Raw genomic sequence first — 72089 nt, 5'->3', positions numbered from 1 at the left:
ACAGAATACCTTTTTACCTCAAAATACCTCCTCAGGCCCAGTTTTACCGAAGACAAGTCAATATGCTGTAGCTCTACCTTTGCTGTCCAACTGTAACTGTCCAACCAAACAACAAGGCTGCTCTCTAGTGGCAATGGAAGGATGAGGTACTGACATATGTCTGAGAAACAGCTAGATTTTAGAGTCGACCCGTCTTTACTGTCTATTATTTACATTTACAACCTCATAACCTGCAGTCCAGCGCCATTACTCTGCAAGAAGTTGGATCTGAGAATAAATTTAACTGCCTGTCATACATTTTGGAGACCACATAACATTACTGATGAGGGTATGGATTAAAAAAATATCTGCATTCAGTACAGTTTTACTGCCTGCAAAGTATAAAGAAAGGAAAATTGATCTGTGGTCTTCAGTCACAAAACCAGCAAATGTTTGGTGCTTCCTGGAATCGAAACTGAGTTTTTTTAAGGTGCTCTTTAGACAAGGAAACGTTAACAAAAGTGTTTTTGGCTCCGTGATGCGGGCTTTATGCTGTAATGAATCTGCCATGACAATAAAGGCTTTTTAAATGTTTAAAAAGAGAGTTCTTTGGAGCGTTTGTAACATAAACCAGTCTAGTATTTTGATGTACTACTTCTGTTGTGTCTGGAAATTAAAATTAAATTTTAATCAATTTGAATGTTTGACCTGGATAAAGAAACATGAAATACAATCACAATGAAGCTCCATTAATTTGAAAATAACACAGACATTAATGTGTTGTGATCGATGGAAGTAAAGAAAGGCTGTAATTATTTGAATCTTAAAAGAAATTGTAAACCTAACTGTGAAGCCACTGCCAAAATACTTCATTGTCAAACTTTAAATACTACTGAATTTATAGGACTGAGATGTTTTACTTTTACACCCTCTCTCTGAATGTATGTGGTTTGAATTCCCCTTCTTTGCAATGTCATCTCAAAACTTTTTTGTCCTCTGACATCCACAAACTTGCTGTCCTGATTTTCTCTGTCTTGGATCATACAGCTGACATGAACGTAACCTCACAGGACAACAGAATCCCATCAGGCTCACTTGACTATTTTCAGTCAGTGAACTGGAATTAACTTTGTAGAATTCAAACCACATAAATTAATACAGATGGTTTCCAGAGTGAAATATTTCAATGCTTTGCACATAATATCGGCATGTCATCAGTATTGGCTGGTTGAGGCTTTCAAAGGAAATATCTTATCAGGAAAAATTGAACATTTCTGTTGATATGGCAGGCTGATGAGATAATAAATTATGCACATGCAATGTCTGTGGTGTAAAGTGTCTGAAACGGATAGCAGAGTTGGTATGTGCAATAACTGCTTAGTGTTGGTCATGTGAGCAGGAGCAAAATCACATTCCTTAAACGCTACAAATATTTATTTGTCTATCTTCACAGCCGTCATCCAGATCATTACAATGAATTTGTGAAGAACAAGGAGGAAAAAAACCTGTAGGCAGTTTTTTTTTTTACTTTTTGAGCATTATATTTTATGGCTGTATCGGCCAGTGAGCCATTATGATAACAGTAGGCATTAAGTTCCCTGGAACTATAGGAGGGAAAAAATATGCACATACATTTGTATCGGCAATCGTCCAAAATGAGTTTCAAAATATTGGATATCTGCAAAAATCCAATATCATGCATCCCTACAATATAGTCAACTTCAACATCCAGCAGTGGTTAAATTTCACTGTTAGCTCATAAGATTCAAGTTATTATACCTTTCACTGCTTCCATATGGCTCCTAACCTGTGAAAAATGAATAGGAGAAGATGAAGTTACTTTAACACTTTATTTTCTTAAATACCACAGAATATTAGTACAGTCAGTCACACATATTTTTTAGAGGCAGAAGACATTCTGGTCCCTCTCATCCTGCTGTCATGAAGGGATAAAAGGAAACCTTGGGTGGCATCAAGGGCTACGTTTACACACAAATTCACTTTCCATACAGTAAACAGTGCTGCTGGTCATACTCCAGTTGAGATCTTATGGTCAGTTTTAATTGGCATTATCTATGTTGCAAGAAACAATCTATTCAGCAAAAAAGACGTTAACGTCATCACATGAGAAGGAAATGATCACCCCAGTAGTGACAGTTTTGGTCCTTTTGATGGTCAGGACAATAAACTTATGTAACAGGCAGGGCTTGTAAGAGACTTATAGGCTTCATTTGCCAAATGGATATCATTAGCCTATGATGAAGCTTTTTTTTAGACTACATATGCAAAATTAGTCTTAAGGCTCAATCTTGCACAGGTTTCTCTGGAACCCGGAGTACAGGTTTTCCAAGGATCGACACAAAGCCAGAATAACCACATTAACAGCAGATACCTCCATGCATGTAAACATAGCCAGTGTTGTCAGCTACAGTATATATACAGTGTTGATTCAGGCAGTGCATGATGAGATCAGGTCAGTAACGCCAAAGTCAACAGTTAGAAGGTTCATATTTTGGGGGTTAAATCTCACTAGTAGCGTGTTTTGCAGTCAGGTCAAGACATCATTTAAAAATCTGACATTCTGTCTCTGAATTCATCTCTCAGTAGTACCATCACTGAAGCAATAACAGATTCATTGGCACATTAAACACCATCATGAACAGAGAGTGCTATAATGAATATAGATCATTTCTGACATTTAAAGATTTTGTGAGATAAAAATCTAAGCAACATTATCAGTGAGCCATAACGGTGTGATATTTTTTTTTTTATAACAAAAGCCATCAGACAAAAGAGAAAAAAACAAAAAAACAAAGGGACTCTTCGGTGTAACAGTGCAGCAGTGTGAAATGATGTATCCATGGCCATTAAAGTCTGATAGGCAGGAGGACACTGAACACAATACGCACTCTGAAAGGATGCAGCAAAACAGGAATGTGCTGTATTCCACCAGAAAAAAGATGCATTCAGTTCAGAGCACTATAAGGTGGAGAGAAAATGGGATGCAAATGACTTTCTAGAGAAACACAGCTTATTTACAGGGTAAGAAAGGAGTGCAAGGCTAAGCTTTCATAGACATTCACACACTTAACATCCACAGTATATACCAAAAAGACATGCGTAGAGGCACATACATATTCATCATACAAAAACAAAAACATTTACCAAAAGCAGAACACCAGTCAGACACAGCTTCTGTGACTCAAATCTGATCAACAATGAAAACAATACTGCGCAAAAAGCACTGACATCATGGGATGTGAAAAAGGCAAAAGCTGAAGTTCCAGCCCTTTGAATAAAAAAAGATTAACATTGTCAAGACAACAAAGAGACATCAGTAATCTTCCATCCATCTTTTAACCAATAGTGAGTGCCAGCCTCATTTTTAATTCAGTAGTTTTCACCCAAAGAAGAAAAAATCCTTTTTCTTAACAAAAAAAAAAAAAAAAAAAAAAGAGAAGGTACAATATTTGGTTTTCAAATTGGGTTGTCAACTTTCGCAGAATATGTTCAAACATTTGTGTGGCACAGTGTTAGCACTCTGATAAATTGAAAAATAAATCCCTGCTTTGATCCGTAAAGAGAGGGGCAGAATCAAAAGGAAAAAAAACATTACATGTCAGAAAGACCAACACATTTAAATTGGATTGGAATTGGTATCTGACTGCGATATATAAAGTGTTAGGGGACTGTAAATACTAAAAAATAAATGCTTCCGTGGTTTTAAATGCTCCAATTTGATTAGAACAGTCAGATTATTCTAAATACAATTTGGTAAAAGGCATCTTTAGAAACTTGTCTTTTAATTTTTCTGCATACGGTGAAATAAAAACACATTTCTTTAGACTAAAAACAACCCTGCAGATTAATAAAGAGCAGGGTAAAGATGCAAGGACTCGTTCCAGTATTTAAATACTACCTGTACTGCTACAGACCAATGATAACATTTCCTTTTCCTTCATTTTAAGTAAAAATAAAAACCCTTAATCACTTTTTTTTTTTTAGCTCACTGTAGTTTTGCAGATGATATAGAAGAAGAAATAATCATAAGTCACTGTCACAAACCATTGACATATATTGAGATGGACAGCATGAGAGCTCCTCAAAAGTGAAGCCAAAACATCTCGACCGCCTCCTGGTTGCTGGCTGCAGTACAGGTCATAAACCCCGCCCCCTCCATGTCAACAGGCAGGACATGGGCCAAACTAAAACATCCAAGTACACATCAAATAAATTTTTCACATTTTTTTCCCATAATCTCTTTGTCATTTTAGGTAGTTCTTACCACTGATATTTGTTCAAGTGTTCATTTTTCACATCAGTTTGGTTTTAATTAGTTATTTGACACTATAAAAAGGGATTCATGTCATGATTGACAGCTGAGCCCTGCAATTAAGTCAGCTGGCTCAGTGGGCGCACAGCTCCAACACTGGAAAAAAAAAAAAGAAGAAGAAGAAGCTGAATCAAAATTTTAAGGTAACATACTGCAATAGATTTTTGAGTTTTGAGCCAAACTCAAACTTTTGAGATTTGAAATTAGCTCAGCTTTAGTTGAGATAATAATAAATAAGAATTTCAAAAATGAAAAATATTAAAATATCAATCATTGTTTGCTTTCGCTTCAATGACTTTACACGACCACTTTTGAAATCCAAGTTTTTTGGGGTTTTCTAAAACTCAAACCTTCAAGTTTATCTAAAGAGGAAAACTTTGGTCTCAACAAAAGATTAGTTGGTTAAACTTTTTCAAAAGTTTGAGTGAGGCTCAAAACTCAAAAATCTACTGCAGTATGTTGCATTGAATTTTTGCATTTTCACAGCTTTTTCATTTTTGCAATGAAACTTGATCACTACTGCGCAGACTCTGGCTCCACATGACATCACCAACACAAGATGGCAGCACTTGAATACCAGGGATATTTTGGCTTCCTTTTTGTACAGTGTGAGGAAGTGGAGACGCAGCGTCCATCTTTACTTACATCAATGTCACAAACTGATAATGTCCACTGACAAAAAAACTGTTCATTTATTTTAATTAATGGTCACTACAGAGTAAATAAATTAGACTTTTTTTTTTCCTCAGATCAACTCTTACTCCTCTTTCTCGTGTAGAGAGGCACGTACACGCTGGCGCACATAAAAAGCGGTGAGGGCGCTGCAGCAGGCAGTGAAGATGAAGAGTGCAACGGCGTCGTGTGCAAGGTCGCCATGGAGGCGCTCATAGAGGGGACGGCGCTCCGTGAAGTCTGTCCGCAGTGCTTCGAGCTGCGTCAGGGTGCACACCACCACGAACACGTGGAAGAGCTGGTGGCCCTGCCCGATGAAGTCACACTTCCCAGGGAACAGACTCTCTGGGTGAGGGCAGCAGAAGAAATAGGCGCCAATTAGGAAAAAGAGCACGTGGTAGAAATGGTACGTCACGACCGGGTCGGAGCAGCCCTCCTGGTAGCAGCTGTAGATGCGGTGAGCCACGGGGCTTATGTCTAAACAGTAAGCCAAGGCGGAGGGCACCACTTGGAAGAGCTTGATGGCAAACTTCGGCAGCTCAGGACTTGCGTATTTGCCATAGCAGCAACCGAAGCAGGTGAGCCAGGCCAGGAACGCTGCAGCGGGTAAAAAGAGCCCCTGCACTCGAGTGTGCCACTCTTTCTCTATGGCGTAGTAGTAGTGCGCCAGGGCACTGCCGTACTGGTAGACGGCGACCCCCACGTAGTCAAGGAAGTAGAAGGTGTAGTAGGAGAGCTCGGACCTGGCAGAGAGGAGATGAGCGAGAGCGCTGAAGGAGAGGTAGGTGAAGGCTGCCAGGAGGACAATGAAGAGGGGCTGAGCGTGAGGGTCGCGCAAAAAGTCGACTGTCTCTGAGATCTCCTGCCACTTCACCAGGATGATGAAGGCGGCCAGCAGGTGGGTCCACACATTAAGGGTTTCATTGTGCCTTTGGAAAAGGGTGAGGAAGTAGTAGCGCCAGCTTTGGTCCGGCTGTCTGTAGCCGGTGAGGATGTGGCGCTCGCGGAACACCCAGGGAACGTCGGACACCTTCACGGTGCAAGGCAGCGTGGGGAAGGCCGACTCCAGAAGCTGAGGGATCTGACGCAGCTGCTGAGCGTTGATAAACAGGCGACCGATCTGCTCCATCACCACTGTCGCCATGGCAAACTGGAGGTCAGAGAGGAAAGAATGAAACAGTCAGTTAGTCGATATCTGTCTCGGTTTGTGGTCTCTCTGTTTGCATCTGCACTTGTATAAATGCAAATGAAAGTAGAGATTATACTGTGTGTGTGAGAGATACATACATGTGTGTGTGTGTATATATATGTATACACACACACGCACACACACACACTGCCTGTCCAAAAAAATTGTTACCACCTGGATTTCCACTGGATAATTACTGCAGTGATTAATCTGTTCCAACTGGCAACAGGATATTTAACTCTAAGTGATGCAGTGAGCAGCTTCTCATTTCTTAAACAACCATGTCAGACGACACATCCTGAGGTCATGGAAAAGATGTTTCTCTGTTTCAGAAGGGTCAAATTATTGGCCTGCGTCAAGCAAAGAAAACAACTACGGAGATTGATGAAACCACTAAAACTGGAAACTGTCAAACGCATTAATAAAACCTGGAAGGGTAGTGGCGTTCCATCATCTTTGAGGAAGAAATATAGACAGAAAAATCTTGAATGATCGCTGAAACATTTGTTGAAATCAAATCGTAAAAGATCAACAGTAGAGCTCACGGCTATGTTTAATAGTGAAAGTAAGAGCATTTCCACACGTACAATGTAAAGATAACTCAAGGGATTGGGACTAAACAGCTGCGTAGTGGATCCCTCAAAGGCTTCAATTTGCTAAGGAGCATAAAGATTGGACCTGGAGCAATGGAAAAAGGTCCAGATTTACCCTGTTCCAGAGTGAGGGGGGCATCAGGGTAAGAAGAGAGGCAGATGAAGTGATGCACCCATCATGCCTAGTGCCTACTGTACAAGCCTGTGGGGGCAGGGTTATGATCTGGTCTTCAGTTAGTCAGGTCGAGGTTCAGCAACGTTATGTGGCCGAAAAATGAGGTCAGCTCACTACCTGAACATACTGAATAACCAGGTTTTTCCATCAATGTTTTTTTTTCTTCCCTGATGACATGGGCATATTCCAAGATGACAATACCAGGATTAATTGGGCTCAAAACTGTTAAAGAGTAGTTCAGGGAGCATGAGACATCCTTTTCACACATGCATTGTCCACCACAGAGTCCAGACCTTAACCCCACTGAGAATCTTTGGGATCAGCTGAAGAAGACTTTACGCACTGTTCAAACTCTCCCAGCATCAATACAAGATCTTGGTGAAAAATTAAGGCTGGACAGAAATAAATGTTGTTATATCGCATAAGCTTATCGAAATGATGCCATGGTGGATGCGTGCCATGATCAAAGCTAAAGGTGGTCCAACCAAATATTAGCATGTGTGACTTTTTTTTTGGTCATCTGGGTTTTTCACTGTTTTCTTATATTTACTAGACCAAATCAATGATTAAATTATTAAAGTGAGGTAAATTAAAACATCTGGAGATATGATGAATAATAGATGGGATAATCAATTACATTTCCATTAGCTTTTTTTGTTTAAAGTTTTAATAATTTAATTAAATGTATTTAGGGGTGGTGGGACAAGCATAAAAACTACAACGACTTACAGGACTTATAGTAGGGCAAATATAGGTTTTACCAGTGATATTAATAAAGGTTCTGTTCCGGTCAGGTCAAACAGAGTCAGGGTGCTGCTATTCTACAGTTTGTTATTCCTGAATAGCAGACCACTGCTCTGAATAACAGTCTGTCGCTGAACGCAGTTCTGAACATGGGCTCTGGAGGACTTAACAGAAGCAATAAAATTATTTAGTAAAATTATTTTTAAATCAATATTTTGTGTTAAATTATTGTTTTCTTCAATAAGTAGCTGGGTAATAAGGGGGATAACTTACAGTGAGCAGGTAATTATTGAGTATTATTTATCTTTCTATGGACTATTGTTTCTGTACAAAAAACAAAACAGTCATCAGACGCTGTGTCTTTGGTCGCCTCACAAACATAACTCCAATATTCACTCTCCTTTTAGCTCAGTTTTGGTCTCCACCAACTCTTAAGAAAAATATCTGACTCTTTATCTGCTAAGTGCTCCGCTATGTTCATGATTAACTGTGTCTGCCTGCTGTTTGGTGCTGAGCTTGTACTGTACAGAGGGTTTATTGCTAGAAACAGCTGCCCGCTTGATGAGAGTGGAATTATGAAAACAATAAGCCATAGACTAAAATAGACTAAAAGTCTTCATAGGGAAGAACTGCAGTGCTGTCTTATAATCCTGTGTGTTCAACACTGACATTGATCCTATTCACATTCCACACCGGTCAGAGTAAAAATATAGATTAGTGCAAGTTAAAGTGTTTTCACTTGCAGAAATTAAGTACGCTGATGTTTTAACAATTAGGGCTGAGCGATATGGACAAATATCACTATCACCAAATACCTTGATATTGGGCCTAGATATTTATCAATATAGTGTCAATATTATGTTAATGATGATGATGATTATTATTATTATAGAACAACTAGAACACTCTGGAAAGTTCAGAAAATTACATCACATTACTCTGATGCAGCCTTTAAAATGAGGAAGAGACAACACTTAAGCCATATCACGATATGATGATATTCAAGCTCAGCCCTCATCCAAAATTATTCAACGTGAGTATTAGTTGTGGTTTTCTGCCTGATCGTCTGACTGGTGTCTCTGAATGTGTTCCCGAGTCCTGTATCTGCTCTACGACATGATTTATCACTTTGAATGACTGCTACAAATTGCACTCCTCAGGTGCAATAAAGCTCTGACCTTCGCAGTCATAAATTCTGCCAATGAAGCTCTCTTTGTCAATGCTCAGTATCGGTGATGGCAAAGAGGAAATTACTTCCTGTAAAGTGTCAAATTTGATTCGGAATCATTGTGTCCCACAGTGTCCGTACTTAAGAGGTGGTAGATAGGACTTGAAAATGATTTAATACAAAAGAGAATATAAGTTGTTTTGACAATAAGGTGATGCTGTTAAAAAATAGCTAATTATAAGTTAGTCTGTCAGGTGTCTTATCCACGTGGCTAATCCAGCCCAGTATACAGGGCTCAAAATAAGCACCAGCCACCAGAAGAATACTGGTGAAATATGCAGGTAGCTGGTAGATTTGCTTCACTCACCATCCAAAAAAACAGTGGTAATCTATTGAGTGGCTGGTAAAATCTGAACATTCACTAGCCATTTGGCTGATGATAAAAAATGTAATTTTGCACTCTGAGAAGATGTTTAAGATATACACTGCAGGAATCACACTATAAATGGTAAAAAGCATTCAAGCCATTTCCACTCAAAGAGATATAAGGAATAATGTACAGGGGGCCGCTCATTATTGCGAAACCAAGCTTGACAATGCAGGACTTAAATCAAAATCCTGAAGGGGTTTATTTCACAACAATAACCCTCTCTGTGCATTATCCTGCTAATTACATGGCTACTTCCTAAATATAAAAAATAAAAAAATAAAAAAAATTGACACAAATTATTGATTTAAAAATTATTAGAATTATTTAAAGATAATTTTATTGCTCCTCCACCCTGCATGCCAACAATGAACTATGTAGAAATAATATCTGGCCAAGCACAATGAAACCATACTGACATTTAAACAAAGTGTTTTTGATGTTACACCAGAGCTGCCTTTGTCACTGTCTGTTCTGTTGTTATGCAATGCACTTCTGCATTGAATGTAGGATATTTATGCTAGCGTAGTGTCCAGTGCTTGCACACTGTGATATTTTCCTGGAAATAGTATGCACCTAGCGTACTATTGCTTTCAATCTAAGGTTTTGGACGTACTAAGAAATCTCACATGCTGTTTTAACATACTAAATAGCATGTTAGTATCTTGTCTAGGACCAGAGCTGTGTCCATAGCAACTGTCTTTTTCTTCCTCATCAAATCTAGGGAACAAATTCTTGAACTTATTCTGAAGTAAACACACAAGGAGATTGGGGACAGTATGATTTACAGTTCCTAGAGGGTTTTGCAATCATTTTCTGTTTGTTGCAACACTATAACACCTGAACTGTGCACAGTGACTGTACTGATTTTCTCATCTGGGCAGTAACTAATATGAGCGCCCTCTACATATACTGAGACCACCAAGGTTGCAATCATTCATCACACCATTGATTTCATCTGTCTGGGTTCATATTCTTTACTTCCTAGAGGTGTGGTGAAGGCAGCAGAGAGCAGAGACAGCAGCTCCACAGTGACCAGCAGGATGTGTGGGATGAACACAGGCCGAGGTTCAGGAGGAAAGGCGTGGAGTGATGAATGGGAAGGGATTACGTAACATAACCCCATCCGTCGTCCACACCCTCAGCTTCCAGCGAGGGTTGCAATCCTTTAAAATATTTATGGCCAGGGAAAAACGCTCGACTATAACCAAGAAGGCGTTTTTCAGTATGTATATATTAAACACGGCCTGAATGGGGCCTGTTGCAGTGAATTTCCACAAGCAAATCTGCACCTGATCGACTGTTTAAATATGAGATCCAGTGACGGAAATCAATTTGCATTAAGCCTCCCCTGTGCCTCGACAACTGCTTCAATTCCCCATATGCACCTCAAAGCCCTGCTGCGGGGTGTTGAGATCCGCCGCTGCACATTCATGAAATAAGACAGCGGTTTAGCGTTTGAGGCGCATCTGAACGTATTTCACGCGATGCCACTATAACGTTTTACCGTAAAAACGGCGTGCATTCACGAGATGAAATGAATAAAAAAAATGAACATACCTGTAGATGGTTGAATCAATTCAAAGTCTTCAGTCTAGCAGTCGATGAATGATGTAGAGCTGTGGAACATATACATAACATTGTTTGAAGGGGTGAACGGAGAAAGGATGACCGTGACGGGAGCAGCGCCTGGCGGCTCTCAAAGCGCAGCTGCCGGGAGGATACAGGGAGGTTTGACGGGCGGAGCTTCAGCCAATCAGCTGCCGGTAGACTAATGAGGGATTTGACTGACAGAAATTCAGCCAATCAGCAGGCATGGTGATGCTCTTTCGCGCGCCTGCACGCATCCTTTTGACCAATGACATCCGCCATCTGGCCGATAAGCCCGCCCACTCTCAACGGGAAATTCTTCCACTGTCATATGAATGTATGGCACTTCAGTGAGGCATTTCTGTGTGATAAGGACCCAGTGGTTGTCCAGTAGTTGACCTCATTTTTATTTAACTGGGGCCGTATTTAAGAAACTTCCTATCTTAAATCCTTAAAAATAAAAATGGGATTTTCCCAATTTGATATTACAGAGGCAAATGTTCTAACTTTGGGAATCATATGTAACTTAAATTCATCCTATTCTATCTCAGGGTCATGTCATCTTGACGAGGTAAACAACAGTAACAGAATAGAAAGACTAACACTAGAATATAAACTAATGGAGCAATCCAGTTCGAGTTATATGGAATAAAAATAATATTTTATACAAAAATAAATCGCCGTTTTATTGGTCATGGTTTCACAATCGAATAATAAAGAAAAATGGTGTGTTACTCTCATATTCAGAATTTCTTCAGCAATTTAACATACCAGTCACACTTAAACAACACGCTATACACCTTATTTGAACTTTTTGTTTATTTTTATTTGGACTCTGAATGGACCCCTCTGGCATGTACAAAGTTGTTCTTTACATTCGTACTTTGCTATACCTCTTTTTAAGCTTAATGGTCCTAAAGTTAGGAGAGTTTATTTAAGATTTTAGAAGTTAGGGTGATTGTGTTATATATTTTTCCTGTCTTCCGTTAGGATATGAACAATGACTTAGGGACTGTTCATCTTTAATGGCTTTTTCTAGGTCCTAACTCTAATAACCATGATTACCAAGCAGCTAAGGTAGAAATCTGTAAGTTAGAAAGTTTCAGTACCTGTTTGTGTATTAATGATACTTTCCCTAATCTTCTACAACAGTCACACAGGAGTTTACTTTGTATATTACTTACCTTGAACTTATAATTTGCACATTTCTCACTCTTCTGTATGAATCATGGTGTTTCTGTTAGACAGCGGAAGAAATGAGATCCTCTCTTTAAAAGTATTATGATACAAGTCCTGCATTCAAAACCTTACTCACTAAAAGTAGGTATGTGTAAGTATTATCAGCAACATTTTCTTAAAAAAAAAAAAGTAAAAGTACTCATTCTGCAGTAAAATGGTCACTGCCAGTCTGCTATTATATATGATGTTTTCACATTAATATTACTGCTGCATTGATGTGTGTACCAATGTTGCATTTTACTGCTGCAGATGTTTAGGATTTGTGCTCATTTTACTACACTGTGGGCTATTTTAATGTACAGCAATGTATCATATTCTATAAGATCATCATATGTTTATAGCTGTGGGCAGCAGCTGCGAGAACCACATATCTCCATATCTCCAGTCAGCTTTTATGAGCTCAGAGAAACAGCCCAGCTGTAGCTTCAGCTTTGTGCATGTTCCAGCAAATCCAAGACAATTTGTAAAAGGGCATTTAGCGCAAGAAGTAGAATTTTCTCAGTGTATAAAGGAACACATAATCCTCCACGTTGTCATAAACATTCACATTCAAAATCAGCAACATTAAGAGTTAGTTGGTTTTCACTTGACAGGAAGGGTATGAAAAATTGTAATCAATAATGTAGCTAGTAACTAAAGCTGTCAGACAAATGTAGCGGAGTGAGAAGTACAATATTTACAATCTTTTTTAAGAGATGTAGTAGAGATGAAGTATAAAACTGCATTAAATAGAAATACTCTGGTAAAGTACAAGTACCTAGAACTTGTACATAAGTACAGTACTTGAGTAAGTGTACTTAGTTAAATTCTACAACTGATATTAGACTGCATGAAAACTAAAAGAAACAAGTTACTATGAACAAAGGTTGAAGTGGAATCGCAATTTTTCACATGCCATTTTTTCAACATGCACCATTTTTCCCATGAGAGCTATGAAGATATAAAACCTGTCACCTTCCTGAAGACAAAGAATTAGACAGTTACGTAACTGATCCATGCAAATTTGAAGCTTCTGCACTAATAAAAAGGTGTAGATCATTTTTCATGACTTCAACCTGTGCAAGAATTTGAAACATGATATTATATACATTAATATGTTGCAGAGCATTCCTTTGTCAGTGTGTGGCTTCCAAATTAAAGTGATAACCACTTTGCATCTCATTTGGTTATCAAAACAAGCAATTTCCCTTCTTGACTAGTGTGGTTGAATTAGTTTTATGGTCTGTGCCTTTCTCTTGTTCAGCATTCAACTACAATGTTCCCTTTGTTACTCTAGACACAGTTTCTGAAAGATCTGCATTGTTTCCTGATTCAGACCATCTTATAGTGTATATTACCAACAGCGATGGATGCATTGTGTCTACGATAACACTGAACGTGAATGAATGTTTTGGCCTCCTGTTTATTTATCCACTCCAGGACAATCTGTGTCTTAACCTGGAAAAAGACCAGCTTTGGAGAAGCTGCATGAAAAGTGTCAAGAGAAGCTGAACATGAGTCATGGTGTGGATTAGAGCAGATAAAACGGATGCTGATGCCAGAAAAGGTCACAATCATGAGCAAAGATCCAAAAATCCAGCACAAGAAATGAGTGTTGGAGTGGAGCCAGACTTTGTCCCCTGTCTTGTGAGTCGAGGAACGCTGCGCTATGGGACAAGCAGCTTTCTGCGCTGATGAATCCAGCAGTTTCCTCCCGACGCATGACAAAGATGGGATTGTGCAGCTCTGTGTGTGAGCATAGCAATAAAGACTCAACCCAAACACAAACAACTATGTGGGCATTTCTAGATTTTACGCTTTTGTTACTGTGAGCACAGAGTGTTACATCACTAATAATACATCTGAACATGAATGAAAGGGAATATTTTTAGAGAAATTCTTTTACCAAAAAAGAGACAAAATGCACCATAAAGAAATGTGACTGATAACTTTTTTCAGATTATGTACTATAGATATCTCACTAAGATCCTTATCATGGCTACTTTTGGCCATGATAATCATGTAGTGAAAATCTAATATTCTGACAGCCCTTATCGTTTTCTAAACTTCATTCTAAACCTTCTTCGGCCCTGAACAGATTTATAGATAATGAATGATTTCAAGTAGAAACATTGTTTTCTAAAGTTTCTTCAGTTGTTCTTTATTCAGTTTGAGTGGCTGCAGTTTAACAGAGATCAGTTGGACTTTTCTTGCCTCAGCTCTGAAGTCCAACCCCTCCCATCTACAGTAAGACACCAGTGGCTGAGTGAAAACAACCTGCAGGATTCAGGAGTGAAGCTTCTGGGCGATTTTCAGGAAAATCCAAACTGTAGACTGAAGACAGTGAGATCAGTGGAGGGTCAGCCCATGCTGGTTTCAGCTGTATTGTACTTGTTTTAAGTATTAAAGCAAAGATACAGTATTTCCTGCTTTTCTCAGTGAAGCTGTAGGAGCAGAATGTTGAAGGGCTGCATGCAGGACAAAGACAGAGAGAGAACAGTCAGCCAATCAGATCAGCCAGAAGCTTGTTGTGATGTTGTGTTTGAGTCAATGTAAAGACAACTAGAGGGCCATTTCACAAAACTAAGACAGCGGATTAAGCCAGGATTTTCCAGTTATCCTTACCATGGAGATTTATCCTGTGCTGCTGGCCTGCAGACCAGGCTTACAGCCAAGCTTGATTAATCCTGGTGCTGTGTCTGTTCAGTCAGAAGTTACTCCGTTCACAAATCAGGTTTTCTTTGTTTACATTTTTTCCATGTTCTTATGTATGTCTATTGCTTTAGTTTATCAACTTGCATAAGAAAAACACAGGTACATTCAGTGAAGTTTGTTATTACTTTAACATTGTGACCATTATTTTTTTTTTTTATAGTTATTCAGGTGAGAGTTATTATTATTATATTGTGTTTATGATGACTGCTGTTCATATTGTTAGAGGTCTGATGGGCATTTTATTGCAAATAAGCTGCAGGTGGGAGTTGAACCAGCAGATGCTGCAGAGGACTGACAACCTCAGCACAAGGCAAACACTGTACCAACTGAGCTACAGGCGCACCTCCCACTGCTCACACAAAGAAAAGGCTACAACTGTTAATTTGTCAAATAACTTTATGAATGCTATAATAATTATGATGGTTTGGGTTAAAAGTAGCAGTTAATAAATGTGTATTTTTAGAAATCTCACACATTCAGTTTCTTTTCTTTTATTACAACAGTTGTGTTTCCTTTTTGCATGTCATATGTTTTGCTTCCTCATAAGCCTCTATTGGAATCTGTTGCTCGCTTCACTTCTGTGTGTGCATGAATGACTGTGTGCATAATCACTGGGCCCACAGCGTGTCTGCAGCTAATCTCAAATACTACTGGACAGATCAGCTAAATGTTTTTGTGCACAGTCATGACTGTATGCTGAAGTATGTCTGTAATTCAAAATTACTGAAAAATCTTGAAAACATAGAAGAGCGCACACTACTACTACTGCTACTACTACTTCTACTTCTACTACTACTACTACTTAATAATAATGATAATAATGATAAATCCAAGTCACACAAAATAATCAACAAACATCAGCAGGAAGATGCACATGCTCTCCCACAATCCTACATGCTCTACAACTGAACCACTAAACAGATTGAGCACATACACACAACTGCTCTGAACAATGAACAAGTGACACTTGGCACCGACTGACATTTCCAACATGTGTGACACGAGACACTGACTGCAAGCCTTGCAGGATCCCAGCCAGTCTAAACAAACCCACTAGTGCTGACAAGACTGACTATTTACACAAAACTTTAAAAATCAACAGCAGTAAAATGCAATATTGTGCAGCTGTAATATTAATTCAAAAACATTTTACTGCAAAATGAGTACTTTTACTTTTGATTTTTCTCTTTTTAAAACCAGTGTCTCTTTAAAGAAATCATGACCCATTTACTCAAGATAATTCACAGATCGTATTGTTTCATGCAGGAACTAGTTTCTTTCCAGTAAAAAGAAAGTAGTACTGGTAGATTCAACTGCATAAAGAACACAGTTCCTACATGAAACTGCTCACAACAAGGTCTGTAAATTATTTTGAGCAATGGGGTCATCATTTCTTCAAAGAAACATTGCTGTTGAGTCTTTCAAATGTATTTTTTGGCCACTTTCAGCACAACAAGCCAAGTGCCATTTAGTTCCACTGGAAAAGAGACATGGCAAAAATCTCTTCTGATGATATCTTCTTAGCTCAGCAACTTGCACCAAAACAGTATTGATGGATAAACTGCACTACATCCCAGAGGAAATAAAATATATATTTTTGATTTACTTCCTATTTGATTCATTCATTGAACCGCTGGTTCCCAGAATTTGACTCCTCCTTCTCAAATGTCCTATTTGAAAGATTTGTATATGCCTGAAGAGATAGAAGGATATGATATTTCACAAGAAAGAAAAGTAAATTATTAATTTCTGTTGCAGATGTTTCCTTAGATTTATCTCAGGCCCCTTGGGGGCAATTACAAAACTATCAATAAAATGAACTACATGCCACTAGGTGTCAGCAGTGTCAAAGTATTACTGGGCATACCACATCACTGTTTATGCCACATGACTACTCTGTATGTATCCAACCTTAAATTCCAATTATGACACCTTCTTCATCACATGCTACAGAAATTAAACTATAACAACATTCATGACACATATATAAGCCCAACACACATATAAAAACAGAAAAAGATTAAATTGTGGATATAGACTTTAATGGTCAAACCTCTGTATCGTACAGTATATTCAAACTTAGAAACGGTATCAAACAATATTTTATGATGCAGCAAGAATTAAGTATAAGGACTAGTTTATAACAAAAATGCCTCTTAATGGAAAATATAGTAAAACCATAAAAGCTACAGTGTAATCAGCTGCCAATGTCAGATTAAAACAGATTATATCCACACCCCATGTAACATTGTATAAAAAACTTTTCATTCAACATCACTCAACAGTATAATCAGAACTAACACGACAAACAATAACAAGCGTCAGTTAAAACAGTACAGCTTATCTTTGGAGATGTAAAGACTGGCTTACAGATCAAAAACAAATCAGTCTTCCCTTTCTTTCATCGCCTCTTTGTTCTTCCTCACCTCTTCAATCTTCTTGTCCTGTTTAAAAAAAAAACACAGACAAATCACAACATTGTAGGGGGGTTGCATGAGGTACTCATTGATAGTTAGCGTATTACAGAGAATAGATGGCAGTCTGGAGAACCTGAGAGGAACATCAGTTCTTCAGCTGAGCGATGTGCACAGGGGTAGCTGCAAAATGTGTTTTAGCCACTTAAAAAAGACATCTTAAAAATCAGTATTAGTTCACTATGTAATATTTTCACTGCTTTAACTTGGCATCAAACAGTCTTTTCTGACAGGAAATTGACATTATATAAGTCAAATATCGCCCTGTCTCGCTCAACCACACTCCTTTTGCAAAAACAGTGATTTTATTTTGAGTTGCTGGTCCACACCTGCCTCAGTCTGTTAGTTTATGTTACAGTGTTACTTTGGTGAATCCAAACTAACCTTTTTTTTTTAACACAAAAGTCCCACAATAATGCAAACTAATTACTGATTGAAGCAGTGGTAGACCAGCAACTCATGTGTTCTGTGAAGTAAAATGACTAATTTCACTTATGGAGCTTTATAGAAAGTGTCATCAGACAGCCTTGTCTGACGGGAAACCACCGTTATATAAACCAAATATCAAAGTAAAGCAGTGAAAATATTCTAAATATAATGTACACGATTTTTTTAGATGGGTCTTTCTTTAGGTGGCTAAAATACATCTTGTTGCTGATCCTGTCCACAGCAGTTCATTGCTTAACTTACAAGCTGTTACTCTCTGCTTCTCCAAAGTGGGATAACCGGCAAGTGCCTCACTTCAAATAATCCAAACTATCCCTTTAAATGTGAAGATAAGTCGACATGCCATTAGGAGCTTCACCTTTTCTTTGAATTTCTCATTGAGAGCTGCCATCCGTGCAGTGCGGTTCTCCTTGTTTGCCTCCATCTTCTGATTGAGTTTCTCCTGTGTCATCTTGCTAAAGTTGCAGCTTTCCTCCATGGCCTTCTGGATGACCTCCTTCTCGTGCTCCCGTTTCTCAGCCAAGTGTTTCAGCACTTCAGCCCCATGGCTCTGGAAAAATGACAAAAGAGAAGCAGACCGTGAATTCTAACTCTAATATTGCTCACATCTGCTATCAGTTTTGTTATTTCTGACAATACCCTGCGTCTCTCTTCTGCAGCATCTAGTTTCCTCATGATTTCATCCAGCGATGTTTCTTTTTTCTTCAGAGGGGACAATGGAAATTCGCCCTTGGCATCTGGGGTTGAGGGGCTCAGGATGACCTCAAATGCTTGACCTGAAGCACGCTTGCTCAGCTCCTTCACTTGAATGTCTGTAAAACAGGACATTTGTTAGTGCTGGCAGTGAAAAAGATCACAACACTGCAATATTTTATTTGAATACAAATATCATTCATATGAATGAATGAACTGATTATCAAAATGGCTAATAACAATGCTTCCAGAGGGATTTGCTGTCTGACTGTGGGTAATTAAAGGAGGTCGAGCCAGCCTCCTTTTCATGGGTCACTGCTTCGTCAGAGAGGTCAGAGGAGAACAATGATCCCTGCTCTGTAGCAGCGTTCAAATGAAGCAATGAAGAGGAAATAAAAACAAGATGGGACTGTTTTTACATACTGTAGGAGTGCTGCTTTACAGATCACGCTTGCAACTTGCTGTATCGACCACATCAAAGGACTACACAACGTCTTTGAGTCATACGATTTAAGAGCAACTTTTCTTTGCTCTACTTTTCTAGTGACAAGCTCCCCTATTTCAGTACAATACAATTTCTTTCAGTTTGTTTTATTTTTTTAATGCTATAGCATACTGAGATTACTCATCCACATAACTATTTGCATAGTTTGCACCTACCTTCACACTCCATTTCTGCAGAATGGTTGACTTTTTGATTCTAGAAGAAAACATGAAAAAAAAAAAGATTATTATCAAGCATTACACGTCCAATTGTGGGTATGTCTGTTTCATTTAGGCCTATTATTACTATTTTTTTATTTGCTGAAATGTCCATAGTATTAAGATAAACTGTAAATCCCAGAAAGAAGGTTTTACTACAAGCCCCAGTGAGCAATGTTTATTTTGATATACAGTACATGTTTTTCTTACTTCTGGTGTGCTAAATAAATTCAAATTCAAGCTGTAATTTAATCTTGGACAGCTGTCAACATATGAAACAATGCAGTGCTGTTTATTCAGCATGTCTGTGTCTTCTCAGTGACAGCTCGTGTTTTGACAGATCAGAGGTCAAGAATGCGAGCATAGCTTTAAAAAAACAGTTAGGTTTTCTAATTTCCCCTCCTGTTTTTGACCTCTAGATGAAGAACGCACATTATTTTAACAATAACCTCATTCCTCCATAAATTAAATATGTATGTTCTTCAACGTGGTAACTGGTCACACGTGTGGATGCAACATAAATACTAACACATCAGTAGATATTGTGTAGTTGCATTGCATATTTTACTGTTATAATGTTACATAACCTGTTACCAGTTACAACATGTCATGGCAGGTCAGGCAAGACGAGTTCTCTGCCTCACTGATGCCTCAGCCACAAGTACAATGTTAGAAAGTCACACAGTGGGAATCATCAAATCAAATCATGCTGACCAAAGTGTTGTGCAAGTTAAACTGAATGGCACAACAATAACAGTTTATTTGTTATTGTTATGAGGTGCAATAAAAAAAATGCCAATGATAGAAAACAAGGCAATATCATGTGTTGAAGTAAAGTAGAATAAAACATGAGATCAATTTATAAGTAAATGAATGAATGAATAAAAGATTATAACATACTAAAACCACAAAAGTGTATAAAACAGTAAAACCATGTGAGTTAATCATCAGTGTGGTAAAAGCTGATGTTCGTGAGTAATCAAAGCTGCAAACTGCACACACATTTATACATGTATTGTTGCCAAAATGGCGGGGGAGGGGCAATAAAAATGCTGCATACGACCACCTCAGACGTGCACACACTTGAACTACAACGCACAAAAGGTCATTTTGAAAGGCAATTTTTAAAAAGATGCAAATGAAGAGGAAGGATAATTAAGTTCCAGACTCGACAATCAAAGTTAGATAACTAACTAGCTCATATTAGTACAGTGCCATCTCATGCACGTAATTACATAATACAGACCCAAAACAAAACATACAGTAAAACGAATTGTAAATTAATTCATCCATTTACAGTCTATGACAAGATGTTAGAATAATTTATGTTTATGATACAGCTTTTGAATAAATATGAAAACGCTTTTCGACTTTTGACGTGACGTTATGTAAACTGAACAGCAGCCATAACAATAAAAGTCCGTTAACTTATTGACTTAAGTGATGCTGAGCTGAACTTCTTAATCCTATAGAAAAAAGTGTCCATATCGACTTTTAACTATATTATCAGTATGTTTGACTGGTCTAAAAGCCTGTTTAGACATTTGCATAAGACCTTTGTTCTCACCGTCAAGTGCTTCAGCTTGAAGAGTCCTGTTCTTCTGTGCTTTCAGACCGCCAACTGAGCAACAACATCTGCACCTTTTTCTTTTTTTTTCCCCCTGCACCTTCGCGCCATCATCTACTGGAGTTAAAACGTCACCAGAGCCGTTTGCGCTCATTGGTCCGAATCCACCAATCACAGACGGTGTTGAAACGGTAAGCGCCAGCCAGCAGCTAAAATAACAGCCAGACAAAGCGAGTGCAAACTCATGGGTGTGAGAGCAAAACAAGTCTGACAGTTTACCTGCTGACGTTATGTAACTGTCAATTAAATCATCCGCATATTTGTGATCATAGCTGTGCAGTTATAGTGGGGGAAGAGAGTTGGTAAGTTGTATTGCAAATGGTGCAGCAAAATGAGATTGTTATATGTCAGTACAGACCTTAATGTATTAACCCTCCTATTATCCTTGGAGTCAATTTGACCCCATTCAATGTTCATCATTCAAAAAATAATGGTTTACTTTTTTTTTGCTTCATATTTCATGACTTTTCCTAATTTGATGGGTACAATTGATTAAGCATAAAATTATCATGATGATATTTTTTCAATGCACACACTCTGCACATCCTGTGTGAAGTAGCGCAGACTGTGGGCATAAAGAACTGTTCCATGTTCTGACTATCTGACTGATGTTCTCATTATGATTTTCTGTTTCACAAATGGATGAATTTTCAAACATATAAACCCCCTCACACACACCAAAAAAACCAAAAACAAACGAAAAAACAAAACAAAAAAAAAGTAAACAAAAAATTTAAATCAGAAACAAAAAAAACTCTTTAACTCTGCCACTGCCAGTCCCAAGCCTGGATAACAAAAGAGGAGGGGTGAGTGAGACTTTATAGTGACTAAACACAAATATGCTACCAAAAAAGGAGATAAAAATAAGTAAATAAATATGTTTATGAGAGGAAAGGGGGCGTCACCAACATCAATCAATATGGTTCATTCTGTGAGAGTCATGAATGTACACCCCAAAGTAGAAAAGATTTGGATGAAAGATTTTCAAGATACACTATCTCTAAAACTGAAAGTTTGACCTGATGGTGGCGCTGCAGGAAAGGTCATATCATCACCAAAACCAATAGGGTTCATACTCCTGTGGTCATTAATGTTGTCAGTATATTTGAGAAGATTTGGATGAAAACTTTTCAAGATAAATTAATTCTAAAATTAAAAGTTTGGCCTGATGGTGGCGCTAGAGGACAGGTCAAGGTTTCATTATCAAGGGGTTATTTATGTATTCAACAAATAAACAAAGTGCCTGACACAAAAACTTGGTCAACAATTTTCTGTATCATTTTCTGGAGGCAAATATCCCTGGGGTCAGATTGACCCCAAGGGTAAAACGTGTTAGTGATATTTGAGGATAATAGGAGGATTAAGAGAGTTACATAAGTAGACTTAATGATAATAGAAGGTTTGTTTGTTTGTATTTTTACAGTTGGTGAGTCAAATTTCTATGAGTTCACTTTGTCAAAAATCTGCACAGTCCGTCTTCATTGTTGGCTAAACTGCATTCCTTTTCATTCTTTTGACACAAAATGCAATGATCTCACAAGCCTCTTTCAAATCTCATGAACCACCAAGACTGTATTTACACCCCATTTTGCACAAGTTTATGATATTGTCAACACTATTTAACTTACATTCAAAACAAACTAAAAAGAATACTTTAACTCCTACAGTTGCAAATTTTGTGCATCTAACGATACAAAACATATGTTTTTGTCAGTATAAGTTATATTTGAACAATTTTAGTGACATTTAAGTTGTGAAACGGAAATAGAGAAGCAAAGTCCCTCACCTTCCAGTCGACCACCATGAGACTTAACTTTTGAAGAACTATGGACGACTGTCAATGACGAGAGACACATCATTTTTTGATCCAGTTTGAATTGCCCTATGGATTACACATATGAGGTTTGTCCATTTAAAATAGAATTTTACAAGTCAAGAAAACTGCAGTTTGTTATAAAACTACTGGAGTATCGGACTGTGACATACAATTAGAAATACACCCAATGGTCAAGTAAGTGATGTCATGAATTTTATCCCTCCAAAAACTAACATTAGCCACTGAAGCTACCACACCTGGTTTTCCTGGATGCAAAGACTGATGGAAATCTGGATGTATCTGCAGAAGATTACCAGCAGTGTGCTATTTTAGGGGGATGCCATCCACCTTATTAGCAGACAAAAAATGCATCCCCCTTGTTAACCTCCTATCTCCCATCTCCAGCCCCTAGCAGCAGGAAGAGTGCAGGGCTGAGGGATTGTTTAGTTCAATATGTTATTCTAGTCTGCCAGACTCATCAATCCTGTATCTGACTGAAGTTTGTTTAGAATCCATGGCCGCGACTGTGGCTCTGAAATACCGGTAGCCTAACTGTGTTGTGTATTGATAAATCCATGGCACTGTCCATGGTGCTGAAGTAGCAGACAGATTATTGAAATATTGCAATCTGCAATGAATGTGTCCAAGCAGACTGTATATATTTGGATGCATGTAAGAAACACGCATTGATAAGACAGTCACAGAGAAGTTCACATGGGGATTCAAACCACTGACCTTTGGATTTTGCAGCTACTAACAAGTTGAAGCAATGACATCAGATGTGCAAAACCAGGTCATTTTTGTCTGTTTATACATAAAATGCTTATAAAAGTCTAAATTTTGGTGATAAAATTCTGAACATTGATAGTGAAATTAATTGATTTTTCAGCTCTGTGGGATGTATGGCTGGTTTTTTTTAGAAGTTTGAATTGTGAAATGTCTACAAATTTAGATTTGTTGTAATAAGTCCCACCCACCTTAATCAATGATAACCAAAATTCATGTATCAACTGAGTCATGACCTGAGATCATGTAAAACAATTTTCATACAAATCCATGCAGCCAATTATGAGATTAACTCCTTGCATTACATGCTTTTGTTTGCCAAAAGTCATTAATAGACAAAGAAATGCACAGTATGTTATACATGTTTTACATAGTGACATTATTTATGTGTAGTGTCAGTAGAAAGGAGGGAGGTCTATTTCATTGTTATGAAATATCAAGGTGATAAAACCATGTTAATTATATTTTTGAGATATTAAAGAGGTCCTGATGATGCATGATGTTTCTGTAAAGCATTGTGTGTTGCTGTGTTCCTTTTTTTTTTTATCTCTCTCATTCCTCACACACGAAAACAAAAAAAAAACTGGTCAGTTGCTGTGTCTCAGGGATGCATTACCGTGAAATCAGATATTGTAGTTCATTATGGAATAACAGGTTATGGTCCATTTAAATGTTTACCCCAACACTGACACCTATTTTTCCAGCCCCTGCAATTGGTGGCTGAAAATAACTGGAGACTTTCATCATTGCCCAAAAGTATATTAAAGTTCATGAGTCATTAAACTGGCGATGCTATCATTTATGAAATATGCCTCTCTGCAACCAGCTGTTTTCAGACAACCTCTGAATGTGCCAACAAACTAAACAAACTATCATCTCTTAATATTACGCCATATGTGGGATGAATGTAAGCTACACTACAATAGATTCATCGCTTGATTTAAGTCAGTTATTCCAGGTTAGATTCTTCTAGATTTATTGTTGCATGTACAACCTAAATTAAAAAAAAATACAGACATTATGTAAAACAGAATGCAATGATTTGCAAATCATTTTCAATTAATTTCAGATATTTCTGATATTTGATGTTCAAACCAATCATTTTTTTGTAAATATATACACTCATTCTGAATCTGATGCCTCGTGAAAGTTTGGACAGGGACACTAAAAGACTGGGACAGTTGTGAAGTACTCTAAAAACATCTGTTTGGAACATTCAATATGTAAACAGGTCAATTAATAACAGGTGACGGTGATGGGTATGAAAGTTCACCACTCTGTGAAAACTGCATGGGTAAGTAGTCCAACAGTTTATGAACAATGTTTATCAACACAAAATAAAAAAGATTGCTACCAGTGCCATGCTGGTATCGGGGTCTGTTAGTGGCCATTGGGATCATGGGTAACTGTCACATCTGTGAAGGCCCCATTAATGCTGAAAAGAACATACAGGTTTTGGAGGAATATATGCTGCCATCCAAAGACGTCCTTGCTTATTTCAGTGAGACAACAGTGTGGCTCTTAGTGAAAGAGTGCAGTTAAGAGAATGTCCTATCTGCAGTCAAGACCTGTCTGAATTTTTTTGCAAAATCATTGCATGAATGTCTTAATTAACATTTTACACGATGTCCCGACTTTTTTGGAATTGCGGTTGTATTTGTATTTCACCTTCTGAAAAGTCTCTGCAAAGCTAAAACACTGTTACATTGTTCTTTTGTTGCAGCTCTTTCTTATGGGGAAAATACACAAGTGTCCTTGAAGTGACTGATGAAAGAGTAGTAATGGTTGAGAGTGAAGTTGTAATCCTGCCAGCTGCGTCCTACGAACAATAAACCAGAGAGGCAGACATCAGCTGCCAACCAAGTGAGCTCGTCAGTGCCAGAACAAAGAGGTGATTATAGGAAACTCAAACAGCAGTGAGAGGCTAAGTGTAAAAAATATTCTGCCATATGCATGTACACAAACTGAAAAAGAAAACAAGGAAGGAAACTGATTCTTGAGGGGAAAGTAAGTACCTGAAGGCTGCTAATATGTGAAATATGAGAAAACATTTGCATAAAAGTTGATTCATCTCAACATTGGCGTAAAGATATTCTTAAATCAGTGTATTAGTTGCCTTTACTCAGGAGTATCTTTTAAACAAAAACCTGGATTGGTAATCACACAGGCCAGAAGTGGAGTATCTGAAATGAGAGACAAAAGTGAGTATACCAAAATAAAACAGGAAAAAATAAACTGAAAACTGGAAACAACTTAACCAGGAGATCAGGATGTAATGTTTTGGTGTTTCCCTCTGATCCCAAATTGTTTTTTTAGAAAGCTGGTTGCAGCTTAAAGCTTTAAGCAGCTGAAAAAAAACCAAAACAAAACAATTTTCTTGTTATTCTCAAGGATTCTTGGGGTCCCTTAACTGTAATCAGAAGCACACAACAAGGCTAATGATAAAACTTAAACCCCAATATCAGGCCATTGTAGTACATTGTCTTTCCTTACCACCAGGGAGAGAGGAGAGCAGATGCAGTAATAAAATACATTCAAGTTTGAATAAATGTTGCATATTTACACTGTCATCCAGGGCCTCCAAAAACATAACATATCCCTGTCTTTTAGATCGGTATAAAGATAACCTGTATCTGTGTCGTGCATGTGTTGTTCAAAAGTGATGCATCCTACAGAAGCATACTATTTTTAATATTTTCATATAACTTTAGATTGTTGCAGGTGCTCAGATCAAGAACCACAGCCATCATCAGCTGATGCTAATGTTTCTTTGCCTTCATGGTTTATTGGTTATCTCTGACTTTAGTGTAGGTATATCAGCCACTTGCAAGGCACACTCTCCCCAGAACAGGCATTAATCTTACTGTAAATTTCGACAACGGCTTTATCCATTGACATTCTTCATATATTAACATCACTCCTGGAAGCAGCACCAGTCTTTATTGATTCAAAACAAATAGATGGTTAAGAATGACACAGATGGGGTGACAGACTTATTTAACTGCCCTGTATTCTGCCACCAGATGCTTCAGTCAAGTCAGCATATCCTCTATAGTGAACATAAGTCATAAACAGCTCTCTAACATTCTGACAGAGATTTGACTGCTGCTCCTGGTGTGATATAAAGCAGCATGTTGGGACAGACTAAATCACAAAGGGACCTTGTTCCAAAATCTGTTCTCTGAATGCCTCCTCTCCATCTCAGTATGTTTAATACTGCATGTAATAAAGAAGTTCTCCTGTGCAGGAACATGTAGTGAATAGGTTATAGGGGTAAATGCCAGGGACTGCCTTTTAATTTAACTTGAAAATTATTATTGGCAGTTCATATTGAAATGTGAAATAGTTTATGGGGAGCTTTGCAAATCGAACTGCAGTCATGTAAAATGGTGGTTAAATGCTGCTACCTGGTGTTGGGTAGAGGAACCAACCTGATAGAAATTTAAAATGCACATAAATATTAGTGTCATACACATGTCATAATTATGTGTATATATTTTAGCAGAGTGTAACAGTGGACAGTATTTATGATATCATAAGTTTTTTTTTTTAACTTATAATCCGTTCATATTAATCCTGAACTATGTGGATCATAGAAATATAGAATAAAGAAAGCCTTTAAGTTACTCTAATGTCACTGAATTATGAATCACATGTTTACGCATTACTGCTGATTTAATGTTGTACTTTGGGTACAGAAGAAGAAAAAAATTGTTCAGCTGTGTCTAATAGACAAGTGTCATGTTGATTTCATAGACAAAAACCACAGTGCAGTTATCCTCATTGTTAGAGCTGGGATCTGTGCATGTATGATTCCTGCTGTACTTTGGACATGGTTTGTATTAAAAGTGACCAACCAGATCCTTTCATGTTCACAGTTTGTTGCAGTGTTACCTTTGTGTTCTCCGGCTAAATGTTTTATGGGTATATTTTCAACTGTAAACTAAATCAAATTCATACATTATTTTTTCCTTTCAGTGGTCAGTTAATTGAGAAATGCCCAAGCTGATTTATTTAATATAGCCAGCTAGTTCTCAATAATACTTTCCACAGAATTAACTGAGTATTTAGCACTGAAATATTCCTTGTTCCAGGTTAGATATTAAAGGAGCTATTAATAACTCATTCACTGTGGGCTCCCTGCTGTGCAGGTGCTCAACCAACAGCAGGGGCTTTGAAGAGGCTTCTGTCCGCACCTGACAGCCTCTCTCCTTCCATTCGTGTAGTTTTAAATGACAGACTCGGATGCTGAGTGAGAGGACAGATGGTAGCTTTCAAAGTCCCCACACTTACTGTCTCCTTATCCACTGTGCTCTGCAGACACAACTAGACTACTTTGGATTGGTGGAAAGTTTAACCCATTAACCACACAAAGATGCTCAGTCATTCCTAAAAATGCAACATAATTTAAACTAAAATTAAAACTATTTTCCTTTTCATTCTGCTGGACTAACATCTCAGATTATTACATTTTAGGTGTTTTATTTTGAAAGCTTGTCAGTCAAGCTTTACGCGAAGACCTTTATTTTGAAAAGCAGCCGAGCAACTTCCGACTGTCAGTGTTTGTGTCTTCTGATAGTATTGTACAGGAAAACGAAAGGCCACGGTACTCTACCATTAATTTCAGCATTTTCGTGTCAACATGGGGGCTTGTCTGGCCTTGTGCTCTTTAGCCAGCTGTGTAAGTATCTGACTTCAATACGAATATTATCTTTGATACTGACGGAAGGCTTTAACTAGCTTAGATAGTTCACTGTCGTCGTCCTATAGCTAGTTGAACTCAACTAAGGTAAGCTAACGATCTGTTATGTTAAGCCCTATCTACGTGTTAGTCAACCTAAAATGCTTTTACAGTAGCTAAGTAACGTTAGTAAATTCACGTCAGTACATGTTAGCTAGTCTAACTGTAACGTTACTAGGTATACCGCTAATGTTGGAAATTTAAAGGAAGTTAGCTTAGCAAGGTAGGGCAAATTGTGACTGAGGAAGTGTCACAACAGGCCATCTGCATTAACGTTAGTCTCTTTTAACCCTGCTGGGCTAGATAAGTAATGAAACCGAGTTATTGGCTCAGCAATACACATTTACATGCTATGGCTGATTATCTTCTGGGACAACTGCTCTTGGTTTGGCCGATACCACCGTAGCCTTAACGTAGACCGTTTACATAGGCCAGCTAAGTTGTAAGTACCTTTAACAATATGAAATTAAGCAGTCTGTTTGCATCTTTTTGTGGACTACCTGTGAACATAGTGTTAAAACCAGGGGGGGGCAGGTAGGCCCTAGATCAGTTGTTCCCAACCTTTTTTCCTTGGAGCCCATCCTACTTGTATCTGTGAAAAGCTGAGCCCCCCTAAACTCACATACATGAACACATACAGCAAAAAAATAAGTGATTCATTCCAATTATAGTTGTTTCCATTTTTTAAGAACATTTACCTTTGGTGGACGTTTCTTTTCTAGTATAGGTTTAGCAGTTTTTCTTTTAAGAATCCAACAGAGTAGGTTTATACACACTCGTAATGATTCACTATCACAGGGCTGTGGCCTAAGTAGCCTACTATTTTTGATTGTGGACAAAAAAGGTATCTCTTTAAATCTTTGTTAATGCAAACATTTGTTCAAATTGTGATTTTAGTTAACATGTTCAAACCAAATTTTAGCAGCCTCAGAGCAGACAAAGCCTTGGGGACCCCCTGTAATTTCCCAGGTTGGGAAGCAATGCCTTACAGTACTTGACAAATTAGGATAAGCGGGGATTTGCCTGTGTTATTTTGAATTTAGTATCTCAGTCAGATAAGTGGGAGATGCTTATCCACTTGAATGCACTATCATGATTAATAATTTACCAGCCAAGTGTGTAATGGAAACCTATTTATGACTGGCATTCTGCCAAAGCCATTACCTACATTCATTTGGAGGTGCACTGATAAGTTGTTAAACATTTAATCGATCAAAAGTACAGTGCGGCTTCTTGTGTTGTTCTATGTAGCACCATAGTCCTGGTGGAACATGGTTTAGTTTCACTTTGTACTAACTAGGTGTATATGTTTGAATAAAGACGGGCTACAGAAAGAAAATTAGTTGCCAGCTGTTTTGACAACCGGTCAATAATTTCAGTAATTTTTCACGCCAAAATCTGTCATTTACAAAAGGAAATGATCAGTCTTAAGGTTTTGGACTGTAGGCTTGGCAAAAGGATATCACTTATAATTACCCTGATTAATTATTTATAGATGATGTCTAATTTGGTTATTAATTAGGTTGTAAACACTGTATAAATAATTAATAAGCTGTTACAACACTTTAGATAAAAGGGGGAACAACAGTTACCTGCTGCTTGTCAAGTAGTGAGCCCACATTTATCTGTACTGTCAAGACTCAGCTGTCATTGCAGAGCTGCATATTATATTATATTATATTATATTATATTATACTTTCAGCATATTTTAAGTCTAAAACTTTAATTTGGCAAATTTACATATCAATAGTAGCACGCAGTAATTTGATTTGCCAAACAGTGAACCTAGATTGATGTATGAAAACTGTTAGAACTTGTTTGTAATATTTATTAATGATTTATAAAGTGTTTACAACTTAATTAATAACTTAATTAAAAACCAGTCATAAAAATTTTTAACACGGTAGTCCTATTGTAAAGTGGTACTGACAAAAAAAGCAATTTGAAGATGTCACTTTGGACTCTGGAAGATCATGATGAGCATTTTTCACAATTTCACTGACTAAACATTTGATTCATTGGTAAGATAAGGGTTATAATAATAATAAGCAGATTAATTGATAATGAAAGTAATCATTAGTTGTGGTCCTTTTCATTTGAATGTTGTCTGATTTGAAAAAACTAGTCCTGCCCAAACCTTTAACTCTGTCTTGTTTTTCCTCCCACTCCTGTCTCATCCTCTCCGTCACTCACAGGCCTCCTGTCTGTGTGGCTCAGCACCATGCCTTCTGTGTGGCTGCTGTCCCTCCTCCAATAACTCCACCATCACACGGCTGGTTTTCTCATTTTTTCTGCTGATGGGGACCATGGTGTCTGTCATCATGATCCTTCCTGGAATGGAGGCTCAGCTCCGTAAAGTGAGATTCACCTTAAATCTATTACGTTTCAGTGGTCAGAGAGAATCCTCTGTCACTTAGCTTAAAATATTATTACATATTCTCTCTTATAATTGCGTTCTAGATAAGTTTAGTTACAGTTTTGTTTTCTCTGGCCTGCTGCGGTTTCGTAGATCCCAGGATTTTGCCAAGGAGGAACTACTATACCTGGCATGGAAAACCAGGTCAACTGTGACATCATTGTGGGCTACAAGTCTGTGTACCGGATGTGTTTCGCCATGACGTGCTTCTTCTTCCTGTTCTGTGGCATCATGATTGGTGTCCGTAGCAGCAAAGACCCACGTGCAGCTGTTCAGAATGGGTGAGTGCTCTTATATGGAATCAGTGTGTTCAGTGATGGAGGCGTTTTGTTCATGTGTGTCTCTGCCTGTTGCATTGATGGTGGGTTTGTAACTGTTTATTTTACAGGTTCTGGTTCTTTAAGTTTCTGATCCTGATTGGGATTACAGTGGGAGCTTTCTTTATCCCTGACGGAACATTTCATACTGGTACTAACACGCTCTGTTGAATTACAATAATCAGTAATATACTGTATCCTTTTCTTGAGCAGACACTGACTTTGTTATCTATCAGTGACTCAGTCAAAGAAGAAATATGAATTCCTGATCAGCAGTTTTGAGAAAGTGTATCAGCTTTGTCTGTTTCCTTTCCACTTCACAGTGTGGTTTTACTTCGGTGTAGTGGGATCCTTCATCTTCATTCTAATCCAACTTATTCTTCTCATCGACTTTGCCCACTCCTGGAACAAGGTGTGGGTAGACAATGCTGAAAATGGTGACAACAAATGCTGGTTTGCAGGTACAGCATTGACTTGAATAGAGTCATTTGTTTAGTCATTGACTTACAAAGCACATTATTATGCTTGTGGCTTTAAGACATTAATATTATTGTATGTAATTTCCAGGCCTGCTGTCTTTCACCGTCCTCCACTATGCACTGGCTATCACTGCTGTGGTGCTTTTCTACATTTACTACACCCAGCCTAATGACTGCACAGAGCACAAGGTCTTCATCAGCCTCAACCTCATCTTCTGTGTCATTGTCTCCGTTGTCTCCATCCTACCCAAGATACAGGTACAGTGTGGACCAAGGCCATGTCCAAATTTCCTGTTTTCCTGTTTGGTCTTCCTTCCTTACTAAGTCAACATCTTCTAAAAACAAATGCACCCCACAAACTGTTGAAAAGGCTTTCAAAAGAATGCCAGTTTTGCTTTGTGGTATGAGCAAGGAAAGCAAAGGTCTTCTTAAAGGTTGAGTACTATGCAGCACGTAAGAAGCAAAGATTCTGTCATCTCAGAGTCTCCTTATCAGGTGTATAAGACAATATTTATCCATTTATGTTTTGTGACACCGTATCGGTTCTTAAAAGGAGGTTCTACTGGTACATAGTCATCTTGTTGTTCCCTCCTCGTCTGCAATGGTATAATATTTTTTTGAATAGCAGTCAAAGTATGCAAAACATTTGGATAGAAACGTAGCTAATTTGTATTTTGTTTATTTTGTAACATGCCTTGATGATACAGTGGCACTGTTGTTTTGGTGTAGACAGTGTTGATAGTGACATTGGAGAAAACAACCGCAAAACATTAACGTTGATGGAGTCCTGTTAAAAAGGGAAAAACATTGTCAGATTCGTCTTTATGTGGACTTGGCTTTACTTCCGTCCTTTGAATTAAACATTCAGTGCTTAAACAGCAGAACTGCCATTCCAATCAGTGAAATATAATATATGGAATTCATTGTATGTCTGTGCTGTTTGTCATAGGAAGCCCAGCCACACTCTGGTTTGCTCCAGGCTTCCCTCATCTCCCTCTACACCATGTACGTCACCTGGTCTGCAATGACCAACAATCCAAGTGAGTCTCCTGTTGTGTCAGCCACAGTGTGGCTCTTCTCTGTAGCTTTTGGCTGCATGCTCAGTTGTGATTATACTCACTTTTTTCTTTCAATATATGTATTTGCTGGTAATCTGCTACAGCATTTTGATCGTACTGGTAAGTTTTCCATGATCTGCTATAGAAACAAAGAGTTGAATAGAATTATAGAATTATCTCTTTTGCATTTCACTGATGTTGGAATACTGCCCCCTTTCTGTGTTTGCTAGATATCAGAGGCAGTAGCTCCTTATTTTATACTGCAAAGTGATAAATTAAAACAATTACTTTGCATTAAACCAGCAACATACTGTACAATAGCGCAGATTAACTTTCATTTACATTAAAAACACTTTATTTGAGGGGGTATGCATAACACATTAAACTGTCAGAAATGTCATGATACCTGCTGTGAATATGAATGAGTCTTTATGAATGTTTATGACAGTTTTCATTAAGTGTCATTCAGTCAGTTATGTGGGTTTTTTTGTGTGGTTTTTTTTTTTATGCGAAGTTGGCATTGTTTGTGAGAGGTCTTTGTTATGACAACTTGACATTAACCAAGATAAACATAAGCTGCCAATGTCTTTCTTGTGGCAACTTGACATTATCAAACTTCTTTAGCTTTGTGTTTTAATATTACATCAACCTGGCATATGTGATTGGTTTTGCCACTGACTGTCAAGTGTGTCATTAACCTCAAATGAAGTGGTACATTTTGTACTTGTCACAAAGATGTCATTAAGTTGTATTACACGGTAAAATGGTTTTGTTACGGTGTCATGAATAATTTCCTGGACTTCAAATTAAGTGGTACCATTTGGACTTTTCATAAAGATGACATTAGGTGCCTACTTGAGTAACTGTCCCTCAGCTCAGTCTGTAAGCTAAATCACCTTGGTACTGTACCCTTCATGAAAGTGGTCTTATAATATTTAATGACATCCTTATGAAGTCCAAATGGTACCATTTTATTTGCGATCAAAGCAAACATTCATTCAAGTTAATAATGCCAGTGTCAATCATGTCAAGTTGTCACAACAAAGACATCTCAATCTCAATGACAACAGTAAGACATTCATATAGACTCCTTCTTGTTCATGACAGGCATTGTGACAAGCTTATGACAGTCTTATGCACATTCCTTTAAATAAAGTTACCAAAAAAAATGATTGTGTAAACAGACTTGCTGTGTAGTGATGTATTCCTCATAACCTATTACACTGTACTGAAAACTGTAATGTTGTGTGTGCGTCTGATTGATGTCTTAGACCGACAGTGTAACCCCAGTCTGTTGAGTCTGGTGGCAAATGTCAGCACTACTCCCTCCCCTGGTGACAGCACCCCAGGAACAGTGCAGTGGTGGGACGCTCAGGGCATCGTCGGTCTGATTATTTTCCTCTTCTGCACTCTGTATGCCAGGTAGGTTCAGCAGTGCCAAAACCTTCAGAAATCACATTTTATGTTTGTATTACTTCCATTTTGGTAAAACTCTCACTGTCCCTTCCCTAGTATCCGTTCATCCAGTAACACTCAGGTAAACAAGCTGATGCAGACAGAGGAGGGTGGAGGGTCAGGTGGAGAGGGTGTGGTGGGAGAGGATGGCATACGCAGGGCTGTGGACAACGAGGAGGAGGGAGTCACATACAACTACTCCTTTTTCCACTTCCACCTCTGTCTGGCCTCCCTGTACATCATGATGACTCTCACCAACTGGTACCAGTAAGTGGATTTGATTACTATTTTTTTTCCTGTGAAAATATTAAGTTTATTGTTATTGTTGTCAGTCTGGGAAATTTTATTACCCAGACTGACAACAACATTGAAGAATTTACACTTAAGAGGGGTGTACTATGACACAGGTTCAAAATAGCCAGACTGTCTTTGTGTTAGCTGTCTGGGCAAAACCTAAAACCCCAGTCAGAAACACTATCATGTCGATCATTATCAACTTTTCAACTTTTAACCCAGGTTTTCATCAGCAGGCTGTGTGCGCATCCCCATAAAAGGGGACATTTGATGTGTCATTTAACTCTTATTCCATACAAAATGGACCAATCTTGTGTGCAAAAAGGAGGGCTATGAAAAATATAAAAAGATATAAATGGAAAAAGCAACACTGTTGCTGCAAATATAGCAAGAGAGGAATGCAGGCAGAAAAATGACCAATCTTCTCAGTGAACTCTCAGTACCTGCTGTTTTTTCTAACTGACAATGTAGAGCTCTTTAACTTGATACAATATATTTAAGCATTACATTCAAGAATTGTCTTTAGGTTTGATACTGTCCCATGTATCCCATTGGATACATCAAAATCACTTCAGTTATTAGCCAAATCAAAGTGAAATTAATTTTATTGATTAAATATTATCCATGATAAATACCAATAGACTAATACATTTTTTTAGTTTTAGAGTGGATGATCTGCTGTATAGAATTTGAAGTGTTAATATTAACTGAAGCAAATGGGGACAGAAACGATTTCCTCCATCATTAACTCAGTGTATAGTATGTAGGTTCACATGGCAACACAATGCATACAGTTTTTGCTGTTGTAAATGTATTACACGGTTTTGTTCTGTAACATTACAATATTATACACTTCAGCAAGTTTGCATATATAATGCCTTCCCTCAGGTGAGAATCGATATCATCAGGAAAAGAACTTGTTGACGGGTGGCGCTGTTTGCAGCCTCATCAATCTGAAGCTCTGGGCTCAATATTTCAAAACTTTTAACCAAGTTCTGCCTTGTAGTTTTTGTCCTGTTTTTTCAAAGATTTTTTTTAGATAGGATGTCCTTCTGATCCAGATACCACAAGATCAGGATCACAGAATCTAGATTTGCAGTCTTTTGATGGCAGCACTGCATCTGTTGATCGGAGCAACATTTTATTAAAGCAGATATGTGAAAATGTTGGGAAGAAGATTAGTACACAATACATAGGCCAGAATAGCAGAATTTGCTGGGGCTGGATATTATCTTTATCTATAGTTTAACTATCATTGTATTTATGAATAATTGTGAAGTACTATTATTACTGTTACTACTGATTTATCAAAAGACTAGAGTTTTCATTGACTGTCCCGTTTGTCAATGTGGTTGCTGTGGTCACACCTTCCATCACAGTGAGAAACCTAGCATTGTTCAGCAATATTATGAAGTACAACACAGGTGAGAATTCTTTCTGGGGGTTTACACAGAATTAGTTCAGGCATTCAAAGTACCTTTTCAACATTAAATATGTGCCATGTGTCCTGCATCTCTCTACATCTACTTTGAATCCATGCTGAATCCACCCTTCCAGTGCAATCAGGATTATCCTGATTTTTAGCATCAAAACTTTGTTATCTGCACCTGCAGTTCTGAAATGCCCAAAAACATTTGATCTGGATTCTGGGTAGGACTGGATTACTAAATCCTTATCCCAGTTCTGTAGGATCAGGATCACATATCCTGGTTTTGAAATTCACAATTTTGAGATTTAATCTTATCTGGGTAATTCTGATCTAGGTGAGAATTAGACCATAAACCCCAGAGAGTTTAGGTAAGTTACCATGGTGATCTAGCCAGGTTAATCGAGAACCACCTTCATGACATTGAAAACTCTGGCTTTAGATTCAACATACCTCACTAACCCATTAAAGTTGCTTTGTAATACACCCCTCTGGTTGATACTCGTGAGATGGCTACATGTTTTGAGCATTTCAGTAGTTGTTGCACATGCATTGTAGGTCTGCGTAATGGCCACCAGAGGGCACACAACTTCACCTTAAAGTTCTTTCAAAACAGTCCAAGTGTCAGTTTCTAAAATCAAACCTATTTAGACAAGCCCATCCACAAAGTGCTTTTCCTAGTCATTCATGAGCCATATGTGGGAAAAAAAAACATTTGAGTGTAATTTTCTTTCAGTACATGTGTTATGTTGAGTTGTTTTACTAAACTGTACCTTTCCCTGTGTGTCCTCCCTCAGACCGGACACCACCTACCAGGCCATGCAGAGCAGCATGCCAGCTGTTTGGGTGAAGATGAGCTCCAGCTGGCTGGGCTTGGGGCTCTACCTCTGGACCCTCATCGCCCCTCTCCTCTTCCCTGACAGGGACTTCAGCTGAGCATGCTCCGTCTAAGCTGGATGTTTTGTTTTCTTGCCTAAAGTATTAGGCAGCGTGAAGGATGCTATAAGGGAAATATGATGGTTACTGGGAAGGAAATACATTTTATTTCTTTGTATTACTTTTTCAATTAATTGCCTCTGCTGTTATTGTGTTTCTGTTGTTTACTCCCCTCAGTATGATTATTTAGTCTGATAATCACTGCAGATATTTGAATGTGTAAGTGGATTTTTTTAGCTACCCTGGGGGATGATGGTTTTGACCACAAGAAGTTCTTTTCTTTGCCAATGAACCACCTTAATAGGCAACTCCCTACCTTCCTGTGCTATAACCGTATGAGCTCCGTTATCTTTTTGCTATATTTTAGTTACACAAAGACTCAGCAACAAGGCACTTTATCAATACCTCAGACATTTCCGTTACAGATTCCCCTTTAAAAGCCTGTGATGTCAGGCTTCTCTCTGATTGGCCAGGTCTGGAATCCCCCTGATTAGCTGGACTGTTTTGGTGCTGCAAGCGACGAGGAGATCCCTTCTTAGGAGCCCCAGAGTGAGGTGAGTGTGAGAGTTAGATAAGACTAACATGACACACCCTACAGATCATAACAGGGCTTCCCTTGCGCTGCTGGGCTGTATGCAAATCCATGTACTTACACCTTGTGCCAGAGAGTCCAAACAGACCCCCGGTGTAATCTCAGCTCTTCCTCGTTTAGATAGATACTTTATTCCTCCCCTGGGGGAAATTCAACCTATGGTAATTTATCTCTGGTGCTATGCGTCTCCATGTCTGACTGTGTTTGGCCTTGTACAGCCACGGGGCAACAATCTGTACCTGAATAGCAGTCTGGTCTGTTTGCAGCAGGGAGACATGTATTGATCCATAGCAGTCAGCATCACGCCATGTGCAGCGGTACGGTTCAGGAGGTGGGTGCCACACTACCTGTGCTCTCACAAATGCCATTATTTCCAGAATGTTCCAGAGCGTGTTATTGATATTGATTAAGGAAAAAAGGGAATTTTAATTGTTGCGGTGTATAAAATAATAATAATGCATTTCAGTGCTGAAATATTGCTGTTAAATGGTATTGACTTTCATAGTATGTTGATGGTTGTCATGGTGGTACAGTAATTATATGCATTATATAGTAGTTACCTCAATTTCAATATGAATGGAATGAGTTAAAATAAGACCAGAATATTTTGTATTTGTGGAAAAAAAAATGTTTTTGGTACAATCCTGAAAATGTTCTCCTTAGTCTATGTTATGTTCTGTTCAAACATTTCACTGCCCACACATATGAATCACACTCTGGCTGCACATGAATATTGCGAATGGAGTTTTTCAAAGTGTTGTGAGAAATTGAAATCCTTTTTTATATACTAATTTTATTTATCGAACATGTCAAATGTGTTGGAGATTGTTTATGCAGAATTGCCATTGTTACATCATAACATGTAATAATTCAAAACACTATTAAGTGCCTTTTTGTAGTCCCGCATTTCAAAACAGATTTATCACTAATTCTGACGTGTGCTTTTTATGCCCGGCCTTACATTGTGCTCGTTGCATGCCATCAGGCATAGGTCTATAACAGGAATTAACATTGTATTTAATGTATAAACACTGTTTTTAATAAAGATGGATATCTGTCACTCACTCTTTGTCTTTATGGCGTCTCAGGAGAAGCTTTTTACAGTTGTGTCACATGAAAAATGCAACAGACATGAATGGAGTGCTGTGTTTCCTCTGTTATTTTAATACAGTTGTGGTGCTTTGGGAAATAATTCTAGTTTTGTCTCATCTGTTGATGTTTGGGTCAAGACAAGCATCTGGATTTTTAGTTTAGTTGCATAGTTACTTTAGTTACTTAAGATAAGACTTTATGTGGGACATGTGGCGTGTCTAAATACAGGAAACTGGAAAGGAGAAAGTTGATTGAGGTTCCAAATGGGGTGGGACTTTGGAAGTGTCAACAGAAAAAAAATGTAATATCTTAACATTCAGGCTGATTCAGGTGCCTCATGGATGTTATTGCTCGCCCAAAGCTTCTCTTTATCTGTATCTCTCCAGAGTGCAGGTAGTGTGATAGTACTTTTTAAGTTTCTGCATGTAACCCTGTACATTAAGGTCATGGGGTACCAGAGGGAGGGGTTAGTAGACACATCACAGCACGTCCTGTACTCTGGCTGAAGCATTATGTGTAGAAAACACCCTTCAAAATAAACAAACCATAAGCTTGACATATTGCATCAGTGCACACACTTTACATCTGATACTCTGCCATCATGCCCCCTGCTGTGTTTCCCTGTTTGCAGCTTAAACTCTCACACCATTTCTCAGCAGTTGTGTGACTGGGGACACATTCACATTGACCTTTTGCTGAGTGTTTTCCCTGCCACTTACCTTTCTGTGACAGACACCCAAAGTGAAATCGAAAGCACATCACTCTGTGTATTCAGTAAAAAATAACTGTAACAGATTTCACCCTTTTTCCCTAACTGTAATGTAAATTGAAGCAGTAAACGTGTCTGACCTGTCCCCCTGTACTGGTGCAGAGACAGAGCAGTGTGTGCCAGTGCTCGCAGCCTCTGCTGTGTTATTTCCTTCTCGCCTGGCTGGCAGACGGGGCCTGTTGGTTTTGGCTGCTACAGTCACTCAATCCAGTTGGCACTGTCTGCGACTGTTCAGGACATACTACCTCCTGTCGACTTCCACCCTCCCACAACACCACCCCTCGCTCAGCCTATCCATGACAATCCTGAGTTGATGGATTGTGTCACAGTTGTGACAATGAATTCCCGTTTCCTTCACATGCAGTGGCAGAAACAAAGACTTCCCCCAACACTATGGGGAGGATGGCAGCACATACAAAAAAAACAGACCGGTAGCAAAAGTAGCTGTTTAATAACAGTATGCAGTGGTAAAAATGCAGATTGACGCGGCAGAAGTTCAAATTGTACCAAAAGTGAGGGAGGATATAAAGTGCAAATACATGTTCATGTGCAACATCATACCTATCAGTGTGTGTAAGCAATGCCATATTTAGCACGTCAATAATAAATATATAAATATAAGATTAAAAAATTGAAATTACGATGATTCAAAACAATAAATTACTGCTGCAGCTATGACAGTAGATCCAGAATGAGGTAATAGGTCTTCAGAAAATTGTAATGATGTAATTAGCTGGTATGTGGTTCTTCAACAAGCTTTCATGGAAATGTACAAAGACTAGAGCAAAAAAATGGAATGAAAAAATGTTTTGCATCAGTACAAACACTCCTTACAGCTCCCCTCTACTCAAAAATGTTTTTTTTTCTGAAAAATGTCTGACCTTGACTCTTCTGATTTGTATCTGTGCAAAAATCTGTCACTCTTGTGGTGTTTTGATATTCCTCTTCTGAAGGGAGAGATGCAGGGCTCAACAATAAGGATTGACTGCTTGCCCACAGCAATTAAAATGCCATGTCTCATAAATAGGGAGATTTTTTTATTTAAATTTTCTTAGCTTATTATCAAATTAAACTGAAGCTTTTTGGATTTCAGTCTGACAAAATGAGACATAATCACCCTGGACTTTGAAAAACTGTGATGGATATTTTTCATTATTTTATGACATTTTCTTGATTTTGCAGCCCCTGATTAAACATGAAAATTAACTTTAGTTTTTGTTATTATATAATAAAAGCTAATTTGTTGTGTGTACAGGGGCAAGTGAAAATTTATTGCGGGAAAAGTAAATTTCTTACCCGTTGGGCAAGTGGTTCAGTTACAAGTCAACAAGCCAACAAACAACATAAACAAATACATCTGATACATCTGCTAGTCGCTGATTTTGATGCAATGACTCTTCATCTGAGTCTGGGTCTCTAAGGGCGGTTTTACAGCAACCCTGTTTAGTCCGGTTGAACCAAATCCTGGAGCATTTACCCTCTTTGTGTGTTTGGTTTGGGTTGGTGTGAGCACCAGCTGTGGTGCAGACCAAACAACTGCTCACTGGTCCACCTTGAAGGGGTGGTCTTGGACCACTGTCAAGTGAACTGTGTAGTGGTTAATATTTGGTGTGAACACCATTCAAACCAATCACAGAAGAGTATAATTTAATGTTTTATTTCAGTGGTTAAAAATGTTTTCTGTGTCTGTTTTAGTGACTGGTGAACTACTAGCACATTTGCTATCAAAACATCAATGGGCAGGGTGCAAACCTGAACACACCAACTCGTCTGACATCTTCTCTCCGTGTTGCCTTCATTTCCGTCAAAGTAACTGTTGTTCAACATTAATTAGCTCTAACCCAAATAAGATCTGCTCATTTTCAGTTGCCATTGTTTGAAGTACTCAAATCTCAACACAATGGCATGGAAACCCCACCATCAGCTTTTGGCGGTGTGATTGTGTAGTGATGCAGGCATACCAGTGCACAATTCATGCTCAGAACAGTGTAGTTCACTTGCATAGGCCGTGGTGTAGGGTTGCTGTACAACTATAAATCAGCCATTGCCAGCCAGATCCAGAATTTTCTCGATGAGGGAGAGAGTCCCAGCCTCTCTTCAGTTTTTTTTTTTTATGTGGGTAAACCATGTTAAATATAAATCATAGCAGATTATAATATGTCTGGAGGGGAACTGTTTCAGTGCTGAAATTGATGTATAAACTCTCAGTGTTCCTGCAGTGCACTTGTCATGAAGCTGGAACACTACACATTGCATCAGTGTTTTGCAGAGGGGAAGTCCTGTCTTGTCTCTTTGTGTAGCAGTGCACTGCACATTGCATCTGACACATGGCTTCACTTCATGGGTCAGGCGCACAGAGGAGGGTAGAGGGGGTTGAGTCTTGTGTGCAATCGTCGTCATTAAATACGCAGATGTCGTAAACTCGCCTCCAAATTGATATTTGTGATGTCACTCGTCTAACAGGAAGAGACAGGCAGCATCTCCTCCAAAACTGTGTTCTGCTGTTTTGATCTTAATGTCTTAACTTTTATTGTTCCAACAAGCTTTAACATAATCTAGTCTTTTCTCTTTAAAGAACCGCCCTCGCCCCTGTAAAGTTATCTTTTATTTTTTCATTTCTTTCTCTGTGATTGAAGTGTTTATGTTTAAAGCACCAGATTGAGTTTCATGAGACTAAAGAACTCTTTGGACTACAGTCTTCCTTTAGCCCCATCTCAAATTTAACAGCCTCTGAACACAGCCAACGGCATCTGAGAACAAATTAGCTAAGTGTCATAAATCGCACTTTTATTTCCCCTGTTATCGTCAGGTGTATAAATGTGAAGTCGGATTTTCTCCCAGGATAGATTTAAGACACTCTCCATCTTTGGCCACTGGCTCCAGTGTCATAAATCCCACCTTCATTTCCTCTGTTATCATCAGATGCAATTTGTCGCTGTAAAAAGAGATCAGAGGCTGTAATGTGCTGATTATGAACCACTTAGTGCAGCTCTGCAGCCATGCTTGGTTAGGCATCCTGGGATTTTTAATTGCAGATTGACTGAAGCAATGGTTATCACTTGCAGTGTTATCCCTGACCTTAATCTTCACTTCCCTTTTCCCACATTAGTTTGGAAATGTCAGCGTTTAGCTGCATTTGGTATTCACTTGTCAAGAATAAGGTCATTCTCTACACTGAAACACATACTATAAATCAGGCCCATTACATTACTTTTTTAGAAAGCCCAGGTTAAAAAAAAAGGTGCCACTTTACTATACAGCTACCCATATAAATGATATATAGATATTTTGTAATTAGGTTATTAATGAGGTTGTAAACATTTTATAGATCATTAATTAAAAAAACTTTCAAGCAAGTTATAACACAGTTTTCATACATTGGTGTTTGTTTTACTATTTGGCAAGATCCATTTACTGCTTACAACTAATAAATCTAATGAGTTACTACCATTTACAACAGGAAAAACGAGCCTTATTGTTAAGTGTAAAACAGTGCATGCTGAAAATGTCAAAGTACACAGTGCTGCCAATTCTGGTAATTTGATATGCCAGATAAACATTTTTGACTATAGAGATATGCTCACAGTGGTTAAGTGCTAGCAACCTTTTAACAAATATGTGATGAAGCTGACAGGTATAAATCCAGCTGATGGAGAAAACAAAGTAAGCTATGAGATCTGAGGCTTAACAGAACAGAAAAATGTGGGCTCACTATTTGGCAAGCAACAGGTCACTGTTGGTCTTTTATCTAACGCACTGTAATAGCTTATTAATGATTTATTAAGTGTTTACAACCTAAATAATAACCTAATTGTAAACAATTTATAAAGATAGTCTTATTCAGTCTCAGTCTTACTCAGTGGCTCTTTTTGTTTTGTTTTCCCATTTTTTTTCTCTTGTAATAAGGTTTATTATTATAAGGTTTATTGTAATAAGTTTATCCTTTCTCTTTCAAGGGTCTAGAGGAAAGAAGGTGTTGTACACTGTACAGTTTGTAAAGCTCCCTGAGACAAATTGTGGTTTGTGATTTTGGGCTTATGAATCAAATTTGACTTGACTGAATTTAATATCTTTCAGTCAGTTTGACTCTCCAAATTCCTTCTGCTACAACAGCTTGAGTTAAAACTTTTTAAATTTATAAATGTCTCTGTGCTCAACAACAAATTCAACCATTCAATGAGCTAATTAGTGTATTAATAAAATAATCATCTTCTAATAAACTATGTAAATACCCATAAACTGAGATTGTTAGCAAGTTATTAAAATTAAATCACAATGATATATATATTTTTTAATTAAATGATCAAAGGGCTGGATTTAGGTCATTAAATCACATTAGATCATCACACTACTCCAGCTTTGTTTCAGGGTTTTATTATCATAATAAATAACCATATGACCGTCTCTCATGCTGATTTGGATGAGCTCTGTTTTGTGAGAGGATTGTGCCTCCCTGACCACCACCTCTTTGACAGAATGACTGGAAATGCCTGTCTGAGGTGTAATTGGGTTTTTAGAGTGGGATCCAGGCCCATTAAATTATGTGCTGCATGCAGGGGAGCTAATTGAGTTTAAGCCCTGCTGGCATACTGCATGTGCACTGGAAACATTTACCCAACATTAAGCCCCAATTAGGCTTTTCAGGATGGGAAACTTGTTGCTGGATGATGGGAAGTAAAGATGCTGATGCCTGTCAGTGTGTTGTTTCTCTCCAAGCAAAAAAATGTGTCCACTAATAGATCTGTTTCTAGTAAATTGCTGAACTTCCACTGGACTTTCAGGGTTTTTTCTTATTTTTATTTAATTCTCTGGCTGCGGTGCAATGCAGTCACTCCGTCCTAAGCTGGAAGTCTACAAGTCTGAAAGTCTGAATGTGTTTATGTGTGTGTGTGGGGCTCTCCTGTGCGCATGCTCTCCCCCGGCTCAGAGGAGCAGCTAATGCAGTTATATAACAGTCAGTGCAGCCGGCGTCTGCTGTGAGCCAAATGCCAGGCCAGTCTGGTTACATAAGCCTGTCAGAGTCATATTGTAGCAGTACGGAGCGCTCACACCACAGCGTGTCCCTGTACTCCTTCCACCGTCTCCTGCTCTGTCTCTCACTTCCTCCCACTGTCTTTCTCTGCTCTCTTCTTTTTTCGCTACACCTCTCCCCACCTCCCTCCCCTCCTTTCCTCCCACTTTCCCTTCCCTTTCCTCTTCGCTGCGGAGCTGTTCTCAACACTGGAACAAAGAGTTAGCATGCTGGATGCAGATGCATCATCGACAGCTCAGAAAATATGAGACACAAAAGAGTGGGACTGACTGTACGCTCGCATGCTGGGAGGACGAAGTGTTTCTTATTCTACAGCAGTTTCTCCTCCACTAGACATCATGAAATATGTAGTTCAGTGTTTTCTCGTTGTCTGTATATCATTTTTAAAAGCAGCTCTTCTACTGACTACCTGTGTGCACCATGGCAGTGATGTGACAGTCACCACCACCTCCACCTGTGAGCTCTGATGTCCACTGGCCTTTCAGAGCTCCATTTGATCTCAAGCATGCAGCAGTCACAGCCACTAGGATAGCTTCCCTCAGTGACCTTTTACTGTATCTGACCCTCACCCCCCTCACACACACTCCTGGTCCCTAAGGTATGAGGAGGTCAGACAGATAGGGTCATCAGATCAGCAGGAAAGTTCGCTCCCAGCACTGAGATGTGTGCAGAGGATTGCCAAACACTACCTCTGTGACCCTTCGACAGTTCACACAGTCATCCAGGAGAAGTTAATTGATTTGTGGCCTCATGATCCTGACCTCCACTGTATCTCTCTTGCGTGTGATGCTATGTCAGCATCACTTTAGGTCGGCTATTCATTCTTATTGTGGTATAGCAATAAGGTGTGTGTGGTGGTTTAATTCAGAGGAGATGAAATATTGATGCAGAATCAGAGAGAGATCTGATATGTATGTATGTGTATATACATATACTCTATATGTATACTATAGTTTTAAAAAATGTTTAACTAATAATCTAATGAGGCATATTATGGGATCTTTGGTGGCTTGAGGCCCAAAGCCTTTGCCTAACAGTGAGCATTTGTTTTTACTTTTTGCTAATTAACTACGTCATTTTAAAAATCTGTACAAGTAACTTGGATTACTTCTCCCTGTGGATCTGTGGAAATGATTCAGGATGTTTCAGTTGCCTTCCGTTGGTGTATAGACTGTTGAAAAATGAAGCTAAGTTAGCCTAACGATGCTGAAAATAAAATTCATTCATTCATCCTCTGCACGCCATCATGAATGAAAGTATATTTATGTGACTTATTATTTATTCAAGTATTAAGAAGGGGGGAAGAACAAAGGATGTGGTGACAAGAAAGTGGTAGTAAGTAATGTCTTCAAAAATTTAAAATCAACACACCCTGAAAGTTACAAGGAGGCTGAACAAAGACAAGATGATAATTATTTATTTTATCAGGCTTATTATAGTATATCTGTAAAAATAGACTATATTTGCACTTATTAGCACTAACATTTGTATTTAATTGTACTCACATTTGCTTTTGTAAAAAAAAAATAAGTTATTAATGGCTGGTATATGTTGTGTGATTTTCTAATCTTTTTCCTCCCTAAAAATTGGTCATTGTTTTGAAAAATTACATACCCATTTTAAAAAATATTGGTATCAGTATTGGTACCCATAACACTGAATCAGAAAGCATATCATATAGCATTAAACGCACTACATCTCTCTCACGTTAAAAAATCAACAAAAGATGTAAGTCTGATGACCTTGTGAAGCGGTGTGGGATCATAGGAGTTGCTAATGAAAATCTGTGTGACATGACTCAGGCAGAATCATGTTTATGGACGAAGTAATCTATTAAGGTTTTATTCATGTTATGTTTAGACAGGTTCTGTCCTCAGTCTATCCCAGGTATGCCTGTTTTCCCAGAAGTTGCTGCAACTAGTGACACTTTTACAATGGATAAATTAACAGTTTTCTCTGAGTTTGAACATTATTGGAAATATGTGGCATAATTAAAGTATACAACTCAACAAAGTTAATAACAGCATTATACTGTACTGTGTATTATACATTTTAATGCGGCAGTCTTACATGTTATAGTTTTAATGTATGTGTCATCTAATTTTCCAATACCCCCCTCCCAAAAAAAAGAAAAAAAAAGGTTTATTATTATCTTTACTGTTGTCATACCCATTAAAAGCGACCAGTATCAATATTGGTATTGGTATCGGTAAAATTGTGCCAGAAAGTATCGGTATCGTATTGATTTAAAAAAGTTTGGTATCTCCTCCAATCAGCCTCAAAAACTCAGCTGTAAGCGTCTGCATGCGACTGCCTGGCTAATTAGAATTAATAGCATTAACCAGGAACTGCTGCTCTCCACCAATGGCAGCCCGTGGCTGCTCATTATTTATTCATGAGGCGGGCTTGACGCGCCAGCCCACTGGTGGAGGCTGAGAGGAGGGGGGCGGTGCCCGGCGGACCTGCCGTGCGGGGTGGTGCGGAGCGGCGGAGTGTGTCTTGCGTAGGGCGAGATGTTGTTTTGTTGTGGCGATCAGCTGAATGTGGCATCGCTGTCCGGTCTGACACAACAGTGGGAAGCACCCCGGGCCCCTCCGGCTCTCCGTCCGCAGGAACGCGGCCACCGAGAGCAGCTCCGACCCGCGCAGCGCAATCCAGGAAATGCGGACTTCATCTGGCCCTTTCGCTTCGGGATAAATGGCTGCAGCGCTCGCTCTGTAGCAAGCTGGTAAATATTAACTCTCATATTATTGCTCCGTTTGTGTGACTTTTAGTTTGGGTGACGGTGCAGCGGCTGTCACGTTGAGGGAGTGATGTGGTGCGAAGTTGAGCGCAGGCGGGATCCCACCCGTGTTTTCACACTGAGAAACAGAGTGACATGAAGTTGAGACCGTCTCGGTGTCTCTTGTAGTGATGTGTGATGAATAAAAGGCGAGGATGCAGGAATTTTGGTCTAAACTACAGCTCTGTGTGTGCGGCAGTGTTGGCGGGGGCGCTGCACACATACAGCTGACAGCATATGCTGCTTCATCACGTATACATACACCTCCATTCACCCCGTTTGTCCTCAATAACAATCCGACCGAGGAGCAACAGTGCGGGTTGACACATACAGGATGCACGCACAAGTTTAAGATCGACCACCAGGCCTGCTGTGAACTTACTGTGATGGGGCTACACCTACACTTGGCAGATTTTTAAGGGATGACATCATGCTTTGTGCTCAGTTGATAAATGGATTAAGTTGACCAGGGCAGGTTTATGTTGGCGGCTGTTCAATCAGCAACTCTGCTTCCCTTTGTTATTTTAGGTTGTGTCATGGGTTTACCTTTACACAGCAGGGTAATGACAGTATCACTGTAGTATGGATATTTGCATGCATCCACACTGAATGACTGTAGGACTGTTATCTGACATGTTTACTATGCAAAATGATTTCCTTACAAATTCTCTATCTACTTGCTGTATAGAGTGACAAAGTCCCCTTAAGTATTAAGCAGAATTTTTAACCTTCATTTCTCATAGCATTTAATTTGCTGACAACACTATCTATCTATCTATCTATCTATCTATCTATCTATCTATCTATCTATCTATCTGTTTTAACTGCCAGTACTGTACAGAGCTGTAACAATTTGTTGATTAATCAATTAGTTATCAACTACTAAAATTATATTTTCAAATATCGCTCTCTCCAAATAAACCAAACTCAGACAAATTTAGTGATTTTGCCTCGCAGAACATGGGAGGTACTGTTTTATAGCTGCCTTGATCAATTAGTTTGTTTGTGTGACTTTGGTGAATTCAAACTATCCTTTAAAGCACTAAAGTCACACAATTATACAAATGAACTTACAGTTCGAGACGGCAATAGACCATCAACTCCTGTGTTCTGCAAGGTAAAATTACAGATTTCGCCTGTGGAGTTTGGTTTGTTAGGCGAGATTGATATTTGGCTACACAGATGCGGTTTCCCAGCTGAAAAGGCTGTCTGATTGTTAGGTAAAGTGGTGAAAATATTCTAAATATAGCGCACACTTAAGCTGACACTGTTTTTTTTTTTTTTTAGGTAGGCCTTTTTTTAATTGGCTAAAATCCCTTTTGTTGCTGACCCTGTCCACGGCAGTACATTGCTTAGCTTCTGTGCTGGTACTCTTCTTTGCTTATCCAAACTGGGGGCGTGCCGGCCGGCATCTACTGTAGTAATATCATGACTATGGATGAGTACCTCATACAACCCCACATCAAATAATCTGAACTATCCCGTGAAATTAATTGCCATCTTTTGATAAACCATTACTAATTTTGAGTCATTCTTTAAGAGAAAAATGTCTAATTATCTTATTTCAGCTTCTCAGATATGAACATTTTATAGTTTCTTTAGTCCTCTGTGACAGCAAACTGAATGTCTTTGGGTTGTGGATAGAATAAGACATTTGAAGACAACTTTGAGAAACACAGCTCAGCATTTTTCAACATGTTCTGATGTTTATTGACCAAACAACTACTTGATTAATCAAGGAAATGATCTATTGAAAATAATCGTTAGTTGCACCCATGGTACCTTAGAACATGTGAGTTGAGTGCACTTTTAGCATGTCTAGAGGAAGTGAGGTAAGCCCAGAAGCGTTGTTCTATGTAGATGAAGACCGCTGTGTTTGTGGTTAAAACCAGGTGCTGCTGAGAAACACTTTTTCATATCAGTGGAGGTTCAATGCAACTCTCCATCCAATCCAAAGGAATGTGGATGTTAAAAAACAAACAATATGCTGCAGTGTCCTTCCCCTTGCCCTCGGTCCATACTGTAACTTCGTGCAGCACAGAAATACAGTAAAGTGTCAGGCCATGGTGGAGAAGGAGGGATGAGTGGAGAGAGGCCAATATGCAATTATTTCTTATTGAATCAGCACAAAGTGGCAGCCTTACAGTGCTCCGCTCTGGCCTGGATCAAGACCACTTGTGGTGCTGGCTGAAGAAAGGCGCTAGCTCAGCAGGCACCCAAGGAGAGCGCTGCTCCATTTCCTTGCAAATTTCCAAGATTGTTTGACATCGTGAAGCATTTGATCGTTGAAAAAAATCTGGGCTCCAGGGATTACTGCCATTTATGGTTCCAACATGGACGGGGATAAAAGCTGCGAGTTACTTTGATGTTTTTATACTATTGTAACTTGGCTGAAATGTTAGAAGGTGGCTTGTTAAGAATAATTACTATATTTTAAAAGCTGGAAGTGAATGTGCTATTATCAGTTTAGCTGCAGAACCTGTTTTCATGCCAGTCAACTGTTCAGCAGCGCCAATCCATTACAAAACACTTTGGTATTCAGTGTTGTAGCTGTAAACTTGCGCAATGAGTTTGTTCAGGTATAATAAAAGAGAAACGTACCTTTCTGTCAGCATTCACACTGATCACTGAAGACTTCAGTCTGTCAGTCAGTGAGATTCATGAGTGTCTGGCACAAGAAACCCCACATGGAAAAGGGCAGGTTTCTGCCAATTAACAGAGAAGCACTCAACACCTTATACAGTATATATCTGGTAGCACTTTATAAGAAAGGGGCGTCGTTACACTGTCATAACCATGTCATGATACCTGTCATGATGATGAATAAATGAATGTTTATGAGGGTTATCATTAAGTGTCATTCAGTCAGTTGTCATCTTTATATTAATGCTATTGAGATGTCTTACAACTTGACATTACCAGACTTAAAGAAACTTTAAAGATTTATAATTGAACATTTACAATAAACTTTTAACATGTGGTTGGTTTTGATACTGGCTGTCATGAGGCCATTATAAGTGTCATAAAGATGTCATTAAATGTTAAAAGGCCGGTCTGGCAACAAAGTACAGTGCCAAGGTAATTTAGCTTACAGAGTGACCTGATGGACAGACAGCAGTTAGCGTGTTGCTAAAGTTGGCTAACCACTGTTTGCTGTTATCTGTAGCTGGTATTTTCTAGTTAGCTTGATCAGCCATGGAGCTAGTCACCTAATCAGCTGACTCAGTCCCGGGGTGCCAGGAGCCAAACCCAGCAAGAAAACCACAAAGGTAATTGTGTTCCCTGGCTTCAAACTGGCCACTGTCAGTCTCGGAGAGTGTGTTTGTTCCCGGTCCGGTCAGGAACTCCAGTTTTGCCAGACTCAGCTAGATGCTGATGCATGGCAGGGGAAAGTACCGCTCAGTACGCAAGATTGTTCTCTCCATAGTTACCTTCATCCTCAACTCCAGAATAAACATTGCATTTAATTCACTATTTATTAACTCAGAATCTTCTGGATGCAGTTTTTTTTTTTTTTAAAGTCTTTACTAATAACATTCTGAGCTAAACACATGGTTATGACAGTGTAATTACAGTCTTATGCATACCCTTTCAAATAGTGTTATCATTCATCCTTATTTCCACATCAGTGATCAGTCATTTTTCAGGGATGATATTGATACTGGTAATTAGTCATCAAGGAGACCAATAACCAAGATTTGAAGTCGATATACATTTGCAGTAAAAATTAAAGATCTTAGTGTCAAAATTTAGAATAACCTATTTCTGCTACTTTATAATTCCACTTAACTACATTTTAGAGTACTTTTTTACTCCACTAGGTCACATTTATTCAATAACTTAACTTAGTTACTTTGCAGTTTCAGATTATTAATAAAAATATAAATGAACTTTTATGAACAATTATGGTGTATTATAAACCAAAAGTCAAATTAAATCAGATTAAGATAAAGTAACCAGATAATCATTCAGATTATTCTGTCGGTGTGATTAAAGAGTGGACTACAGACAGAGAGACGCGGCTGCTTCAGAGCCAAAGTAGCACATTTTTCAATTAATTTATTTTATCAGTTGTGGGGTGAATATCAGAGTTGCTAATCAGCGAGGTTGATAATATCACACAGACTCACCTGGCATACCTTCCACTTCATCTCTCACACACTGAGTCAGCTCTGCAGGTGGCAACGTGTTTATTTGAATGCATGAAATGCCATCGACATGCAGAGGGTCGTGTGGAGTTGCTCAGGCCTTCGGACGCACCTCCTACAGATAACGAGGTTTGATAAATGCACACTCACTGGAGCAAAGGATCAGGGGTAATCTGCAGAGTCAGAGTGACAGTTTAGTCTGAACCTTGGATGTGAAACTTATTGGTGTTTCATGGATGTTGTGATGGCTATAATACTGGCAGTGTGTTCTGCTTCACACGCATGATCCCACAAAGAACTAAATGGCATGTATGAGCATGTTTAAATTTTGTTTTCTCTGAGGGAGCGTGTAAGAAGGATAGTATTGTTGTCAGTCTCCTACAAGTAAAATAAACACACACACACACACACACACACACACACAGACACACACACACCCAGGCCGTTAAATCCTGGTGGCTGGTGGACACAACCTTTTCATGTCCCTGCTGCTGGTCATTAATCCTGTTCTCTGAAGCACCCGAGAAGAATAGACCCACTGTAGTGCTGGGAGACCAGAGTGAACCAGGAACAAGACCTTGAGTACACACATACACACACACACACACACACACACACACACACACACACACACACACACACACACAATGCAAAATGGAGGCCAGGAGTGCCAGCCAACTTTGCAAATGCCCCACTGGCCTAATAATCTTATTGCATGCAGTCAGTTGCATTGTAATGTATTGTTAATAGATGTGTTATTAAAGTGATAGTTTGCCTTATATGAAGTGGGCTTGTATGAGGTACTTAACTTATCGATAGTTTGGAGAAGCAGAGAGGACTGCTGGTTTGAAAGCTAAGCAATGTACTGCTGTGGACAGGGTCAGCAACGAAACATATTTTAGCCACTTAAAAAAGGTCCACCCAGGAAAAAAATCAGCATTAGTATAAGTGTATGCTATCATTTGAATAACCTCTTCAGCACAGTTTTGATCTGTCCTCCACTTGGCTGCATGCCCCAACCAGCAGCATTTCAGAAGTGTTTCTGCATTGTGTGTTTTGCCTGCCTGATTATGTTGATGTGCTCAGATTTTGTTGATCTGGTCCTCTTTCTTTGCTTTTTGTGCTTCTACCATGGATAAGTACATTTAGTAGTTAAATAGTAATTTTTTTGTCTGTGTTTGTGATTGCAAGTCTGCACAGGGTCTCTTATTTTGAAAATTGCCTGGATTCTCTCTGCTTTTTATATCCGACTTCCTGCCCATTCGATCTGCTCTGTGCAGATTGACACACCGTCCGTCAAAAACAGACTCTGTGCTTATTTGAAGCGGCGAGCTGTTCTGGGAGACGTCGAGGCGCAGTTAGTGGGATCACAAGCACTGTGTTAAATGGCAACTATCTGCTCCAACTTACATGGCACTGCCGTAACGTTCCACAGCTGTGTCTGGTGGAATCCAGTGATTAGTTTGTCATCAGACAGCCTTTTCTGATGGGAAACCGCTGTTATATAAGCCAAATATTTCCAATAATGAAATCCATTATTTTACCTCGTAGAACACAGGGGTTGCTGGTCTACAGCTATCTCGATCTGTTAGTTTGTTTGTGTTATTGTGTGACTTTGGTGTTTAAAAAGCATAATTCAGATTCACTAAAGTCACAAAACAGTGGACCAGCGACTCCTGTGTTCTGCAAGGTAAAATTACTGATCTCGCCTATGGAGTTTGGTTGGTTTGGAAGCAATTTTTTGCTTATATAACAGTGGTTTCTAGACAGAGATGGTCTTGTGACGACATAGTGAAGTCATTAAAATATTCTAAATATAGTACACACTTAAACTGACATTAATTTTGTAGGTGGAAATTGTTTTAAGTGTCTAAAATACGTTTTGTCGCTGTCCCTGTCCATGGCAGTTTGTTGCTTGGCTTCCATGCTGGTACTCCTGTCTGCTGAGTGCCGTCCATCATCTCCTGTAAACCCACATAAAATAATTCAAACTATTCCTTCAGAATTCCTTTGCTAGTCCTGTGGTCTGCTTTTGTGTCATTTTGGTCAGCGTATGTGAGTGTTTTTGTGAGGGGGGTGTGGTCGTCTATCAGTGTCTGGTCTCCACTCAGCCTCTCGCCCAGTCCAGTGTGTTGGCTGCCCCTTCAAATGGAGATAGGGTTTCGTTATGTTTGCCAGCGAGCGAGGCTCTGTCCTGTATGTGTGTTAGTGTGGCTGCCTGGCCCACTCCCATGTGTGCCAGCCAGTCGAGGTTATGTAATGATATATGTGGACGATGATGTACACATAGGGCCGGGACATGTTTTGCAGGGAGAACGGGATTACTCATTCAAACACTCCCTCAATAAGAGTTAATCATTAGCTACTTTGGCACAGATGATAGCCAAGTGGAACATCGAGGGGGTTTGCTGTTTGTAATGGCAATCCTCCCTCAAAAACAGGCCACAAGTTTATCCCAACACAACAACTCCAATTCGCCCATAATATGTCATTCCGACAAGATTTACGTTTTCTATTCTTCTCTTCTGTATGTGTTATAATCTGTTTTCTTCTTGTATCAACACCGAGGACATTTTTGTGCAGGTGTTCACTTTCCACAGTGGTCACTGTTGTGTAATAGTGATTGTAAGCTGCTGCGCTGCTTACCACAGGTATGTCTGGAGAAGGCTCGGCCAGAATATCATTGGTAAAGTTTGTGCAACACTTGGGAGAGGCTGAAAAAAAGTGATAACACACGTAGTAGCGTATCAGTTACTGGATATTAAGATTTGAATGAAGGCATTAAACCTCACCTTCAGGAGGTGTAGCTCTCTAAGGTCATTGAAAGTATTGATACATTTAAACTTTCCCATGCCACATGTTTAGAATTATTTAATACTAACATTCAATAGTATCAAACATATGGAAGTGCTCTTTCAAGACTTCACTTCAGTTCAGTCTTAATTGTCTTGCCTGAGATTTGGCTGGCTGCCTGGTCGGGGGCGTAACACACATTCATAGCACTCTATTGGCTACTGTAAAAACCAATCAATGTCTGCGACATATTCCTCCCTAGTTGCATGTTTTTACAGGAAACACAAAATATGTGTAAACAATGAGTTCTCTGCTAGCTGTTTTGATGGCTGTCAACAGCAAAAAATTAATTGCAGTATGCAAAACGTGCGAGTCAAAAATTACAGACAGAGACGCAACAACTTCAAGTTGGCTTGACATTTGAAGTTGCACAAAGAACAGTAAATCAAGGCTAATATTAACATAGTTACCAAGCTAACGCTCAGCTAGCATTAACTTAACAGCTAAGTAACTTTGTAAATCAGAGAGGTTGGATACTCACTGTTACATTAGGACTTGTTAAGGACTCGATACTCAAAGTTCAGGACTTGGGACATGAGGACTTGTCAGTCTTGACTTGAGACATGACTTAGGACTAGAGTATAAAGAAACCTTTTTGTGACTTGTAAAACAATGACTTGCTATCCTCTCTGCAGCATAGCAAAACCAGACAATGTTCAGTCACTTTTTCTGCACCAGCAACGTGTGAAGGTTGTTAATTAAACAAAAAAAATCCTCTGTGTGCCTGCGACTTTTTTCATACTAGTATTGAATCAAAGTTTAAAATTCCTGCATCATGACAACTCCACTCTCTAGAATCCTGTGTTTCTGTGAAGGATCAGCTACAGATGCATGGCTTGTGTGTGTGTATTGATCGGTGATGCAGGCAAAGTATTATATTTCACGATTAGATATCTCCACCTCATCCAGATCTTTCTCTCTCTGGCTCCCAAGACACCCCTCTGAGACCACACCCCTCAGCCTCAGCACAAACACACACACACACACACACACACACACACACACACACACACACACACACACACACACACATTACACGTGCACAGACGACAATCTGCAGGTGTCTGTTCACCACACTAATCTGTGCTGATTAACTAACACCTGCAGAGATAACTTGTGGTTTATCTCTGCTTCACCTCCTCCAAAGTGTGTCTCTCACTCTCACTTTGGAGCCAATTGAGAGTGAGAGGATCTCAGCCTGTATTGTCTTATCCCAGTCCCATGACAATGTGTAAAAATATGCATGTGTATATGAGAGAGAGGATGAGGAAGAGAGACAGAAAAGTATACTTTTATAATGAATACACATTTCTATTTCTAATACTTATGTCCATCTACAGGCTTCCTTTTAGGGCTGAACAATTAATCTAATTCTTAATCACAACATGGCTTTCTGCAGTTTTGAAACTGCAGGAGTCACAGTATTTGTTAAATACCATTTTAACGGTGCTTCAGAGATGTCCTGGCTTACACATCATATTCTACAGACTTGGGGTGCAATGATAGCTCAGTTGGTAGAGCATGTGCCCCATGCACTACGGCAGTAAGTCCACTGCTGCGGCCATGGGTTTGGTTTAGCCTGTGGCCTTTTGCCTCTGTCACTCTCCTGTCCTAGCTTTAGCTGTCCTATCCAAATAAAAGCATGAAAAGGCCCTAAAAAGACAATACAACATACAGACTTAAGATATCTTTGTATGGTACAGATCCTGGTAAAAATCACACTAATCAGGGTTCAACATAAATCATGGCCTGGTGCTCAGGGGTCACCAAATATTCCATGTAGAGATGTTCCTATAAGAGTTTTTAAAATCTATCCCTGATAACATTTTAATGTTATTCAATAAAAAGGAGAATAATCTCTCTAATATCACAAATAATATTGCAGCCAGTCAAAATAATTGCAATTACATATTTTTACAAAGTCTTTCAGCTGTATGTCCTTATCCATTTGTTCTCCCTTTAGAACCGATTTCTGTCCTCTCCTCTCTTCCTTCTCTCCTTACCCCTCTCCTCTCCTCTCCCTTCTGGAGTCCTTTGTCTCACAGTGTAAGGCGTCCCTGCAGTAACTGCGAGTGAGGATTGGAGGGGATTTCTGCTCTGCGGGAGGGTAAGAGGGCTTTGGGGGGAAAATCCTTCCAACCCTGCTTCGGATCTGCCGAGCAAATCAAGGCAGCAGGCGATGCTCCAGCACAATCCTCCCCAGCCATGTCAATGTCACTGAAGCAGAGCGGTTGAACTAACCCCTGGACCCCCTCCTTTAGCTGCACTCAAAGCCCTGTGAAATCTGTGGAGCAGCCTTTGGTACAATCCAGATGTGTTTTGTCTCTCTCACGGTGCTGTCAGTCTGCCGTGTAGCATGTTCAGCCTTGAGGAACGCTCTCTTACCTGGCGTGGCTTCATGCTATGAGAGGTGTTGGCTGGTGGGGAGCTCTAGGCAAGAGGCATGCTACTTTTTTATCTTTTGGGCCATACTCTGCTGCAGTATGATCTATAATCTATAATCTATACTCAACAAAAATATAAATGCTACACTTATGTTTTTGCTCCAATTTTTCACAGGTGCACCTTGGAATGGACACAATAAAGGGCCACTCTAAAATGTGCAGTTAAAAAAGATAATTATTAGACCCTGAACTGTAACTATTTCACACAGGCCTACAGATACATTTTTTTTCCAGGAGGGCAAAGTCATGACCCACCCTACTCCTCCTCTGATTGGCTGGTACTCATTTCCTTAATTGGTCGGGTTGGTCAGGTTTAGGCAAGAGAAATGGTTTCTTAGGGTTAAGGTAAGAATATCAGGGTAAGCCGGTATGGTTCGGTACTGAACTCATGAATCAATAGGTACCAAATTTCAGACCATGTGAGCCGAGAGTAGTCATGAGTGTGGTTAACTTTCAAACCTCAATGCAGACAACTCTCAGCAATATTTTTAATGTGAAACACAAAGCTGGAGAGAGGTCTAACAAAACACAAAATACAATCAATCTAAAAGTTGAAGAGTGCACTGTTTTTCTGGCCTGAAAGCCAAGTCCTCCACAGCAACTGCAGCTAACGTTAGCATGCCTGCAACTAGCACCATAACAGTGCAACTTAACCCTCGACAAACAACAAAATTTTAAGAGAGGCTTCAACAACTTAATATCTTCAGGTAATTATTTGGCTAGCTGAATAAATTGTTGGAGATAACTGGGCTTTTTTTTGCACTGTTTTGCTTGGCTTAGCATTTTTACTAGTATTAGCCAAGACTCAGCCACTGGTTGCATCTGAAAGTCCTTACCAACATAATATTTAGTGTGCTAAAACTGAATGTGAAATATATTCTTATGTCCGAAACTTTAGTATGAAACCACTACTTGTGAACTAACGGGTAATATTACACTATGAATTTATGCACGAGTAACGACAACAACAACATAACAGGAAGGATATCACCTATGATTCCCCTGAGACACAAACAGATGTGTTAAATGCCCTGGTGACAGACTGACAGGCTGCAGGGTGTAGGGACGGGTTTGGGAAGGACAATGTCCTGGTATGGTGTTTAAAATGTTCTAAATAAATAACAATGTTGAAACTGAGATTTATATTTTTACAGCTGAAAATACATTTTTGACATTATAAAGGGATTAAAGTACTGGCAAAAGTTTCCTTTAGGTACTGGTACTGAATTCCATGTACTGGTATTTGTCCAGTATTGGGAAAAATGTGAACAGCACCCAAACCTATAAGGCAGGTCATAAGTTTGCCCTCCTGAAAAAATAGGTATCTGTAGCTCTATGTGAAAAAACACTAAATATAAATATGCCCACTAAATATCTGCTTTTATTGTGACCAGTCCAAGTCACACCTGTGCAATAATGCATTATCTTGGCAAAGGAGAAATGCTCATCAGCACGTATTGTAACAAATTCATAGACAAAATTTGAGAGAAATAAACCTTTTGTGAGCACAGAGCAAGGCTGCCATCTTCTACTTAAACTCAAAAAATGGGAGCAAAAGCCAAAGTGTTGCATTTTTATTTTTGTCGAGTGTAATATACAAAACATCTGAAACAAGACTTTAAAAAATGAAGTCGGTGTGTATGTGTGCTGTGCGCGGCACACACGCATGTGCATTTGTTATTTACCGCAGAGTCCCCGTAGGCAAGCTGTGCCCTGACATTGTCAGGTAAGGTCATATAAAGAACACCTCATTTTAGATGCTGTTAATTATGCAGGAGTGTGGTCGACTGCCATCACTTGGGAAGGTCATTTGCTCTCACCCTATTAAAGGGCACAAAACTCTACAGATTTCGGTCTATGTGTGTTGTATCAGGGGTGTAGCTGTTCATTTTTGTTGTGGTTTTGTGATGCTACCGAGGCTGTGCTGACATCCTGTCTGAGGTTAAAACTACCTTTAAGCAGCGTCAGGTTCAGCAGTTGTCTCCCATCTGATGTCAGTTCACATCGCAAACAACGGTGTATTTACACAAGATGTGTTTGTGTGCACTGTGTAGGTATGTCTCTGCATGTTTATATATATATTCCATGAGTGTTTATGTTTACGATGCTTTTGCTGATGCCTCCATATTGCAGCCCCTAAGCGAGGGCGTCTGTTTCACCTAATTGAAGGTCAATATTTGCATGAGCATTCCTACAAACAACTTTCCCAGCTCTGCCGAGACAGAACACAGGCTACCAGTGTACTTCAATAAAATCAGAGAGTGCCTGTCATATTCTAGTTCAGCACCGGCTGACCCATCTCTGTACAGTGCTGTACATTAGTACTGTGCCACAGCAGTGCAGAGGTCGCTCATAGACCACTATTACTCTGCAATAGATAAAAAAAACACCCTTCCTGTTTGTTTGATTTTTTTAAAAAACGGTCAGAATCACTAAATGTATCCCTGAACTTTGCAAAGCACAGAACAGCTTTCTTGCTAAATACTACGGGGGAATGATTCTGAGAAACATTTTGCACGTGGCTAATTAAATTTAGCAAACATGAGGGAATTTCCCTACAGTATTTGATGCTCTACTACATTTCTAGTTCTAGTCACTTTGAAAACAGAAACAGTGACTGAAAGAGAGAAACGACAGGGAGTGCTATAGACAGCCAGTGATGCTTATTTTTGGGGTGAGCAGCTTGGGTCAAGAGTTCAACCAATACTATTTTGATAATCAATTAATCGTTTTAGTCATTTTGGAGAAAAAATAATGGAGAAAAAATGCTACACATTCTGTGTTCCAGCTGCTGTCATTCAATGTAACAGCAAACTGAACAGACCTTTTTCACAGCAGCCATTTTGGCATGAAATAGTGGCGTAAACACACACACACAGGTGTTATCAATGACACTAATTAAGGTTCACTTCCATTCAGGTCAAACAAAGTCAGTGTGCTGCTGTTGTGCATGTAGGATCACTGCACAGGCTCTGCTACACAAAGTGAAACCTTAATCAGTATCATCTATTATTTGAGGATGTCACTAGGCTCCAAAATGACATTTCATGGACCAAAGATTAATGGAAAAAAATAAATGCCATGCTGATCAGTGATATTTGTTAGTTGTATGTTGCATCAAGTGAATATAACAAACGGTTCTGTCACAGCAATTAGAAGAAACAAAGACCTGGTTAAAGGACTCTACCAGCACTTGTGTATGTTCAGCTCAGTCACTCCGAATCATTTATACTGTATTCACAACTAAACTTTTTGCAAACTATACTGTTGTGTTTTAGAAATGTGTGAGTATTTTGTCTCCTATTGTAGGCATGCAATGACTTTTTTGTTTTCATTTTTGTACAATATGAGTAGCAGAGGGTGAAACATGCTTGAGATCATGGTGTTATTGTACCATAAGTTTTTAGTATCATTACATTACATTACATTACATTACATTACATCCTTACTTTTAATCTTGTTGACCTCTCTAAATTTAATATATTCATTGAATTGCCAGGGAAATTAGACATCAGAACATCCCTATGATGAGTCTTTCAAATTATTGCCCAAACTGTCCTTCGTAAATATCCATCACAGTTTACAGGCAAACTTAACCTTAGACCTAACACACTTTGAATAGTTGTGCAAACTTAGAGTTGACTGGTTCGATGAGGAATTAGTGGCGTTACAAGTGTCACTTTCAGTTTTACTTCCAAATAAAGTGATAAAGTTGTAGCTAATTATTTACAATATATCTGATTATCTGACTCCTTGCGTTTGTTGCTTCATTAGACTTAGGCTAGAGATATACTATCTGTTCAATCATGTGTTTGCCATTGCATATGCATAGTGTTAATTTCTGCACACATGCATAACCATCGCTCTGAGCAGATGCAGGACATGTGAGGCATGGATGCATATTCAAACGTGTGGTTAAGAGGAATTCTATCATCGGCCTTTCTCTCAGCAATGAAATGCTGCAGTTTTACTAGATTTTTGCAAACATGCTGAATCATCTCTTTCTGTATGCTACTGATCTTCATGTTAAACAAACATGATGTGTTACTGACTGGTTTTAAGGAAAAAAGCGTATTTAGGTGTCTGAAAACCCTAATAATCCTTGATGAGACAGACGGCTCCTGCTGTTGAGTTCATTCACCAACCTTGTAGTCAAACAAAAGGCCTGACAGAAGGTGAATCATCTCAGGCAGGATCAAGCTTCACAATGCACTGCAGTCTCAGTGAAGCAAATCTCATGTCACATTTGTCACACTGTCACAGTGGATTAACGGTCGAAGATGAGCGGTCAGGTGATAGTGCTGCTCAGCATGAATCACCCTGTCAGGGGAGTTATGGACTGAAGGTGGAGAAAACGGCTTGTTTAATATTGTAGATGTAGTGTCACGCAGAGACTCACCTGACATAACTGAGAAAATAAACAGACGAGGGAAAAAAAGCATTTGCTGCTCGTCAGAGGGCTGCATGTTTATCCTCTGTGGTGGGATGCTAAAGCCAGCGTTTTCATCACCTTTCAGGGCAGCAGGGATGAACGAGATGGGCTGGATTGAGGGTGAAGCTGAGGAGAGAGGCAGAATGAAGGTAAATAGTTGAGGCTAACACATGACAGACCTGCACATAAGCTCCATCCATCAATTTCAGCACTGTACCTGCTTATCCTGAGATCTGCAGCGTGCCCCAGCACATTCAGGCTAAGAGACTCATAACAGTAAAGTTCAACTAATTGGATTGTAAATAACAATGGGATTGTTAGGATTTTATTGATATTGATAGTTTGTATCAATACCAATTCTTATACATCCTCTTGTTTATACTCTTGCCATAATTTGGTGCAAAACGTAAAAAAATTATATGAAAAGATGTGAAAAGATTCAACAGATATTTTATTGCTTTTTTGCAGTAAGTAACAAGTTAAATTGTTTCATGAGTTATTGGATGTAGCTGCATTTTCATTAAATTTAGTAGTGATGGGCCAAACCAATACTTTAATTTTACTGAAAGTTAAATTTTCAAAAGCTAAAATATGTTTGAAAATACATATTAACATGTCCAAAGTCCAACGTATTATTAGCAAAGATAAATCGGCCTATTGATAAAAGAATAGACCAGGAGCTGAATGTGACTGAGATGTGTCAGCAACACTGTCATAATGTCAGCTGTGTGGACTTTTTCTAAGCTTAAGGAAGAAAAGAAAATCCTGCACGCTGCCCTTGGTTGGTCCCTTCTTTTGGTCCCTTGGAAGCTTCGTCAAGAGAAACACTCAACACACTCAGTCCACAGGGACTGAAATGTGTGAAATATAAATTGTGATGCTGAACAACAGCAGTGTGCGGGACTTTATTTTTTTCTAAAATATAAAGTGACGTTTTTCAACACACCTGCATTTGAGATAGTTGGATGTGCAAATGTCTTCTTTGAACAAAAAGCTCAAAGCTAAAAAAGCAATTTATGTAATTTATTTTCATTTTATTTTGAAAGTTTGAATAGTGTGTTGCTGAGAAATTAGCTCAGTGTTTCCACTGGTGACATTTATCCATGATAAGTAGCGTTTCACACAACACAGCCTATAAGTAACTATTATTATATGTTTATCTAGCCACATTACAGCTGACTAATATAACCTGACTATCCCTAATAGCCTGAAGCACTTTTCTGTGGCTATGTGCTGGCACTGGGAATTTAATTGTAAATTGAAAATGTAAATGACTTGTGTCAGGACATAAAACCAATCTGTTGATGTTGTTACAAATCAAGAGTCAATAGTTGAACAATGGCATAGCTGTTGCTGCTGCAAAAAAAATGTCTAGATCAAGTCACGGGTTTGGAGAATCGTGACACCCCTACTGATTATAAATTATTTTTGATTTTGATTTAAAGCCATAACCACGACAAAAGCTTCGACTGTAAAAGATATGGTGGCATACTGTATGTTTGGGGGAAAAAGGACAGAGAGTAGCTGTGGGAAGCTCTTCTTCCTCAGTCGGAGGTGTTACGGTGATGTTTTCTATTATGTAATCCTCCTGTCCTCAACAACCTCAGATAGTCAGCAGTCCCAGTGTTTGCGCCCAGGTAGTCCCCCACCTCATCCCTTTTCTCCTGCTTTGCACCGTCAGCACAGTGCGAGGGAGCAACCCCGGCTTAGTCACTGCAGACTTTGATTTTTCATCAACACTCTGCAACTCTAATATGCTTAATGGCACCGCGCTCGTCCTCTGAGGACCCCCACCTCTCACCCCCATGTCAGCTGACAGGTTGTTGGGCTGTTGTGGAGGCTGAGGGGGAGGAGAGGGCTGTGGTAGGGTGGGTACACTTTAAGAAATAAAGGTGCTAACTAGAACCATAAAGGATTCTTTGGCTTGCCCTCATAGGGGAACCCTTTTTGGTTCCAGGTAGAACTTTTTTTAAGGAGTGTTCTACCAAGAACCCAACACAAAGAGTTCTACCTAGAAACATCTGTGAAAGCTTTCCCACAAAACCCCCTATGAGAGGTTCCACAGATAACCTTTCTATGGTGAAATGGTTTAACCCAGAACGCTCTTTGGGGGTTCTATCAAGAATCTATCCACCTTCTAGGTGCTAACAAGAAACTGCCCAGGAGGTTTTACAGAGAACTCTTTTATATTCCAGAGGTTTTATCTAGACCCCACCCAAGACTGTAGCTAGAACCTTGTTAAATTATGGCCAAAGAACCTTTGGCAAACCCTCTACAAAAAGGGTTTGAATCTTGAAGAACTCTGTCTTTCAAAAAGCCGTAGAACCTTCAGTCTTACAAAGAATCCTTGACAACCCTTTTTTTCAGCAGAGGGTTCTTCAGAAGCAAATGATTCTGGGTAGAACCTCAGCCCTTCAGGAAGAACCTGTTTGGAACCCTCATTTCTGAGAGTGCACACCATATTTCACTCTGACACCAGCACCCACTGGGAGACCAGGAGCTGCATATGTGACCAGATGAGGAGATCTCAGTGTGCTGGTCGCTATCTGAGAAGCTGATTAGGATTCTTTGAGAGTACAGTAGCTGGAGCGGCGGGGCTGGGTTCCCACTCACTGCCCCTGAGTAGGGTGTCCATTACTGTGGGAGTGCCTAAATTACACAGAAGAGGGAGATCAGGAGAAACCCCAGTGAGAGTTTTAGAGAGAGGAGGAGGAGGAGGAGGAGGAGGGAAGAGGGTGTAGAGTGGAGAAATCAATTTGTCTCTGAGCGAAAAGAGAGTTAGATGCACACAAACACATTATTTCAGTGGTACAAAAAATGAAAATAAAGATGCTCTGCGCATAATTGGGGGAGACTGGGAGCATTTGCAACAATTTTGTCTTCCTCTCAGTTACTCAGCAAAAATTTGGACTAGACCCACCAGCCATCCCCTGTTGCAACCATCCCCAGTCTACCCTACATGAGTTCAAAATTGTCTTTATGACAAGCAGGTAACCAAGATTTTTACTCTTGAGCTAAATTCCATGCAAGATTTTTCTTGCCAGAGTGAAAGTATAGTGTTTCTTTGTGAGATGGACGGCCTCTCCGGTCTTGTGAGAGCGAGCTGTCCCTGTTGCTAAGCCAGCAACAGTCTCTCTTTTATTCGTCATAGTTGTGTATTTTGGTGTGCATGATTGCTCACGTTGTCATCAGCATTACCAATGCACAAGTCATAGGTTGGACGGCAACTTGATGGCTTTGGAGTGGCTGTGAGGATGGAACGAGGGCATGTTGTTCCTGGACTTTTTGTTCAGACATTTTCCTTTTCTATTGCTCAAGTGCAGCTGCAGAACTCTGAGGCTGCAGAGAGTATCAGTGTTTCATTCCATCAATCTATGTAATGCACTGTTTATTGCTTTTCTGTGTAACTACAGAGTTATCAGATTATCCTCAGTGCAGTTTTTCATAGTGAACATTGTGCTTCATTGTATCCTGCCTCTCATCGGCCAAGTCTTTAGTACTCCAGTCTGTGTGCCTGCAAACAAACCTGTGTAAAGATTTTGAAAAGTGTTATCCCTCTAAAGCCAGACTAGGCCTTTAATCTGAGGGTGATATTGACCTCCACCAAGGAGGTTATGCTTCAGGGGCTGTTTGTTTGTTTGTTTTTAAGCAGGATTAAGGAGAAACTACTTGTCCAATTTTCATGAAACTTGGTGGAAGGGTGTAACATACCAAGAAAGAACTTTATCTATTTGAAATGTGTCATAACATCTAGTTATAAACTTTCTGTGTGTGTGTTCAAAGCTTTTAGCATTTTTCTCTTTTGATCAGTGGAACATTATGAGAACCCAACATGTAGCCTGACAGGTGAAGCATGTCCTTGTTTTATACTATTTGAACCCTTTAAACTGAGAGACAGTTTATGTTGACGTCCGAGTGAAGGCGAGACCTGTCAGTCATCCTTTGTACAACCTACGTGAAATGACGTCTCTTCTAACCACACGCCTGTTGAGTCCTGCCAGACCACAATGAGCAGAGTGAAAACTGTGGGCTGACGAGGCCGAGTCAGCCAAGACCTGCCAAATGTGATTTTACTTGTTGTGTTTGTGACAGTTTGCGTTTTGGTAGGTGTCAGTGTGTGCATGTGCTGCATGTACTGTATGTATGTGTGTCTGACCATAAAATCCAGAGAGTGTCCTGATCTATACTTCCTTCTCTCCATAATCACAAACCTCAGCTGTGGAGGCTTCACTCCTTCATGTTGTTGCCTTTTTTCAGAGGCTGGTGAACTTGGATGGTATGCACAGTTTGAGTTTTCTTCAATTTTGCAGTCAGACTACTTCAACAGTGAAAGTTATCCCTTCCAGTCCCCAGATTAGATTTTCTTGGTCTTTAGATTAGATTTCCACTCTGAATTTAGCAGCTCACTGGAGGGCACATCTTGCCATTTGTTTAAATTTTGTGGGTTCTAGCTTATGACTTCCTCATCTGCTATTTAAATGGTCTATAAACACATTTCTGCTCTTCCAGAAACTTATGTTGTTAGTCTGTCTGGTTCAGATTTTGCAGTACCTGCGCCTGCTGTAGCTGTTTCATTGCTGTAGTTGTTTTTTTTAAGTCCTTTTTATAATTCTACAACATAATTAAGTTATAATATATTGATTTAAAAGCATGAATCAAATCTTAATAGTTAAACATTTACTGAAAAAAAACTTCCAATCATTCCATCAATGTCCACGCAGCTCTTCTTCAAGTGTTCTTTTCTCACATGGGAAGCTTTGAATGAAGATGATGAACTGATTTTTGTGCCTGTCAGGAGAAACTGACTAACTGATCTAACTTGTCTGAATCTACAGCTGCTGACCACAAACAGTCAGCTGACAAGCTTGTTCACCAAACAAGTCATCCAGGTTTCCCTTATCAGTCATCTCAGTCATTCTAGCAACTACAATTTTCAGTACTGATAATGTTCACTTAAAAATGAAGACATGACATGAAAATGGATGTTGGAAAATTCAACAGTTTATTTATTATGCTGTTTTTGGAGAGGTAACAAACTAAATTGTTTCCTGAGTTATTGCATTTAGCTTCATTGACGTTTTTCCTTGTCAGTTGTTTATTTTATGTCACATAAATACCAAGAGCAGTATTGTTTGTTCAGAAGCCTACTGATATTTCAGTACTGACCAGTTAAGAACTGACACAAGTTTGATACTGATACCCATAGTGACTTGTGGATTATATCACTTTCAGTGTGAAAGCATAGTTGGTGTTTCAGACTGTTAATTGTGAAGGGAATATAAAGGAATTTAAACCTTAAAAAAAAATCAAGAATTACTTATTTTGTTTTTTCACAAACACACACACATTTTTAAGGGCTTGAAAGAAATTATGCTCCAGTCTCAAAATATTTATCCCTGGGGAAAAGTGCTTTTTCAGTTACCTTTAGTTGGCCAGTACATCATCAAACAGCAATGTGTACAATTATACAGCAAAGTTTTCAAATACAAATACAAATCCATATGAAAGTCAGCTCTGTGACAAATTCATGTTTTGTGAATTTGGAGAATTTGTATTGTGTTTTGTTCTCTCCAAGCACAGCTGAATCATCTGGGTGAATTGGATCCCACTGACCGCAGAGGCAGTAAAATCAAAACATGAAACTATTGAAATTCCATCAACAAAAAACATGAGACCTGTCCTGAGATGCATAAAAGGATGTCCTAAATCTCTCCATGGTACAAATGCTCATCCAAAAAGAAATGCAAAACATGTCAGTTTGTTGTCATTATATGAAACACAAATTGATGTCATTTATATATTTTGGTCATTCACAACTCTTAAAGTTTTTGGCTTCCATAGTTTATGAAAAACACGTGCATTTGTTTACTGGTAGAGTCAGAGAGAAGATTAATACTGCTTTCACATCTGACCATTAAGTAGAAGGCTATAGTCAGCAGCAAGTTAGCTTAGCTTAGCAAGAAAAGTAGACATAAGGGGAAAAGGCTAGCCTGGGCCAGTAGCAAAATCTGCAATATTTATAAACACAATAAACAAAAGAGATGTAACATATTCATGACTGCATTTTAGAAGAGCTGGCATGCAGATTTTATCATTTCATTGAGCCATGCTAGCTGTTTCCAGTCAGATCTAGCTTTATTAAATGAGATTATATGAGACTGGTATCATGTTATCATGTATATCTCTGCCAAAAAGCAAGTTGGTGTTTTTCCCAAAATATCAAGATATTCCTTTAGAAGACAAACCAGGTGGTATCTAGCAAATTGTTTCTCCCAAAATGTGCACAAAAACCCCACAGTTACTCTGTCATTGGTGCATTCAGTTTGTTTGCTGAACACTCCACTGTGACTACTTGCATTTAAACACTAATATGTGAGAGACTTGACTTTGCGTCACGCTTAAAGCTGCGGCAGGTAGAAAGCCTGAAAAAGGTTGATTTTTGAGTCTCATCTGAGTTAGTTTTCGTTTTGTGTCCTGAGCCCCTCCCACTAGACGAGCAGCATGTCCTTCGTGAACGCAAGCAACAGTTTACTGAGGCTGTTGTGAGCAAGAACTGACTGACAGACATTGACTGTGTTTAATAAAACAGACACCTGACAGTAAAACACACAGACTCAGAAGATTCAGAAGTACTGAGAACTGAACATAAAGAGACTTTTTAAAAATGTCATGAGCTCAGTATCACAACACTCGTTTATTGGAGGAGAACAGAAAGGAGGCTCGCCACCACTTGAAGGTGAGTCAGGCTCGGTTCATGTCAGGCGCAGCTTGCCGCAATATGAGCGGTCCTGAAAATGCAGCTCAGCGGCAACACGGTTTGACTTGCGCAGCCAGAAATTTGTCAGTACAAAAGCACGGTGTATGTAATTGTGTCATTCACTCACCCTGTATAAAGTGCGGTGGGCTCCTCCATGGTGCTGCTACATCAAGATAAATCCATCTTTTAATTCCAAATGTAAAAAACAATCATCTGGCTGATCAGCACGTCTGTGATTGTTTCGCGAATCGCTGCTGCAGAGGAGCTGAGAGGCAAGAGTGAAAATAAATCCACTTTTTCATCTTAAAAGTTTTAAAAACAAATGCTAGTCTCTTGTCTGGCGGGTTCACGGCTCCACGATTTCTTCGTTGCTGCTGCAGAAGGTTGAAGCAGGAGTGAAGATAAATCCTCTTTTTAATCCCAAAAGTTTGAAACAAACACTCTGAGCTCCTCTCCTGCCGGTAAAGTAGCCGGCATCACAGCGACTCTGGTGTTTTTTCCTCGGGAAGTGCCGGTCTGCCACTAGTCCTTCACTGCAGTGCTCCAACGCTCTGAGCAGCTGTTTGTCGGCTCTGTATCTTAGTTCTGCCCGGTCCTCTCTTCGCACTCGGCAAAGCTCTGCGATACACGTGAATGAGCACAACTGAATGTGAACTCAGAAGGAACCAAGTGAGCTGATAAACTCCTGGGTTGAGCATGTTGCTCATTAGGCTCTTTCTCTTTATTATAATGCCATTTCATAGTGACTTTCTCTGCAGTAGTTTCCATCAGTGATTCAGGGTCTCATCCAAGGAATGCGTGTGCGCGTCTGCACTTGTAGGAGGATTCCCCCAGGTCCTAAAAGACCTGTTATTGGTTTAAGTCGACCGTCACGGGCCAGATTTTCTAAATGCTGAAAACAGAGCCATAGAGGAGGTGCAGAAGTGTAGCTCTCTCTCAGAACACCTGATTTACAATATGCCGAAAGGTTTTTATGAAGTAATTTTTCAGTTATACCAAAACAATTGGAGCTTTAATAATTTTGCTTTTCCAAAACCAGGCCTTGTGTTGAGCTGGCTCATTCAGTTGGAAAACTGAAACTGTGAGTTTTTGATGAGTGCCTGCATATAGGGTTTGTGATTTGGTTGCAAGATGGCATGTACACCGTCAAATTTCTTGAGCACCAAATTCACCTGTTTGCAGATCACTTTATCTGTCCCCGAGGTCCGACGAGGTCAAAGTCGAAGTCAACTTTCTTGTCAGTTCTGCCATATATAGGACATATAGAGAATCAAATACTGTTTTTTTTTTTTTTTCAGATCCCCAGCGTGAACAAATACTCAAACAACATCAGTTGAAAAATACAAGCTACTTAAAAAGTAAGAAAACACATTTATAGTTACAAAGTTCTAGAAAAGTACTAAGAATTTAAACATTTACAAGTTAAGCCGGGGGTAGGGGACAATAACGAGGTAAAGATTGCACTAGCACTGATGGCAGAGCATAACTCCCGTGACGCTCGAGGTGCCACTAGTTGCCATGCAACTTGTAGTTTTCTACAAGTTGTCATCCCTACCCTGACAGACGCTTGTTAGGGGTGGTGCAGTTGGATTCACTTGTTACGTAGTGTGTTAAATGTAAGCTATGGAAAGTAAAAGTTTTGAGATGGACCACCGATGATTAAAATATAATGCATGCATTTCATGACATGTTCGGGAGCTGCAGAACTGTTTCTGAGGGCTGCCATTGGCCCACGGGCTACATTTTGAGGAACTATGCAGTAAAAAAAATCACAGAAACCCTTTTCATTTCAGTCAGTGATGGTGAAACTGTGGTTGATAAACAACCAATGAGTGCCTCTATGAGATTGTGGTGAGATTAGATAATTTGAGGTTTGCATCATATTACATTAACTGTCATGTGACTTCAGGTTTTGGGTATTTTACAGCAACTTGATTACCCAATCAGAACCAATAATTGGAGCTATCTCTTCTATAATTGCCAATTTGCTTCATCATGCGACTGCTTGATTTCCAGGCTGCAGTCCTGAGGTGAATAAATGTTGCACCTGAGGTTATACTGAGATTGCAGCATTGTTATCTGGTAACCTGGCCTGACAGAAGGCTCTTACAGTAAACATTCCCAGTGGGGAAATGTTCTCTGAGGTAACATAATGATCTAACGTGTGTGTATCCATACAGAGTAGCGGGTGAAGCCCGGCTCAGTCCATGTTCACAGACAGCTTAAACCTATATTGGATGACAAATCAGCCGTATGTAACCAGGCAAGAACCAACAGGAAATCAATGTATCCAGCCACCTATCCTACATCAATACACTGTCTCACTTTCTCTCCATGAGCTGCTCATCTCGCTGCACTCTGACAAATAAGGGTTCCAAAAAGGATCTTCTTGGAGGGCTGGGGTTCTACTCAAAAGTATTGGCTTGTCAAGAACCATGTTTTTTGAAGAAAGGGCTCTTGAAACATTGTTGAGATCCTGGAAGAACTCTTTTGTCAAGAATTCTTTATTCCATAATATAAAAGGGTTCTCAACAGAACTAGCTGGGTTGGTTCTAGATTAAACTCTTGGATCATAAAAGGGTTCTCAATGGAACATCCTGGGTGGGTTCTAGATAAAAAAAACCCTTGTAATATAACAAGGGTTCGTGGTAGAACCCTTAGAGGGTGGAAAGGTTCTGGATAGAACCCCCTGGGTGGGATGTGAGTGGAACCATTACACCATAGAAGGATTCTCTGTAGAACCTCTCACTGGGGATTCTGTGTGAAAGCTTTCACAGATGGTTCTAAGCAGAACTCTCTGAATGGATTCTAATTCTAACTTTTATAGAAGGTTCTCCCAGGAACCAAAAAGGGTTGTCCTATGTGGACAAGCCAAAGAACCGTTTATGGTTCTAGTCAGCACCTTTATTTCTAAAAGTGTGTCTTTGTCTTGTTCTCTTTGTCTTGTTCTGTCTCTGTGTTTTCTGTCTGTCTCTACAGTGCGCTCTTCTTATTTTCTTTGAAAGCCACAGCATCGTCTCTATTTTAAGGACGTCTTTGTTTCACTGCTTTGTATTCAAATGATCAGGCTCACTGGCGGGAGGATGCGGCTCTGAAGACGAGTGGGTTGGTGGGAGACGAGTGAAAGGAGGTGGTGGCAAGCCGGCTTTTGGAGTTAGGTTTCACCTAACTGGATCGTTATGAGGTGATGACAGCTGGAGGAATGCGCTGCTAATTCCCATAACGCTGGGTCACGTGACCTTCGGGGCTCGCTTACCTTCCAGAGCAATTTGAACGGTCTGGGTGGCCAGGGGAGATGAAAATGTCCATCTATAACACGTGTGTGTCATATACTGTATATTATACTCATTCAGGAGCAGGAATATGGGTTTGTTACCCTGGAAGCAGACGGTGTGTCTGCGTGTGGCCTTCCCTCGTGGCCAGACTAGACTGCACCTTCCAGCAACAACGAGTACAATCAGTGACACATTTCTGTCTGTCTGCTCGCACAAAGTGGGCCAGTTTGTTTGCGGAAGAGTGGGCAATGTTTGAGACACATGAAGGTGTCCCGTAAATTTAATCTTGGAACAAAAAGCCTTTTTGTCAGAGCACACATAACTTCATCTTACGGTAACTCGATTTCCTTGTAGTCAGTTTTGGTAAAGAAACTGGATGCCAGACTGTGTTTGCTTGTCCCTGGCGCTTTGTTACCAAGCAGCATGTAGGTATTGACACTCGTCTTGACACCTTAATCCTTCTTGACCTTGTGTTTGCTGTGCAGTATGACTCTGTTTCTTTAGCTCTCTGTTGTTGACGACTGTTACTGTAAAGATGAGATTAGCTCAGTGAAAGCAGCATGATGATTTAACTTGTTTAGTCTTATCAAATCTGCAGTGGATCCATCAGTATAAATTCATGCAGTGTGGTCGAGAATTACCCAACCTGACAGAACTTATTATTACATTTAAATTTTAGTTAAGTCTCAAGCTTGACAAATACGCAATTATGTAATCTGCAATACATGTGTAATTTTTCATTTGATTTAATGGCTCAACCATTTGAACATTGCATCCTATATTTTAATATTTCCCCTCAGTTAAAATAATACTAAACTTTATTTTGTTGCACCTTTGATAGATACAGCTCAAAGTGCTTTACAACAAATAAATGACATGCATTAAGTGCATCACATAAAAAGACAGAGTGAACATACAAACAAGGATAATTAATTAACGGTAATTAATTCCACAATTAATGTAAAATAAGATAGAAAAATTAAAAATATAAATTTTAGGCTATTTCGCCCAGCTAGCTCAAAACATTTAAAAGTTCCATTTTAAAAACCTACAGCAAATTTCTTTTGCAGACACGTGTTCTTAATTTTTTATAATTGTTAGAACACACTGTCAGCAGCATTAAACAGTCAGACAATTTATTTTAGTATATTAATTTATTTTTTTTCTAGAAAGTACTTCGAAAGTATCGCACGTCCAGAGTAACTAGTAGTACTCAGAGAAGAAAGAAGGATGATCTTTGAAGAGGTAGCATAGTAACATAGTTTGAGTAACGTTAGCCTACTAACAGGGCTTGGCGTAGGGGTGTAGGGGGGAGTAACATTAGTAGAAAACATTTGGAGAAAAAGCATGAAATTGCGCCCAGTGACAGAAGTGGCAGAATTCTATTCGCTTCCATTTTTGGGGGCCTGAAGCAAAAATCTCAGATGAATATCTGCATCAGTT

At 39.2% G+C, this 72089-nt stretch overlaps 4 protein-coding genes across 7 annotated transcripts in view; 2 read left to right on the top strand and 2 right to left on the bottom strand.

Moving 5' to 3' along the window:
* Positions 1–4590: 4590 nt before the first annotated feature.
* On the bottom strand, positions 4591–10976 carry paqr7b (progestin and adipoQ receptor family member VII, b). Its single transcript, XM_084725663.1, has 2 exons — positions 10841–10976; positions 4591–6134 (listed from the first exon to the last, which is right to left on the bottom strand). Exon 2 carries the CDS (start codon positions 6126–6128, stop codon positions 5070–5072), a length of 1059 nt encoding a protein of 352 aa, XP_084581789.1. The 5' UTR covers positions 6129–6134; positions 10841–10976; the 3' UTR covers positions 4591–5069.
* A 5847-nt stretch (positions 10977–16823) lies between these two features.
* On the bottom strand, positions 16824–20803 carry stmn1b (stathmin 1b). Of its 2 annotated transcripts, XM_084726376.1 has the most exons (5): positions 20687–20803; positions 19078–19117; positions 18364–18536; positions 18083–18274; positions 16824–17247 (listed from the first exon to the last, which is right to left on the bottom strand). In XM_084726376.1, the coding sequence occupies exons 2-5, from the start codon at positions 19088–19090 to the stop codon at positions 17188–17190; spliced, it is 438 nt and encodes a 145-aa protein (XP_084582502.1). In that variant the 5' UTR covers positions 19091–19117; positions 20687–20803; the 3' UTR covers positions 16824–17187. The 2 variants fall into 2 exon arrangements, with proteins under 2 accessions (XP_084582502.1, XP_084582501.1); XM_084726375.1 differs by lacking the exons at positions 19078–19117; positions 20687–20803 and having other exon boundaries at positions 18364–18567.
* Positions 20804–27893: 7090 nt separating this feature from the next.
* On the top strand, positions 27894–38126 carry serinc2l (serine incorporator 2, like). The gene is made up of 10 exons (XM_084726374.1): positions 27894–28029; positions 30285–30446; positions 30599–30786; positions 30894–30973; positions 31146–31283; positions 31390–31559; positions 32251–32341; positions 33631–33781; positions 33872–34081; positions 36332–38126. The coding sequence occupies exons 1-10, from the start codon at positions 27991–27993 to the stop codon at positions 36468–36470; spliced, it is 1368 nt and encodes a 455-aa protein (XP_084582500.1). The 5' UTR covers positions 27894–27990; the 3' UTR covers positions 36471–38126.
* Positions 38127–46413: 8287 nt separating this feature from the next.
* hivep3b (HIVEP zinc finger 3b) overlaps positions 46414–72089 on the top strand; it is a 69419-nt gene continuing 43743 nt past the window's right edge. For 2 of the 3 annotated variants that reach the window (XM_084726372.1, XM_084726371.1), the window contains exon 1: positions 46414–46683. The gene's annotated coding sequence lies outside the window, so the exon portion shown is untranslated. The remainder of the gene's footprint in view (positions 46684–72089) is intronic. The other variant, XM_084726373.1, reaches the window with a different exon arrangement.

The sequence above is a fragment of the Lutjanus erythropterus genome, chromosome 9 (genome assembly GCF_056507025.1).
Source record: "Lutjanus erythropterus isolate fLutEry1 chromosome 9, fLutEry1.hap2, whole genome shotgun sequence".
NCBI classification, from domain to species: domain Eukaryota; kingdom Metazoa; phylum Chordata; class Actinopteri; order Lutjaniformes; family Lutjanidae; genus Lutjanus; species Lutjanus erythropterus.
The sequence above is the reverse complement of the archived record's forward strand: the minus strand, read 5'-3'. Positions and strand labels throughout refer to the sequence as shown.

Excerpts from the sequence above, each read along its gene's own strand:
- paqr7b (XM_084725663.1), bottom strand. The coding sequence starts at position 6,128 with ATGGCGACAGTGGTGATGGAGCAGATCGGTCGCCTGTTTATCAACGCT.
- stmn1b (XM_084726375.1), bottom strand. The coding sequence starts at position 18,552 with ATGTCCTGTTTTACAGACATTCAAGTGAAGGAGCTGAGCAAGCGTGCT. Across the intron at positions 18,275-18,363 it reads CTGCAGAAGAGAGACGCAGG|AGCCATGGGGCTGAAGTGCT; the intron begins GTATTGTCAGAA and ends TCATTTTTCCAG. Across the intron at positions 17,248-18,082 it reads ATGAGAAATTCAAAGAAAAG|GACAAGAAGATTGAAGAGGT; the intron begins GTGAAGCTCCTA and ends TTTTTTAAACAG.
- serinc2l (XM_084726374.1), top strand. The coding sequence starts at position 27,991 with ATGGGGGCTTGTCTGGCCTTGTGCTCTTTAGCCAGCTGT. Across the intron at positions 30,974-31,145 it reads TGACGGAACATTTCATACTG|TGTGGTTTTACTTCGGTGTA; the intron begins GTACTAACACGC and ends TCCACTTCACAG. Across the intron at positions 32,342-33,630 it reads TGCAATGACCAACAATCCAA|ACCGACAGTGTAACCCCAGT; the intron begins GTGAGTCTCCTG and ends TTGATGTCTTAG.